This window comes from Chrysemys picta, chromosome 7 (genome assembly GCF_011386835.1).
Source record: "Chrysemys picta bellii isolate R12L10 chromosome 7, ASM1138683v2, whole genome shotgun sequence".
NCBI classification, from domain to species: Eukaryota; Metazoa; Chordata; order Testudines; family Emydidae; genus Chrysemys; species Chrysemys picta.
The window spans coordinates 62,874,577-62,944,631 of record NC_088797.1 but is presented as its reverse complement, the minus strand read 5'-3'; the positions used below and the strand labels follow the sequence as shown (position 1 = coordinate 62,944,631).

Here is a 70,055-nt window from a genome sequence, read left to right as displayed (position 1 = left end):
GTGTTACTTGAACCATCAGTGTACTTGGCCCAGAGACACACCGGCCTGGGGGCACTTGCTGTTACACAGGCTCCTTCTGGTTGGGTGTGTCTGCAATCTTTAAACAGTCCCAGCCCTGGTATCAGGCCTTACCCCCACGGCTTCCTTGCTGGAGGCAATGGTTTTGCCCTCTCTGGGCCCTTCTGGCCCCAGCTCTTCAGCTGGTCTACTGATTAGTTCAGATCCCATTCTAGAGGTTTATTGCTGTCCAATTATAGGACACTCAAGGCCGGTACAAGGATATTTTGCGCCCTAGGCGAAACTTCCACCTTGCGCCCCCCTGCACATCGGTTCATTGAGGGGCAAATCCCAACGAGCCTTTATAGACCCCAGGGGCCAGCCGTGCCCAGGGGCTGCTCCCCAGACCAGGTTCCCCCATCCCTGCCCCCCTGAACTTCCCTGGAGGGTGCACAGCCCCCCCACCCCACCCCAGTGGTCCGCACCCCGAGTCCACTCACTGGCTTTGCTGGGCTTGGGCCGCTGCAGCAGTTTGGCAGGGAGGAGCCGCATTCTGGAGGCACCGGAGAGCCAGAGCATCGGCTTGCGGGGGCGGCGAGCCCCAGGCATGGAGGAGCCAGCGCGGCGCAGGGGGGCAGCAGCCCTGCAAAAGTGGTGGCACAGCTAGCAGGGAGCAGCTGCGCTCCCCGCCCCTCCTGCTCAGGCTGCGGCCAGGCACCCCCCCAGGGGCTCCTATAGGCTGCAGCGGATGCAGGCCCCACATGCGCCCCCGGCTGCCCCCTCGCCGTGCTCAGGCTCTGTGGCTCCTGGGCATGTGAGTCGCCGCCGGGGCGCAGGGCCCTGAGCCTGCTCCGGGAGGGCCAGCGGCGGCTCACACGCCCAGGAGCCACAGAACCCAAGCGCGGTGAGGGGTAAGCTGGGGGGTGCGCCTGGCCAGGCTGCAACGCACCTGGCACCCCCCCCCCCCCCCAGGGGCTCCTGCAGTGGATGCATGTGGGTGGCAGCCCCCGGGTGCCTCCCGGCTCCCCCCTGCCATGCTCAGGCTCTGCAGCTCCCGGGAGTGTGAGCCTCCACTGCCGCTACCCCTCCCAGAGTAGGCTCAGGGCCCCGCACACCGGTAGCTCACATGCCTGGGAGCCGTAGAGCCCAAGCACAGTGAGGGGAGAACCGGGCAGGTGCATGGGGGCCACTGACCCCATGCAACTGCTGCAGCCTGCAGGAGCCCCCGGGAGCGGGGGGGGGGCACGCACCGGCCCACAGCCTGGGCAGGAGGCACGGCTGCTTCCCACTAGCGGTGCCGCCGCCTTTTTAGGGCTGCTGCCCCCCGTGCCGCACCGGCTCCTCCCTGGCTGGGGCTCGCCACCCCCGCAAGCCCACGCTCTGGCTCTCCGGTGCCTCTGGAAAGCGGCTCCTCCCTGCTGAGCCAGGACACCGCTTTTTTAGGGTTACCATATTTCAACAATCAAAAAATAGAACGGGGGGAGAGCCCCACCCACATCCACTCCCTCCCACTTCCCACCCCCCTCAGAACATCCAACCCCCCCCTCCCGCTCCTTGTCCCCTTGCTGCCCCCTCCTGGGACCCCTGCCCCTACCTGCCCCCCTAGGACCCTACCCCCTACCTGTCCCCTGGCTGCCCCAACCCTTATCCACACCCCCACCCCCAGACAGACCTCCAGGACTTCCACACCCCATCCAACCACTCCCTGCCCCCTGAGAGACCCCCCCAGAACTCCCAACCCATCCAACCCTCCCCCCACCCACCCCCCGTGGCTCCTTACCACCATGCCACTCCAGCCGCTGGCTCCACGTGGAGCCAAAACAAACAGGTTGCGGAGCCCACAGCCCCTCCCCCGCAGCGTGCTGGCGAAGTGAGGCTGAGGCAAGGGGAGGGACTCTGCCTGCTGGAGGCCAATGGGAGCGGCTAAATCAGGCCAGGTGCCCAATGAGCCATGCCACACTCTGTGTGAGGGGAAGGGAGAGGAGGGAGGAAAAATCTTGGACACCCCCAACCACTTGGCACCCTAGGCAAGCGCCTAGTTCACCTAGTGGTTGCACCGGCCCTGAGGACACTTCCCCAGTGGCCTATGGGGTCCCAGCCCAAGCACCCTAAGAATAGCAGCTATGTGCCACCCTGTCCTTTTAAGAAACTGCTTTTAGTTCCCTGGGCCACTTCCCCACAGCCAGAGCCTTCATCAGTGTTTCTCCCTTACCTCAGGGCTCTTATGTGTCAAGCCCAGCAGCCAGCCAGGAGGTCTTGTTTCCCATACCCCCGGTCCCTGCCAGAACTGAGCTGTCCCTGGTACTGCAGTTCCCTTTGGCCAGCCAGGAGCACCATCTGCACTCCACTAGCTCCAGCAAGAAACTGCCTATGCACTGCACTGCAGCTCCTTTTTATATGGCCCTCCTGGGCTCTGATTGGCTGCTTCCCCTACAGCCACTCTAGGCTGCCTGGAAGACTCCTCTATTGCTCCTTTCCTGGGACGGGTATGGCAGGACCCTGAGGCCTCCAGCAGAGACATCATTTCTTTTTCCCACAAAAGCCCAGCTGCCAATGAGCTCAGAGACCAGAAAGTCACCTCATTGGCCAGTGGAAACAACGACACCCCAAATAATGCAAATCTCTGGAGGGGACACAGATCCCTGAGGCCACGGAGGAGAGGATCCTCTGCGGATGAGATCAAGGGGAACATTTTCAAAAGCACCTAACTGACTTAGGAACATCAAGTCTCATTTTTCAAAAGGCACTTTGGAGCCGGAGTGTCATAGCAAGTCATATGTGTGCACTTAGGCACGTTTGGAAATTGTACCCCAGCTATTTTATTTCCTTACTGAAAGGAGGAGAAAGAAAACTCTTCCCAATGACTTCTCCTGCTCTGGAAGATACTGCCCATTGGGAGGGCTCAGGGTTGAGTTTGTAATCAGACTTGCAAATGGCCAGCTATTTTGGCTCTCAGAAGGTTCCTCCCCTCCAAAATGAGTGCCCATCCCAGGAGAATGGGAGGCAGGACGAGGGCTAACTACTGCACAGCTGGAGGTTTGGCTCAGATACACCTCCAAAGGTCTGTGATGCCCAGTGCCACCCGAACCTCCCTGCTCCAGGCCTTTTAGTAATCACCTCCACCCCGTTCCCTGTGCCACGGACCTACTGCTGGGCCCAGTTTCCCACAGCAAGCGTTCTGCAGGCCCCGCTAGCTGGTGAGTTGAAGGAGAGAGGTTCTGGGGCTGCAGCCCAGTATGCGCTTGGAGCAGGAGCAGTCAGGGGCCTGCAAAGCTGCCATGCCCCGCGAAAGGAGGTGTGGGGTGCAGGATAGGGTGGCTGCTCATTGGAGGGCGCAGAGAGAAGGGAGCAAGGGAGCTCTATGGAGGGGTCATGGGGTTCAGAGGGCTCGTTGGGATAGTGAGTCATGGGGACAGGGGATGGGCGTCTGGGGGAGGGGCGCAGAGAGAAGGTGGGTGCAGCCAATGCATTGGGACCCTCTCGCTTCATGTGCCGCAGTCCAGGAAGGATGCAGGGGATGCGCTAGCTCCTCACCTCAACTCACCCCAGCAGCAGGCAGTGGGAGCAGGGCTATTCACCACCACTGTGGAGCGACTGTAGGCTCTGCGCCAGGCTGAGAGCATGGGAATGTGCCAGTTGCCCTTCTACTTAATACCAAACCAGCGCTTGTCACAGGCTGCTCACAGGGCCTCGTGAGGCCTGGCTCTGCCCCAGCACGTGCTGGTCTGAATGCTAGCGGCACTCCTGCCTTATACAGCTCATCATTCCCCTCAGCGTGGACAGATGCAGCTGGTGCCTGGCCCCTCTCGCTCACACAGCGCAGCTGGTGCCCTTGAGGAGAAGTACCCGGGGTTTGTGCCCATGGACAAGCATAGGATGCTGACTTGGTTCATCAGATTTGCTTTGCTACCGAGACAAATATCCTGGTGCGCCAGGCCAGCACTGAGGCCAGCTGGAGAGTCCCCCCTTCTGCTCCATGGCAGGAGTGTGTGAAAGTGGCTGCGAGGCCTGGCCTGAGCCTTGCTAGTGACTTTGGTGTTGGCAGGTACCTTGCTAAGGCCTTGCTCTGACCTGATGAAAGTACTGCACAAGTATGAAATGACTGTCACTGCAGGCTGCATCGCCCCGGCCTTCATGCAGCAACGGCAGCTCCTTCCAGATCGGAGCTGAAGGAGTCCCGGCTGCCCACTCCAAGAGGCAGAGTGTGTACTGGCTGAGCTGTGAGAAGACTGCGTTTCTCTGCTGCGAGCCCTGGGGCCGCTGGTGTGAGGGAAACACGCTGCTGGCCTGCAACAGGGCATCACTCGCTACCCACTGGCAGAGATGGGGTGGGAAGGCATCCCAGTTACCTCTGCTGTGCGGGGACTCCTCCCAACCCAATCTGGTCCTTACACAGTGGTGCATATTCCACTGCCCTGACTCCCTAACATAAAATAACCCAACATACCCAGTGTCACAGTTATTCCATGTTCCCCTGGTCCACCACCCTCCTGGCCCACAACGAGATCCGGCAGTTCCCCTCCACACACAAGGCCCCTCTGGATAGCTGTCTCTACCACCTGAGCTACCCCTGGCAGAGAGTCCTGGCACTGCACTGCTGTAATGCCAGGGCAGGTCTGGGTGCAACGCCAGGCTGGGACGTGAGGAAAGGTGCGTTTCGTTCCGGGATCTGTCGCGGGCTGAATGTGCAACCTTGAACGGGTCCCACAGCCGCATCAGTCACCCCCGCAGTGCAATGGGGGTGGTGAGGGTACAGCTGCTGACCCACCTAAGACTGGAATATTTCACAGAGAAGCCCAAAGCTGCTGGCCAGGGCAGGGAAGGCAGGAGAGGTTTACTTGGCTTGTCTCTGTGCCCACCGGAGGCCATTAGCTGTCCAGTGAAGGGGGAAGGTTCACTGCTGCTGACTTGCTCTTTGATTTCAGGTTCTGAAAGAAGGCAAAGAAATGGAGGGTTCCTTGGAACAGGACATTAAGAAGCAAATGTAAGATGGTTATTGTTAATATTATCATCATTGTCACTGTGACCAGTATGGCAATTTCTTGCAATAGCCTTGAAAAACCTTACCTAATTAAATTTAAGCATCTTTGGGGTCCATTGTATTAAATGCAAAGGTTACATTTTACTGTGTGTCGAGATTTAATGTAACCCCTCTTTGTAGGGGGTTGATGGGATGTGACCACTGGGAAATGTTATGAACTTCAGAGGACTGTACTGAACAATGGGCCAGACGTGAATGGACTTTTAGGGTAGACAGTGTTGCGTGGATTGCCTGAGGAAGTGAATGTAATTCCCCACCCCTGCTGATGCAAAAACCCGGCCTTTGGAGAAGGGATGGCCGGCTCTGCAAGCTGCAGAAGTGCCCAGAACCCAGGGAGGCAGGAAGGCGCTCAGGCCCCAGCAGGAGGAACTGTGGAGGCCTGGGAACTGTGAAGCCTGGAAAAGCCCCAGTCAGGAAGGACCATGCCCTGCTACAATGCATAAGAAATTCTGCATTTTCTTTTTGAATTACTATCTATTTGACACATTCTTCATGGATTCAGAGATAATATGATCATCTAGCCTGACCTCCTACATTACAGAGATCAGAGAACCTCACCCAGTGATTCTTGTAGTGGAGGGAATTCTCCGGTAATCCCAGATTTTCCTCAGTCAAGCAAAAATGAGTGAGGCCAGACTTGCCATGGGGGGTTGACTGCTTTCATTTGGCTGTATCCCGCCTCTTCGTTAATTGTCCCATGGAAGATCTGGGGTTAGTTAGGGTTATTTAGAGCATGACAAAGCTTTTTCATTGAAAAGTAATGTTGCCAAAAAATGGCTTTTGTCAAAAATGAAAATGTCATGGCAAAAATTTCACTTTCAATCAAATTTCCCATTTTTTCGCTGAAAAACCAAATATTTTTCAGTAACATTTTTTACTAACATATTTTTCAGTAACAGTTTTCCAAGAAAAACCACAATAAAATTTGCAGGAAATTTTAAAAGAATTATATTGATTTCGGGGGGGTTGTTTGAGGCTTGTTTTCCAAAATTTGGCATACTTTTTAATAGTGATCACTAAGAGCAGAAAACCCTGGGTTGTGATTGGCTGAAAACAGTCACGTGATATCAATAAATCACAACTATTTACCCCTTCAGAGGGGCATAGCAGTGTATTGAGTCCTGGGACAATATTAACTAATTAGATCATATATGCATATTTGCATATGTCTCCTAATTGGCTTCTGTGCCAAAATAAATATATATCTGTAGGTTTCACTCCCTCTCTGTATTTGCCAAGCAGGTAGGAAAAGGTCTAAATCCTGTTACTTGCACGTGCCATCTGATGCAAGCACAAAATTAGAGGTGGAGTAGAGGCCTCTTTAAAGGGGTGTCCTTCAGAAATCAGAATGTATGTAACAACAGAGCTACTGGGACAAATTCACCAAAGGCCTAAACAGACACAGTCCCCTTGTCCACTGAGCCATTGGCTCCATATCAGTCATTGTTAAGATTTATGATTGTCTAGTGAATTTCATCTCATTATTTGCTTCCAGATCAAACAGTCACGATGTTTGCATCCTCACAGGTGGCTAACACTTGTAATTTTATTATGTGGAAAAAAGAGTTTGTTTATTTTTCTCTGTGGCATTTTTGTTCTTCACAAGCATCACAGGAACAATCAGCTTGAATGAACATGCTGGTGTATCTGGTACTGGCCCAAAATTAATCCTCTGGTCATCATTTTGCCTTTTGAATTCTCCCCTGTTTATAATTAAGTTGGTTGAGTCATGAAAATCCTAGTTCATGAATTTATGAATCCAAATCCCAAGTCTCTGCTACTCACAAACACTATTCATGTTTATTTGTTCTTTAGTTGCAAGAATTCAGATGACCACTGGGTTTCCATGGAAATGTTTCTGAATCCTGAAATACTCACCAATTGTAGCACTAACAGTTATTTGGCCTAACACTCCTTATTGGCTACTCTTTATTCTCCTGTTTAATAGGTTTCAGTAGCCAGTCAAGGAGCAGGAACAATGCCATGTGACTTAGGTATCCAATCACATATTGCGAATAAAAATATAGCATTGAATGAATTGCGCGAAAATTACCAACCAAGCGATACAGCAAATAGCATATTAGGCCAAATAATTATTAGTGCTACAATCTGTGACTATGCAAACAAAACAGAGTGAATTCTGGTGCATCTAATATTGTTCACAATGAATAATGCACCCAGCTTTACTCCTGTCCAGTCACAGAGTGAGGGAATGTCACATGGCCGGTAGGAGATGGGACATGTTCCTAATGGGGCAGCACTGTTCTGGTCATGTGTGTGGGGACTCACCAGTGTGTAGAGGTCTTGGGAAGGAACCAGGCCTCTTCTAAGGGGATCTTTGGTGAAATGTTCCTGCAAGAAGATGTTTGAAATGCTAATGAGGCTAATTACTCCATGTATGTGGTTTGGGATTTCCTGGCAGAAACTGGGGAGGGGAAGGGGGGGGTTACAAAACTCTCAGAGTCAGGAGACTTGGCTTCTATTGTGAGCTCTGCCACTGACCCATTGGGTGACCTTGGGCAAGTCACTTCCCTTCTCAGTGCCTCAGTTTCCCCAGCTGTACAATGAGGCTGACCTCCTTTGTAAAGCATAGCTGGAAAGGGCTATATAAGAGCTAACTATTATTATTAATATTTCTTTTTTCCAGTATTCTGGGCATAAGAGCTATTGAGCCACCCGAGGATGAAGAACAAACAGTGGATATTGATCCCGGAATGAGGCTGTTGTCTAGTGACGCACAAGGCGGAAGAGGTAAGCAAGCTGAGGGATGACACTCTTTCTCCCGCTGGCATCATCAGCATGCCCAGAAAGCTAACGCTCTCCCTGCCTCCTCCATTTGCAGCGCCCAGGAGTGCTGGAGACCCGCCAGCCCCACTGGGTGCCAAGTCTGCAGCGGTGCCGGAGGAAGACCGAGACCACATCTACCACCCCCCAGATGCTGCTCTGGAAGAGGAAGGCCCTGTGCAGATAGCGGCACTGTATGCTGAAGCCGTCAGTGGCCCAGAAGAAGACAGAGACCATCTCTACCATGGCTAGGGGAGGAGATTTGATCCTGTCTACTCACCAGTAGGGTGACCAGATGTCCCAATTTTATAGGGACAGTCCCGATTTTTGGGTCTTTTTCTTATATAGGCTCCTATTACCTCCCACCCCGTCCCGATTTTTCACATTTGCTGTCTGGTCACCCTACTCACCAGTAATAAAGGAAGAGGGGATTGTGCCGAGTGTATGGAAGAGTGTGCTGTATGTTCCCTTGGCCCTTTCCTTCCCAGGATGGGGGGGTGTACCAGCCCCTCTCCTCCTCCCTGTCCTATCAGACCCTGTGTCTTGGATAATAAGAGGGCTCTGGCTTCAGGCTGTGTCAGGCTCTACTCTGAGCTATCACTCAAATGGCAGTTGCTGGGACCGGCAGGTGCTGCAGGAAGATGGTCAGCTGGCTGAGATCTCTTGGCAGGACAAGCATCATTATGAAATCTGCCCTTCCCTGAGTGTCATGGCTGTGAAGTGTCAGGCACCCCAGTGACCCAGCTGTGACCCCAGCGTGGGGCTAGGAGAGGCGTTTGCTGTAGCAATGCCCTAGGCAGGGAGCTGCTTCTGGAGAGGGGCTTGCTGCTGTTATTCGTTTGTGCTGAACTGTATCTACATGCTGATTCAGGGCAGCTGAAAGCTTGGAACTGCAGCAGTCCTGGAATCAGTTTGCACCCACAGCGAGCTGGCAGCCCCTGTGTACAGAATGCCCCCCCTCCAATTTGGGGATTCTGGGACATGTCTACACTGCAACTAGACACCCGGGGCTGGCCCATACCAGCTGACTCAGGCTCATGGACTGCTGGGACCCTGTGAGGTGGGAGGGTCCCAGAACCCGGGCTGCAGCCTGAGCCCAAATGGCTACACTGCAATGAAACAGCCCCCAGCCCGAGTCAGCTGGCACGCACCAGCCGCACAGGTCTAATTGCAGCATAGACATACCCTTAGTGACACCAACCTCAGCTGGAAGGCTTAATAAATAAGCCGCCTCCAGTGGGGGGTGGGGCAAAGGGGGCCACTGTCTCCCCAGGGTGGGACCTCATCACCCGTAGGTGCACCCACTCACAGGGCAAGCAGTGGTGGGAAAAGGAAGGGTATTCGTGAGAATGCAGGGACAGCTGCTAGAGCCAGACCTGCTCCCAGCTTCACACGCTTCAGCCAGAGGGGAATCCAGGAAGGGAGGCAGGCACAGGGCACCGTAGCCATGTCTACACTGCAGGGGGAGTGAGCCCAGTTACAGAGGCTTGTGCTAGCTTGGCTCAAGCTAGCAGCTAAAAATAGCAGCTTGGACTTTGTGGCTCAGGCGGCTGCTTGGGCTCTGAAGCCCACCCTGTGCCCTGGGTCTGAGCTCAGGTAGCTAGCCCAGGTCTGCACCAGAGCCACATGGCTATTTTTGGTGCACTGGCTCAGGCCCAGCCAGCAAGAGTCTGTCTGCCCAGGCCGGGAAGCTCCCCCTGCTGCAGTGTGGACACACCCCATGTGTCCCTGAAAGAACCATTTCCCTGCAAACCACAGGGACCTTCCCCAACACATTCCACCCCACCCCCACGCTTCCCACCCACCCCCTCCCACACACTGTGCACCCCACACAGAGCCTCGCTCCATCCCACACCCACTCCTCCTCCCCACTGTGCACCCCACACAGACTCCTTCCCTCCTAGGGTTACCATACGTCCGGATTTTCCCGGACATGTCCGGCTTTTGGGGGCTCAAATCCCCGTCCGGGGGGAAATCCCCAAAAGCCGGGCATGTCCGGGAAAATCGGGAGGTCAGCCGGGCCCGCGGGGAGCCGGGCCGGCGGGGAGCCGGGTCGGCCGGGCCCGCGGGGAGCCGGGCCGGCGGGGAGCCGGGTCGGCCGGGCCCGCGGGGAGCCGGGCCGGCGGGGGGTGCGCCGGGCCACTGGGGGCCGGCAGTGCTGGGCGGGCCGGGGGTGGTCGGCCGGGGCCGGCACCCCAGGGCCCGAGCCGACCCAGGCTGGAAACGCCGGGGGGCCAGCCTGGGCCGCGCCTCCTCCCCCCACACTCCCCTTACCTGCTTCAGGCTTCCCGCGAATCAAATATTCGCGGGAAGCAGGGGAGGGGGCGGAGACTTTGGGGAGGGGGCAGGGTTGGGCGGGGGTGTAGGCGGGGCTGGGGGCGGGGCCGGGGGCCATGGAGTGTCCTCCATTTGGAGGCATGTGACAGGGTCGGTAGCTCACCGCTGTGGCGCCTCCTCCTGGCCGCTTCAGGGAATTAGTTTTGCGCCAGTAGAGCGCCCTCTGTGGGCAGCGTTCCGCCTGTCGTCTCGCCTTTGTGGGGTGCACGGACTTGCGTTGCTCCCGACGTCGGCGTCCTCTTCCGGAGCACTGCCCTCCGACAGTGTCCCTTTGTCCAGTCACACCCCCTTTCGGGGGGGGGGGTAAACAACAGCCCCACACCTTCAAGTCCAATCCCCACAGTCTAGGATCTGGTGTGGTTCTGACTGGCCGTTTCCTGCGGCCTGTGGCTGTGCGTGGGGTAGCACAGCAAACAAAGGGGGAAAAAGGGGGGGGGGGGGGACTCAGGCCCGCCCACTACTCTGAGTCCCGGTCCAGAGGCCCTCGTGTGACAGTCTCACTGTCTTCCTTCTCCTTCCTCCTCTGACTATCCCTCTGGACCGCTTCCCCAACAGCCCTTAGCTATGCTAGGCCTCCTCCTCCCAGGCCTGCCGCCTAGCAGGCTATGGAGTAGGGCCTTCTCCCACTCTCTCAGGCTGGCCTGCACTGCGCTGTCCGTGGTGCTGGCCTCCCAGCTCTGGAGATAGACCTTCCCCTCTGAAGGTCGGGGACAGACTGACTGCTCCTGCTCTGGGCAGCCTTTTATATGGCTAAGCCGGGCCCTGATTGGCTGGCTCCAATCTGTCTTCTTATTGGCTCCCAGTAAGCCCTCTCCTGATTGGCCGCGCGTCTACGCAGGCGCCTAGGCCTGCCGCAGCCCAGTCTCTTTAGGTGTGGGGTAATCGCCCCACCACAAGGCACAAAATATGGTAACCCTATTCCCTCCACTCTGTGTGCTTTACACCCACCCTCTTCCCCCACACTGTGTGCCCCTACACACGGTGCACCCCTCACATTCACCATCCCCCCTTGCTGTGGGTTACCTAGGGAGGTGGTAGAATCTCCATCCTTAGAGGTTTTTAAGGCCCAGCTTGACAAAGCCCTGGCTGGGATGATTTAGTTGGGGTGGTCCTGCTCTGAGCAGGGGATTGGACTAGATGACCTCCTGAGGTCTCTTCCAACCCTAATATTCTATGATTCTAACTCTCCTACACCCTCTAGCCCTCTCGTCAGGGCACCGGGGCCTCTAGTCAAGTCACATGACACCCCATGAGCCAAAGGGCCGTCAAAAACCAATGGGGCCCTTTTCAGTGCTGGCTCCTACTGGCCCAATAGCCCTGTCCTGCTGGGTTACGGTCTGTGGGTCCTGCTGGCACCAAAGGGCTTGGCAGGATAGGGATGGGATGAGCAGATCCCCTTTGCCCCAGGGCTCCTCAGGGTTGAGTCCGAGCAGAATGGTCCCGGTCCAATTGACGCTTTGGGGGAAAGTCTCTTCCTTTGCCCTCTGGGCCTGCTCTCCTGCTCACTCACCCCAGAGTAAGGGGCCAGGCCCCATAATGGGCTGCCGCTGAGCTGATAGCAGGTTGGGGCCCCTGAGCTTTTCTACAAGCCCTTGTGCAGCGGCATGAGGGTTGGGTTAGCACCTTTAGGTCTCTTCTAGGCCGTGGCCTTTGGCTCTCTGGGACCCTGTGCTTCTAAACCCACTGCAGGTGTTAATGGAGAGAAAGAACACACACACACACACACACACACACACACACACACACACAGAGGGTTTGGTCCATCTGGGTTTGCAATTGCTCTGCCTAGCTCCAACTGAGCAAATACCTTGCAAGAGCCTCTGAGACCGTGGCTGAGCAACAGATCCAGGCCTGGGTCAATATTGGCGACAGACAACCCTTAACGAGTCAGGGCTAGACAGAGCCATTTCTCACCCAAATGCCCCATGCAATGCAGGGGGGAGTTGGGACAGGGCTTTGCATTAACCTATTCACAGCTGTTCTGACTGCCATGGCTATACAAAGGATCAGTGTCCCAAAGTCAGCTGCCCAAACCAGTCACTTGCTTCACAAGAAATTCTGGCAATGATTTATTACAGTAAAGACAGTGTGTGTGTGTGTGTGTGTGTGTGTGTGTGTGTGTGTGTGTGTGTGTGTGTGTGTGAGATGTAGTGAAGACAGTGTGTGTGTGAGAATGTGTGAGAGAGAGATGTAGTGAAGACGTGTGTGTGTAAGAGAGAGAGAGAGAGAAATGTAGTGAAGACAGTCTGTGTGTGTTTGTGTGTGAGATGTAGTGAAGACAGTGTGAGTGGGGGGGGGATGTAGTGAAGAGTGTGAGTGTGTGGGGGGGTTATAGTGAAGACAGTGTGTGAGTGTGGGGGGGATATAGTGAAGACAGTGTGTGTGTGTGTGTGCGCGCGAGAGAGAGATATTTAGTGAGACACGGTGCACTCCTCAAGCCAACTCAGGTTTGACCAGCCCACCTCCCCAAACCTCTCTTGCTCTCTCTCTGCTGTTTTCATGGGGAAGCCTTTGCACAGAGGTCTCTCCAAGTGCACCCTTGGAGTTGGCTGCCCCCAACTCTCCCATTCTACTGGCCTAAAACCTGACCCTGTTTCTGCGGAAGGCAAGCGTGCCCATGGGGGGGGGGGGGAGAAGACGATGGGCCCCCCATCCCACTTGGTGTTTGCTGGCCCTTGGCTATGCTCCCTGGGCCTGGAATTGCTCAGCTGGGTTGCTCTCCACAGGTTGCTCTGGCCAGTCTGTGGGGCACGTAGGAGCTGCGTCCATCTTGCCAGGCTACTCACAGCAGGGTGATGGGTGCTTAGGGCTGTCCAGGCCAAAGGAGAGCAAGACAGGGATGAGAGCAGCGGAGTGGGGGACGGGTGGCAATTGATCCAAGGCCAGGATAGAACTAACAGGCTGGATGTTTCAATGTGTCTATTAAACCAGCCACTAGGGGGAGGAGGCAGATATTTAGACAAGGAAATATGGGGCTGTTTCAGGGCTGTGTTGTGCGTTGTTGGAACCATGAAAGGGTGGAGCTATTGCCAAGATACATGCATGTTGCCTGAATAAAACGACTGTTCGTGCTCCAAGATGGAGTACTGCTGCTTTACGCTACAGCATAGGGCAACGAAGTGGAATCAACCACACAAGAGCAAAAAAAGGGAAAGAAGTAGCCCTGGGAAGTTATCTGTAAGGAAGGCCTACACGCCCTTACAAACACAGTCCCAAAAGTTGTGGCTGTTTTCCCTATTTCACCATTTAATTCACAACACCAAACTTGGACGAAAACTGCAACATATTATTTTGTTTTTTCACTGCTAATGATATTACAGGTAAGACGAGACCTATTATATCTGGCAGTGTAGGGGCCAAGACTTACAGTTTAATGAAAAATCTGTTAGCCCCTGAAAAGCCTGGAGCTAAAACTTTTGATGAGCTCGTAAATCTGCTTCAGCCCAACCTCCAGCGATTTAGTAGAACAATTTTAGTTTAAATATCGGTGGAGGAAATCCAGGGAGGCAGTAGGAGAATTTGTGGCAGAACCAAGGAAGCACTCAAGGTTGTAATTATGGTGCAACTCTGACACAAATGGCAAGAGACAAATTAATTTGCAGTATTAATGATGAAATGCAAAGGAGATTGCAGTCTGAACCCTACTTAGCATTTGAAAGAGCTCTGAAATTGGCCCAGTCTATGGAGACTGCAAATAAAAAACGTACAGGATTTACAAACCCGAGCTACAAGAGCTGGGGGAGATGGAAATAGCATGCAGGAAACACATGGTACAACATACAGAATTGCAAGGCAGCCTGGGAAACAGCTAGCAGAGTGTTATCATTGTGGAGGCAAACACACCCTAATGGTTTGCAGATTTAAACATGAAACATGGCACTTTTGCAGATTGACTGAGCACATTCGAAGAGTGTGTCAAAACAAACCCAAGAAAGCGGAATCCCAAAACCACAATAAAAAACAGCCTCATAGCCATAGTACCTTCCATATACTGAAGGAGGAAAGTAGTGAAAAAGAAGAGGAGGAAGTAGTTTATACTACCTATAGAATAATGGAAGCAAATATTCCTAGAGCATTTATATTGGATTGACTGTAAATGAAAAAAAAATGTACAATTGGAGCTTGACACAGGATGCAGTATGACTATTATGAACCAAGAAGCATATGAGACATTGTGGAAAGATAGTGAACCACCATCGTTGCAGACATGTAGGATAAAATTAAATATCTACACTAGAGAAGTAGTAAAGATGCTGAGAGCCATCAAGGTGAAGGTTAGCCACCAGAGCTAAGAGAGGTATCTACCTTTGCCAGTGGTTCAGGCATTAGCCCTAACTTGCTTAGTAAAGGGTGGTTGGCTGACTGAACTGGAAAGAAAAAGTGCATCACTCGAAATCAGAAAATGATCTAGTACTGGAAACTGTTTTAAATACCCATAGGAAGTATTTAAAGATGAATGGGCACTTGAAAAGCATTACTTCTAAAATCTACATAAACCAAAAGGTCCTGCCTTATAATTTCAAGCCCAGGTCTGTACCCTTTGCCATGAAACAAAAAGTTGAGGTTGAGTTAAAAAGATTACAGGCAACTGGTATTATTGAACCTGTGCAGTTCTTTGAACGGACTGTGCCACTAGTATCAGTGTTGAAGCCAGATGGCTCCATATGCCTATGTGGTGACTATAAGTTAACTGTACTTAGAGTCTCACAGTTAGAACAATAACCAATTCCAAAAATGGAGGATCTGTTTGCAGTTTGAGCAGGAGGGCAATTGTTCACAAAATTATATATGAAACATGCCTACCAACAGATCATCCTGGAAGAAGAGTCCAAGCAGTACATCTGTGTAAATCCTCACAAAGGACTGTTGAAATATAATTGGTTACCTTTTGATGTGTCCTCGGCCCCTGCTGTTTTCCAAAGAACCATGGATAGATTGACCAGGGAGTTCCACGTGTGGCAGTATATCTGGATGATACACTAATCACAGCTACCACAGACACAGAACACTTACAATGTTTAGCAGATGTGCTCAACAGGCTAAAGGAAGCAGGCGTGCACCTAAAAAGGGGGTAAGTGTTCCCTCATGGCACATGAAGTGATATTTGTGCGTTATAAAGTGGATACCCAGGGGCTACACCCAGTCAGAGATAAAGTCAAAGCAATTTGGGATGCCCCAGCACCTATGAATATTTCAGAGCTGAAGGCTTATTGAACTACTACAGGAAGTTTTTGCCAAACTTATCAAAACTTATAATGCCTTCTGTATCAGCCTGGCACCCACCTCTCACAGGCGAGCCTTCTGGTCATGTGTGTCTGCAGTCTTTAAACCAATCCCGGCCCTGGTATCGAGCCATACCAAGGGCTTCCTCCTGGGAGGGAATGGTTTCACCCTCTCTGGTCGTTTCTGGCCCCAGCTCAGCCACTAAGTAATTCTGAACCCCTTCTGGAGGCGTATTGCTGTCCAATTGTAGGCCACTTCCCCAGCAATTATGGGGGGAAACCCAGGCCCACCCACTACTCCAGATCCCAGTCCAGTGACCCTAAGAATAGCAGTCACATGCCGCTGTATCTCTTTAACTAAACTGCTTTCAGTTCTCTGGGCCACTTCCCCGCAGCCCCAATCTTCACCAAAGCTTCACTCTGACCTCAGGGCTCTTCTATGTTCAGGCCCAATAGTCAGCCAGGAGCTCTTCCTCATTCCCCAAGTCCCTGCCCACACTGAGCTGTCCATGGTGTTACAGTTCCTTTTGGCCAGCCAGGAGCACCATCTGCACTCCTCTGGCTCCAGCAAAGAACTGACTGTCTCTGGCACTGCAGCTCCTTTTTATATGGCCCTCCTGGGCCCTGATTGGCTGCTCCCTGGAGCTACTCTAGGCTGTTTGGAGGACTCTTCCACTGCTCCTTTCCTGGGACAGGTGTGGCGGGACCCTCAGGCCTCCAGCAGGGGGCCTCTGGGCCTAGTCCATCCCATCACATCTCTGTATATGTTACTTAAAAATGGGGTTAAATGGTATTGGAAATCAGCTCTGTAACAAGTGTTTCAGAATTCCAACTACTGCTGCAGTCCTCAGAAGTCCTGATCCATTATCAATCTGACCAAAAACTGATTTTGACTTGCGATGCATCTCCTGGAGTGATTTTAGCTCACCGGATGGAGGATGGGCCAGAGAAACCAGGTGGCTTTGTATCCCAGACTCGGTCTTCTGCTGAACATACTTATTCACAGTTAGAGAGAGAAGGATCAGCTGTTATTTTGGGGTGCAAAAGTTTCACAAATATATGTATGGGTGTAGGTTAACAATTTGCATTGACTCCAAACACCTGATCTCATTGATTCCTGAGATGAAGGCTGTGCCGCAAATGACATCACCCAGAATCCAAAGATGGGCAGTGACATTAAGAGCCTATGAATATGCCATTGCATACAAAGCTGAGAAGCGGCTGGGAAATGCAGCTGCTTTAAGCCATTTGCCTTTAGCGGAGACATACGAAAAAGACAAAAGTGAAGAGACAGCGTTACTAATGGACTGTCTCAATACACTTTCAGTGACAGTGTTACAGGTAAAATCATGGACTGGTGTAGATCCAGTATTCACAAAAGTGGTGCTAAGGGGATGGCCCCAGACCAAAGTGCTTCAGGAGCTCACACCTGATTATAAGTGACACAGTGAACTTAGTGTGCAAGATGGGTGTGTATTATGAGGAGCACAGGTTCCAAAGCAAGGACGTGTCATAATAAAGGATGTACTAAATCAGTTACACGCAGGTATTGCTAAAATGAAAGGATTAGCCCAGAGTTACATGTGCTGACCAAAGAGGGATATTGATATTGAGAGTGAGGTACATCCTGTTCTATCTGTCAAGAGAGTCACAAGGCTTCTACTGTGGCTCCATATCATCTTTGGCAGTGGCCAGAGAAACCGCGGAGGAGAGTACATAGGGATTACGCTGGACCATTTCTGGGAAAAATATTTTTCATACTAGTGGATGCACATTCCAAATGGGTAGACATTTAACCCATAAATACATCCACTACTGAAGCCACCACAGAAAAACTAAGGACCACTTTTGGTATCCGTAGTTTACACAAAAAGCTTGTATCAGATAATGGAAGTTCATTTACTAGTATGGAAATTCCAAAAATGTATGACGCAAAACAGCGTTCAACACATTACAATGGCACCTTACCATCATCAAATGGGTTAGCTAAATAAGCAATTCAGTCACTTAAAGAAGGTATTAAAAGAATAGCTGGAGGTACTATAGATATGAAAGTGTCTCATTACCTGTTTAATTGTCAGATAACACTGCAGTCAACCACAGGTCTGTCCCCAGCAGAGATGTTAATGGAAGGAAACAAAGGTCAAAGTTAGCCCTTATCCATCCATACTTAATGGGAAAATACACCAAAAATAACAGAAGCCAAAAGCAGCAACATGACAAATATGCTAAAGAACATATTTTTTACTGTTGGAAAAGCTGTTTATACTAAAAACTTTGGCCCGGGTAGCAATGGATGCCAGCTATCATTCAAGATAGCAAAGGACCAGTGGTGGCTGGTCCAGGGATGTGGTGTGCATTGTTGGCGCTATGAACATGTGGGTCTGTGGAGCTATTGCCAAGATAAGTGTGTGTTGCTGGAATGTAAAGACAATAAAGAAGTTGCTGCACACCTGGTTGATGCAACCCCCCAGCTCCCTCCAGAGGAGCTGGCCAGGACACAACCAGGGGACAGCGATGCCCAGCAGTTGCTCAGGGATCCCCCTGGGGCAGTGCCCTAGTGGCACTGCTGATGGCTGGCATGGGGAGTGCTGCTCAGAACAGCAGTGTCCCAGAGGGAGCTGAGGTCTACCTGGTGTCTCCAAGCCACTCAGTCAGAACCAATCCCAATAGTCCATTAGGGTCTGCCTCCCTTGTGGCTTATTGCCATGTTATGCTATACAAAGCACACGGGATCTTTTATAGAGGAGAAGGCAAAAACACTGCATTTATTGAGAATACAGCAGTTAGCATATGCTTTTCAGTCATACACATACACATACATACACAGAGTCCTGCCAGTTGATGTTTATAGTTACCAGTCCAGAGTCTGGATCAATCTAGTGGGCAGCCAGATTGGTCGCAGAGGGGAGCCGGGCTCTGTTGGTCACGATCCGATGCTCCTGGAGTGAGGCAAGACGAACCCAAAGTCCCATGGCAAAGCACCCTGTTCTTATAGTCTTTTTTCTCTGTTGAAGTCTATGGATTTTGCTGTGTCAATCTCTGTTATCTTCTGATGTAAACATTCCAATACACCTCCGAGAGGGTCATCCTGTCCTGGTTTCGATTCTATTAATTTGTGTTCTCCTTAGGGGTGCCAGCCTTGCTTCAGGGTCTGCCCTTCCTTCATTATGGATGCACATTGATGGTTCTCTGATGTCGTTAAGTCTCTTCACTCCTTCTTCCTTGACCATCTGGCTGTAACAATGGCCTTCAAACCTTATCTTTTCGTGTTGCATGCATTCCTCACTCACACAAACAGTCTTTTACAGCGATCTTCAAAGGTATACAGCAGTTTTTATGTTGAGCAAGAAAAGGCATTTTAAATTAAGCCTTTCTAAATCTTATAATCAAAACAGTTCACATTGGGGCCCAGGCCTTCAACGTTCCTCTAATCTCTTTAACGTAGACGCAATACAAGATCCTGTCTCTTAGGGTATGTCTACACTACGAGAGTAGTTCGATTTTACTTAAATCGAATTTTTGGAATCGATATTGCAAAGTCAAACGTGTGTGTCCACACTAAGGACAGTAATTCGACTTTGTGAGTCCACAGTAACGGGGAAAGCGTCGACATTGGAAGCGGTGCACTGTGGGCAGCTATCCTACAGTTCCCGCAGTCCCCGCTGCCCATTGGAATTCTGGGTGGAGCCGCAAATGCCTTCTGGGTAAAAAAAATGTCTCGAGGGTGCTTTTGGGTTACTGTCGTCATCCATCCATCACTCCCGCCCTCCCTCCCTGAAAGCGCCGGCGGGAAATCAGTTCGCGCACTTTTCTAGTCAGTGACAGCGCGGACGCCACAGCACTGTGAGCATGGAGCACGCTGCGACCATCGCTGCAGTTGTGGCCGCTCTCAACGCCTCACAGCTTATCATCCACCTTTCCCTGAGGCAGATGCAGATAAGTCAGGCAAGGAGGCTACGGCACCGCGGTGAGGGCCTGAAGTCTGAGAGTAGCACAGACCTCTCAGAAAGCACGGGACCCAGCGCCGAGGACATCACGGTGGCAATGGGTCATGTTGATGCCGTGGAACGGCGATTCTGGGCCCGGGAAACAAGCACTGAGTGGTGGGACCGCATAGTGCTGCAGGTCTGGGATGAATCCCAGTGGCTGCGAAACTTTCGCATGCGGAAGGGAACTTTCCTTGAACTTTGTGAGTTGCTGTCCCCTGCCCTGAAGCGCAAGGACACCCGGATGCGAGCAGCCCTGACTGTCCAGAAGCGAGTGGCCATAGCCCTCTGGAAGCTTGCAACGCCAGACAGCTACCGGTCAGTCGCGAACCACTTTGGCGTGGGCAAATCTACCGTGGGGGTTGTTGTGATGCAAGTAGCCAAGACAATCGTTGATGTACTGCTGCCAAAGGTAGTGACCCTGGGAAACGTTGAGGTGATCATAGATGGCTTCGCAGTGATGGGATTCCCAAACTGCGGTGGGGCCATAGATGGAACTCACATCCCTATCCTGGCACCGGACCACCAGGCCAGCCAGTACATTAACAGAAAGGGCTACTTTTCAATGGTGCTCCAAGCACTGGTGGACCACAGGGGACGTTTTACGAACATCTACGTCGGATGGCCGGGCAAGGTTCATGACGCTCGTGTTTTCAGGAACTCTGGTCTGTTTAGACGGCTGCAGCAAGGTATTTACTTCCCGGACCACAAAATAACTGTTGGGGATGTGGAGATGCCTATAGTCATCCTCGGGGACCCAGCCTACCCGCTAATGCCCTGGCTCATGAAGCCCTATACTGGCGCCCTGGACACTGAAAAAGAACTCTTCAACTACCGGCTGAGCAAGTGCAGAATGGTGGTGGAGTGTGCTTTTGGCCGTCTCAAGGGGAGATGGAGAAGCTTACTGACTCGCTGTGATCTCAGCGAAACCAATATCCCCATTGTTATAGCAGCTTGCTGTGTGCTCCACAATCTCTGTGAGAGCAAGGGGGAGACCTTTATGGCGGGGTGGGAGGTTGAGGCAAATAGCCTGGCTTCTGATTACGCCCAGCCAGACAGCCGGGCGATTAGAAGAGACCAGCGGGACGCGCTGTGCATCCGGGAGGCTTTGAAAGCTAGGTTCCTGACTGAGCAGGGTAACCTGTGACTTTTAAGTTAGTGTACAGAGAAGCTGAACCTGCCCCCGTTTCTTTACCCAGTTAATGTTGACTATCCTCTCCAGTTACATACCCCCTTCACCCCCTTCCAACACACGTTTAGAAATAAAATCATTTCTACTTTGTTAATGAACACCGTTGTCTTTATTACTGTTTTCGCGGGAATGTTTTAAAACTGGGACGTAGACTGTGGTGGGGAGCGGGTGTAGTGTACTGACGCAAATGAAGCTTCTAAACTCCAGGATTGACAGGCTCCGCTGTGGTGGACTGGTTGTTTCAACGGAGCCTGTCACCCCTCCTGATTGGGACTGTGTGTATGGGGGGGCGATGTGACTTTGTGGCGGGGGGAGGACGGTTACAGATCCCCTGCTGCGTGGCTCTGTGATCCAGGATAAGGACCGCCGCTTAAGATCTGTAACTGCCCTCCCCCGCCACAAAGTCACAGAGCAACCCACCCCCCACCACATAACATGAAAACCACCTCCCAGACTGACCAGGGTAACTAGTCACTGCACTGTGTATGTGCCCTGCTGCTGGACCTGCCCCCACCTATGTACCCTGCCAAAGGTGACTGTCCTGTCCAATTACCAACCCCCTTCCCCCCCTCCTCCAAAAGAACATGATGGAAACAGTAATTAACAGAAACGTATTTTTTATTATCAACTACACATGGAACTGGGAGGTGAAACTTGGACGGGGGCTTGTGTGAGGCGGGAAGGAAAGAACTTGTCAAATTTTGGGGAATGAGAGCCTTCTGCTACTAGAGCTCTCTGCAGGGGTGGAGTGAGAGTTAGCACGGACTCTGCCGCCCCTCCTTCTTTGGACTTTGGGTGAGGAGGGTATGGGACTTGGTGGCGGGGGAGGGCGGTTAGAGATAGACTGCAGCGGGGCTCTGTCCTCCTGCCTCCGTTCCTGCAGAACATCCACAAGGCGCCGGAGCGTGTCCGTTTGCTCCCTCAGTAGTCCAAGCAGCGTTTGAGTTGCCTGCTGGTCTTCCTGCCGCCACCTCTCCTCCCGATCCATGTTTGCTTGGTGCATTTGGGACAAGTTCTCCCGCCACTGGGTCTGCTGTGCTGCCTGGGCTCGGGAGCAGGCCATAAGCTCTGAGAACATGTCCTCCCGTGTCCTCTTCTTCCTACGCCTAATCTGCGCTAGCCTCTGGGAGTGTGATGCCAGGCTAGGTTGTGAGACAGTCGCAGACGGGGCTGTGGAAATGGGAAAAAGGGAGTGAATTCCTCAGAAAGATAAATGTAGTTGTGAACAAAGAACATAGTCTTTCTCTGTGAACAAGACCATGCACAGCACCTATCACATGCGCACTCAGCACAAGGTCGAATTCTCGGCCTTCGCATTCAGTGCCTGGGGTCTTGCACAGCAGATTTGAGAAGCGGGGCAGGACACCGGAATTTCTGTAGCAGGCAGACATGGTAAGCCGTACACTTGTGGCAGCTTAAAACTTTAATATTAGCAATGGCCTCATTTCACATTGAAAGCAATGTCAGTCCCTGCTGCCAGCAATCCGGCAAGCAGGAACTCTGCCCCTGTCCCACCCCCTCGCGGCTGTCCCCGGGAACGATCCCTGTAGGCTGCCCCTCTCCCGCCTCCACCGCGTGGCCGCAAACCAGCGGTTACAGTTCTGTAAAGGAACGGGCAAGCAGTCCCAACACTAACATTCTCCTACCTAATTCAAAGCAGGTCACCATGAGCGACATCACCCTCATGAGGATCTCAGACAGCGAGAAAGAAAGAATGCTTCGGGAAAGCCTCCAAAGACCAGGGCCGTATGCCGCCCTGCTGTGCAGAGCAATGATTCCCGAGTACTTGATTGTCTCGTGGCGCGGCAACGTGTCATACTACGGAGGACCCAATAAGGCCGCTCTCCCCAGGAACCTGATGCAACGGCTTTCCAATTACCTCCAGGAGAGCTTCATCGAGATGTCCCAGGAGGATTTCTGCTCTATCCCCGGACATATAGACCGCATTTTACTCTAGCTGCACTAGCAGTGACTAAACAGTAGAGCGGCTTGGGCAGGACAATCATGCAAAACCGGACATTGTTAGATTTTTTTTCAATAGTTGCACTGCCCAGGACTGAAACGTTAAGCGCCTAGGGCAAACTAATCATGAGAAACCCATTGTTTTTTTGGTTAATATTCCTGTTCTGTTACAAATAAATGTTTAGATGTTTACAACACTTACTGGCTGATCCTTCCCCAGATTCTGTGTCCGGGTTAACGGCTGGGGACGGTTGGTAGGGGATCTCTGTAAGGGTGATGAAGAGATCCTGGCTGTCGGGGAAATCAGCGTTGTAAGCGCTGTCGACTGCCTCGTCCTCCTCATCTCCTTCCTCATCTTCCCCGTCCGCTAACATGTCCGAGGAACCGGCCGTGGACAATATCCCATCCTCAGAGTCCACGGTCAGTGGTGGGGTAGTGGTGGCGGCCGCACCTAGGATGGAATGCAGTGCCTCGTAGAAACGGGATGTCTGGGGATGGGATCCGGAACGTCCGTTTGCCTCTTTGGTCTTCTGGTAGCCTTGTCTCAGCTCCTTGATTTTCACGCGGCACTGCGTTGCATCCCGGCTGTATCCTCTCTCTGACATGTCTTTAGAGATCTTCTCGTAGATCTTTGCATTCCGTTTCTTGGAGCGCAGCTCGGAAAGCACGGACTCATTGCCCCACACAGCGATGAGATCCAAGACTTCCCGATCAGTCCATGCTGGGGCCCTCTTTCTATTCTGAGATTGCACGGCCATCACTGCTGGAGAGCTCTGCATCGTTGCCAGTGCTGCTGAGCTCGCCACGATGTCCAGACAGGAAATGAGATTCAAACTGGCCAGACAGGAAAAGGAATTCAAATTCAAATTTTCCCGGGGCTTTTCCTGTGTGGCTGGTCAGAGCATCCGAGCTCGGACTGCTGTCCAGAGTGTCAACAGAGTGGTGCACTGTGGGATAGCTCCTGGAGCTATTAGCGTCGATTTCCATCCACACCTAGCCTAATTCGACATGGCCATGTCAAATTTAGCGCTACTCCCCTCGTCGGGGAGGAGTACAGAAGTCGAATTAAAGAGACCTCTATGTCGAACTAAATAGCTTCGCGGTGTGGACGGGTGCAGGGTTAATTCGATGTAACGGCGCTAACTTCGACATAAACGCCTAGTGTAGACCAGGCCTTACTTTCTAAACCTTAAAACAAAGAAATGTAGATTTAACTAGAGTGCCTATTTTGTAATACATATAGGAAACCATAGTAGACATTGTAACTTATCCTAAAACAAAAGGGTGACCATAATCAGTCATAAGGATTGTTCTGGTCTGTCATTCCTTTCTGCTATTCAAAAAGGGTGGCTGGCAGGATGAAATCAAATCATACATTAATTCTCATAGTACAGTTATAAAATCCTGCTCCTACAGCCATGGTGACTCCATAACCCACCAGACCCCTTAGCCCCCTTCCCCTCCCAAACCAGCCCTTCCTTGAACCCAAACAAGCTCCTCCCACCCTGTCCTCGCACTCAGCACCGAGCTGATTCTACACCAATTTACATCCCCCCCCAGGGTGAAATGAGCTGCCAGGAGTCACTGGCAGGAGCGGCGGAAGTGCCCTAAATGTGGGGGGGAGCCAGAGGAACCCATATTGTGGCTCTGCCCCCTATGCCATGCTGCCCCCCCAAGGCCCCGCCTCCATGCTGCCTCTTCCCCCAAGACCGCCTCCCACATCGCCTCTTCTCCCCAAGACCTTGCCCCCTACTCGCTCCTCTCTGCCTCCTCCCCCATCACTCACCCTTACGGCCAGTAAAAGGTGCGGGGGCCATGGCCCCCTGGCTCCCCCTGTTCTGGCATCCCTGGGGTTTGACCTGGTGAGGGCTGGGCCCACAGACTTCGGAGAGGTGGCTTGTGGGTAACTGAGGGCAGAAAAGGGATCTCAATTCCAGCTGGCATCCAGGCTCCCCCAGTCTGCCAGCTGCAGGTCCGAGCACCTGCATTGAACATGCCCCCAGGTCTAGCCCAGGCAGAATCCACTGCCAGGACTTCCCTCAGAGAGCCGACTCGCCAGCTGCTCCCCTCTCACCCTGGTCTCCGGGCGTGGGACGTGGTGTGCTGTCAGAGTGAGGCCTGGCTGAGCTAGGCATGTGACACGCCTTCCCAAGGCACATGGCCTAAATCACAGCCAACACGCGGCATGGGCAGTCTTTGGTAATTGTACTGCCTGCAAAGCCTGTGGAAAGATAGAGACTGACAAAACCTTTCCCATCACCCAGTTCTCCAGCAGCCCCAGGCCATTCCCGAGTAACTCCGGCCCCGAGGACACAGACCTCTGGTTTCTGTCAACATGTGCTCAATAAATCCATTCTGAAACGCCAGTCCATTAAAGTCATCTTAATCTCCAGTGCAAAGAGATAAGCTGAATATGAAATAAATGCTGCTGCTTCCCGTGGGCCGGCTGGGAGCAGAGCTACCATGGCTAGTTCGGAATGATTCAAACCATGTTTTGGCACATTTTCCCAGAGACGACTCCCGGCCTTTGATGCCGACTCCTCTTCAATTGACAAGTCTTCAGTCTGGCTTTGCGGTTTGTGGCCCCCCTGCACCGGGGCTCTGCGCCGCCACAGAGAGTTTGGTTACTAATAGGCTGTTCAAACGCATCTTTATAAAACATGATGCGTCACGAGCGAGCCATCACGTTGCAGGGGGAGGACCAGATGCTTTGGGGAGAGCAGGATATGAGCATTTTGCCTTTCTCTCTGTACTGCCCAGCCGACCTGCAAGACCAGGCAGTGGAGGTTACCCTGAGCTGAGAGGGGCAGGAGGCGGAGCATGCAGTCCCGGCCCGCTACTTGAATCCCTTATGCAGACAGGGCTTGGCTTTTGCCAGCCACAGCTGATCCATTAAGACAGACAGTGGGATTTGTGGAGATTAGGGAGGAAGGATGATTTGGGTGCTGGCCTGGGACTGGGGAGCCTGGGTTCAAGTCCCTGCTCTCCCATAGCCCCCCTGGGGCAAGTCCCTTAGCCCTGGATCCTCAAAGGTATTTAGGTGCTTCACTCCCACTGAGCTCCTGGGTTGCTGTGGAGTTAGGCGCCTGCATTCCTTTCAGGCCGTGGGCCTTAGTCTCTCATTGCCTCATCCCCCATCCCTGTCTCCCAGCGGGCAAACACCTCACAGAGCGGGAGTGCTCAGCTATCACGGGGATGAGGGCAGAGTTTGACCAGGCAATACTTGGTGGATGGAGCCAGCTTCTTCTCCTGCTAGTTACGCTGCTGTTGCCGGGCCGCCTCTCCCAGGTTCAACACGAGTCCCTTCATGGCAGGTGCTTATTTCAGCCTCTTCATCCTCTCCCGATTTCTGTCTTCAAACTCAAAAGTTTGCCCCCCAGGCCAGAACGGCTGCCATCACCCACCACCGTCAATCGGACTGGAACCACAGGCTGCCCTCTGCCAACATGGCTGCCCTTACCCGACAGCCTTTGCAGGGGAAGGTGACGCTGCCCCCAGTAAAGATGGCCACCAGCTCTCGTTGTTTCCCAGTGGTCCTGAAGCCAGGCTGCCCTCAGGAAAGATGGTGACTCCTTTGTGGAGGCTGGGTTGTGGGGACAGAGGCACATAGGATAGCCAAACTGATGTTTTTTTCATTTTCAGGCATTTGGGATTTTGATGAAAAACAAAATTTTGCCCAGAAAGTGAGCACCTGTCAGGAATCAGGTCACTGAGTTGAACCACCCAATTTTCCATCGAAAAATGGTTTAGACAGAAGATGTTTGCCCAGTGTGACGCTGGCAGACCATGTGCCAGCACATGCCAAGGCCCCTAGGCCTCACTGACTGCTGACAAATGCAGAGCTGGAAACCAGTCTGACTCCCCAGTGTTAGTACTGTTAAAATAGGTATTAGATTTACAGAGCTACGTTTAGTGTTTAGACTTTAAGAAATGCTAGTGGGTTGCTGTAATCCATGTTATAAGGTAATATAAACGTGTTTGCTCTAAAACTGTACACAGCCAGGAGAGAAGCAGTACCAAGTGTGAAATACTAGATTACCATAAGAGGGGTCATCTCCTGCCCATAGACACCAGACAAACCATTGGGGAACATCAGAGGACAAAAGACTTTGTTGATTGTTTTCCTCACACCCCTAAAGAGGGGATGTGCACAAACACTCATCCCATCACAGCTTGAATACTGGGGGAAGGGCATAAAAATCCCCGAGAAGAAGAAATTGTTATCCTTATGCTGCTTGGACTTCAGGGAGAGGGCATGACGTCTAAGCATAAGCAAGAGATCCCCGGCTGTTCAACTTGGGTTAGTCCTAAAGGAGACATAGAGTTTGCACATTACAGCAGCTTCCATTACTTTTTGAAACCTGAGACTCTAACTCATTTTTGTGTGTATGTTTACCTGCTTTCACCTTGCACATAACTCAAATTTCTTTTTCCTAGTTAATAAACCTTTAGCTCAGGGGTCGGCAACCTACGGCCCGCGTGCCAAAGACGGCCCGCGAGCCAATTTTGAGTGGCACACTGCTGCCCGGTGAGTGGAGGAGGAGGGACGGAGGGGCCAGAAAATGCCACATTGGGGGAAGAAGCGGGGGAGGAGGGAAGCTTGGGTGCCGCAGGACCAAGCTTCTGCCTCCTGCCCCCGCAGGGGAGAGCGGTGGGCGAGGGGGCTGAGTGGGGCCGGGACCCCCCCCCACCGCTCTCCCCTGCGGGGGCAAGAGGTAGAAGCTTGGTCCTGCAGCAGCCAAGCTTCCCTCCTCCCCCACTTCTTCCCACAGCATGGTGCATTCCGGCCCCTCCTCCTCCCCCTCCCTCTCCGTGCCGGCGATGGCCCTTGCGAGGGGGAGGGGCAGCAGGAGCGGGAGCAGAGCCGAGCGGCAGCGTGCTTGCTGCTCCGTAGAGCAGGCAGAGAGAGGTAGGGACAGAGCCTTGGGGAAGGGGGTGGAACAAGGCATATCCCTCCCAGCCCCCTGCTATGAGCCGCTCAGGGCAGGGGGCTGGGAGCTCCCCCACAAGCTGAGCACCCCAGCCCTCTGCCCTGACCTCCCCCCCAACACCCAGCCTTTTGCCCTGCACCCCCACACTCCCCCCAGCCCTCTGCCCTGATCTCGACCCAACACCCAGCCTTTTGCCCTGCACCCCCACACACCCCCAGCCCTCTGGCCTGACCTCGAGTTGCCCCCAATACCCAGCCTTCTGCCCTGCACCTCCACACCCCCCAGCCCTCTGCCCTGACCTTGAGTCCCCCCAACACCCAGCCTTCTGCCCTGTACCCCCCCACACCCCCAGCCTTCTGCCCTGACTCCTGAACGCCCCCACACACCCAGCCTTCTGCCCTGCACCCTCTGACCTGACCCCTGGAAACCACCCCCCCCCCAGGTCTGGGGTCCCTGCTGCTGGCCCCTTGCCAGCCGGCATCCCAGCCTCAGGCCCCGCTCAGCCCGCTGCCGGCCTAGGTGAACAGAACCCCAGACTGGCAGCGAGCTGAGCAGGCTGGCGGTGTAAGATCAGCATTTTAATTTAATTTTAAATGAAGCTTCTTAAAAATTTTGAAAACCTTGTTTACTTTACATACAACAAAAGTTTAGTTATATAATATAGACTTATAGAGAGAGACCTTCTAAAAAACGTTAACATGTATTACCGGCACGCGAAACCTTAAATTAAAGTGAATAAATGAAGACTTGGCACACCACTTCTGAAAGGTTGCCTACCCCTGCTTTAGCTAGTTTCTTATAAGATTAGCTAAAAGTGTTGTCTTTGGTGAAAGATGTAGAGTACACTTGACCTGGGGTAAGTGGGTGGCCCTTTGGGACTAGGAGTAAACTGAATATTGCTGTGATCCTTGGTGTAAGGGACCATCTATCACAAAGGTAGGCTCACCTGGGTGGTGAGACAGACCAGTGTACCCAAGGGGACCATCTGTGACTGCATGTTAAGGCTGGTATAGTGCCTCAGGAGTTCACATTTGATTCTTGGTTGGTGAACTCTACGTATAGAACTCACAGCCAGTCTGGGGATGTGCCCTGCTTCCTAACAGTCTGCCCTGAGGCTGGCACTCATGATTGTAAGCTATTCCAGACAGCTTGAAACCCAGCCCTGACACTGAGCACACAGCAAAGGACAAACCCTTGGCTCCCCATGGCACAGATGGGGAGCAGGAGCCTCACTTTTCTGCACTATCAAAAGTGGCTGCTAATTGGGGGCACTTCCATGAGTGGATGCTCAGTTGGAGACACACTCAAGGTCCCGGGGGAGACCACCAAAGATGAAGTCCTCCAAAATAAACTGCAGAACATCAGAGCAGGGCCTTGGTGGGCGGCTCTCCTGCTGGCAGTCCTGCAGCCAGGGGGCACTGCCCTGCCATGGGGAAGAAGTACAGGCCCAACCCAGTTCATGAGACTGAAGTCAGGTGATCCAGTGCTGTTCCTTGCCAATGCCCTGTATGACAGATCCTCATTCCAGGGGGCCAGACGTAAACACCCTCTCTCCTCGCAAGAGAGCAAACGATGCCTCCTGCTGCTGCTGAGTCATGGTGCCCCGCCTGGTGCTCAGCACCTTCACTTTGCTCTGTGTCTGCATGGTTGGAGTGCAAGTGCCTCTCACCAGCAATATCCCCTTCTTGAAAGGCACGTCAAACCCCAGCTCTCCTGCCCCTCTGTCCGTGTCCATTTCTGACCTGCCTCCTTGCCTCCCATTCCCAGGGGCACAGTCTGCCCTGGGCACATCAGGGAACTCCCCAGAGACGCTGGTGCGCTGGCAGTAACAGGGTGTGTCAGCAGGAAAGGCTAGGCCAGGCCCCGCTGCATGGGGAAACCACTGCAGTCAAACCAAGCAGCTTCTGTGTGAGTTTAGGGCCTCAGCCTGGCGCCATAGCCCGGAGACAGCCCTGCCGCATGTGGGGATTACAGGGAATGATGCCTTAGTAACAAGGCTAATTACCGGGGGCTGTGGTGAGGGCAGGAATGAGCAGCATGGAATCAGCATATGGGGCGCTACTGAAGAGATTTGCAGATGAATTGTATCCTATGAAACAGCCAGCCAGCGTCAGCAGTGCAGGGACAGCAAGGAACCTGCCTGAGAGCCCAGCTCAGGGGCCTTTGAGCCGGCTGTAGTTTGTAACCGGATGTAATAAATAGATCTGTCTATCTGCACATAGACAACACACCACACACCCACACAGCACATAAGCATATTCAAAAACTCCACACACTGACAAACACACTGCACACTCAGCATACACAGCTAAACACACACATAGACAAACACTGCACGCTTGCAGCACACACCCAGACCAACACACCCAGACACACGCACATTCAAAAACTCTGCACACAGCTAAACACACACACTCATACAGGCACATGCACACACAGACACTCGCATCCCATACCCTTAGACACACCCACGCATAGACAAACACAGACAGAAGATAAACACACTAACAGAACACTCGAAAGCTCGTCTCTCTCACCAACAGAAGTTGGGCCAATAAAAAATACTGCCTCCCCCACCTTGTTATCCTAATACAGACACACTCACATATAAACACACACACAAAAACATCCCCCCCACACACACACAAACATTGCACACATACACTCTTCCAAGCCACCAGATATAGTTGTTTCTCTCCCATCCTCCTGCCTGTTGATGTCCCCGTCTTGCAGTCACAATATTCTCCTCCGTGGGCCCCCCTGAGACACCATTGCGCACAGTTCCTTCAGCCACATTGTCCTGATGCTCCTGCCACCCTCTTGTCTGAGTTCCCAAGGAGGAACCAGCGAGCTTGGAATCAGCTGGCCCTTGTGGAACCTCTACAGCCCGAAACTGACCCACCCAGACATGTGCAAGGAGAATCTGAAACTGGCCTCTGCTCAATGGAAAAGACGCCACGGCCTCAGGTCACCTGGGGAAACGGATAATGTAGCTTGGGTCTCGAATCTCAGAGCCAGGAAGGGCAGGGCCCCAAGGGGGATGACTTTGGGGACTGGCCTACACAGTTGGGTTCCAGGACAAAAGCCCAAATTTCCATACGGCTTGTCTGAGGTAGAAGCAAGGAGAAGGGATCCCGACTTGGCTGCTCCCTGAATCAGAGGAGGCAGTTGCAGGAGCTGAGGCTGGATGAGGGCGAGAGGTGGGAATGGTTCATTAGGCAGGAGACACCCAGCCTTCTCCAGCAGTGAGTAGATGCCCCAGCTGCAATGGGTGCCGGATCTGAGCCCATTAAGCGCAGCTCCGCCCAGTCTGCTGGGAGGAAATCATTCCCGGGGTGGGGAGAGCTCCAGATCAGGTGTGCGGGGTGTGCATGGGGAAAAACTCTGCCATGGAGTCCTGCATAAGACTCCGCGCAGCACCCATCTGGATGGCACTGCAGAGACGCTCAGGAGGAGGGTGCAGGGATCCCATTCTGCTACACACCTGCTGCAAGGAAAGCCCTTCAGGGACCCTCCCCATAGCTAACAGCAGGGAGAGCAGAGTCCAGCGCCTCATCCCACAGTGGCGAGGGCTCCCCTGACAGCCAAGGAGGAGGCTTGACCCAGGCCCTTCTCTGGGGAGCAGGTTTCATGCACCACCCCAGGGATGAGGGGTTTGGAGTGCAGAAGGGGGCTCTGGGCTGGGGCCAAGAGTTTCAGAGTAAGGAAGGGGCTGTGGGCTCCGGCTGGGGGGGTGGACTCTGGAGTAGGGCTGGGGATGAGGTTTGGAGTGAAGGAGGGGGCTCAGGACTGGGGCAGAGGATTGGGTTGTGAGGGTGTGGGCTCTGGGGTGGGGCCAGGGATGAGGGGTTTGGGGTGGACAGAGGAGGAGATAGACCTGGGTATGGGGGTCGATCATAGGATGACTATAAGGATCTGTGAAAAAGGCAAATGCAATCCCAGGATGTATCAGGCAAAGCACGTCTAGCAGAGAGAGGGAAGTATTAATGCCACTATACAAGGCATTACTGAGCTCTCATCTGGAATCCTGTGTACAGTTTGGGTCAGCCATGTTCAAGACAGACGAATCCACACTGGAACAGGTGGGGAGGGATAGCTCAGTGGTTTGAGCATTGGCCTGCTAAACCCAGGGTTGTGAGCTCAATCAATAAGGGGGCCACTTAGGAATCTGGGGCAAAATCAGTACTAGGTTCTGCTACTGAAGGCAGGGGGCTGGACTCAATGACCTTCTGGGGTCCCTTCCAGTTCTATGAGATAGGTATATCTCCATAGATTACATTATTACTAGGTGCAGAGAAGAGCTACTAGGATGATCAGGGGAACAAAGGGCCTGTTTTATGAGAGGAGATTACAAGAGCTTGGATTGTTGAGCCTAGCAAAATGCAGGCTGAGAAGGGCTCTGACTGCTCTCTACAAATCCATCCAGGGTAAACACCAGGGAGGGGGGTGAACTACTGAAGCTAAAGGACAATGTGGGCACAGGAACAAATAGGGATATACTGGCCATGAACAAATTGCAGCTGGAAATGAGAAGAAGGTTTCTAACCGTCAGAGGGTGAAGTTCTGGAACGGCCTCCCAACAGGAGCAGTGGGGGCAAGAAACCGAACTCACTTGAAGACGGAGCCAGATAAGTTTGTGAACAGGATGAGATGAGGGGCTGACTGAGACAGCAGAGGACTGGACTTCCAGCCCTGTGTGCTGGGTTTGTCAGTGCAGTGCTCAGGGGCCGCCATGGGAGACGGATGGATGCACAAAGCCAGTTGTTATTTCTGAAGGGCAAAGGCGTATGTTTTATTTCCCTTGGTCACCTTTTGCATTATTTTTGCAAAAACTTGGCAGAAAAATTCACCCTTCCTGGAGTACCACTTTCAAAAGGACCTAGGGGCCATCTTTAGATGTGAATTAGGCACTTAGAAGTCTCAGTTCAATTGACCTTCAATGAGACTTGGGCTCCAGTGTTCCAGAATTTTAAATGTAGGTGCCTAAAGATGCTTATAGGTGCCTGGCGGGGTTCTCAAATGTGTCTAGGTGTCTAACTCCCATTTGAAAATCCCACCAGCCGCCTTGCTGCATTTTTAGGGGGCCTTTGAAAATCTGGCCCTTTCACACATCTGACAGTTTTACACCAGGTTGGGAGAATTCCCCGTCTACAAATTCTGGAGCTAGGGAAGGGGCCTATCAAATAGCAATTATAAATGAGCAGCTGCCACAACATGCCCCAGCCAATTCTATAATAATAATTAAATATTGTCAGCTCTTTGGGGCAGGGACCGCCGTTTTGTTCCGTGTCTGGTCTATGCCAGAACCCCAAGGGGATGTGGACTCCAGCGCGCCAGGTGCTGTCCCTGCAAGTAGTTGGAGCCAGTCCCTGCCCCAGGGAGCTCCCAGATGAACTAGACAGGGAGGATGAGAAAGGGCCTATTCTCACCTCACACAGGTGGGGACTGGAGGCACTGGAAGTGGAAGTGATGTATCCAAAGGTCTCACACACAGTTGATCCCAGACCTCCTGGCTGCCGAATGCTCTGCTCTCTGTGCTGGGGGTAGTTTTCTGCCCAGAAATCAGTTGTAACTTCCCTCTCTAAAATTCTCCCCTTGCCTGGGTGCTCCCCTGGCACCTCCTGGTGTGCTAAGGACATCCCGAAGGGGCCCAGTAATGCTACAGGCTGAGGGGGGGGTGGAGCCCTAGAAGGTGATAGGAGGGGTTTCCAGAGGGAAACATGGTATTGAAAAGTGCCGTTGTGGTGCTATGTGGCCTCTGCAACCTGGCTGGGGGGCAGCGGGATGGGGGCGGGGGTGCTGCAGGGCTCTGGTCTCTGCTGAGTTGACATAGGAGCTTTCCACCTTCCATTCACGCGCTGCATTGTCTCACACTATGAACATTGTTTCAGCTGAACCTTAGATCCTAGCTTCTCTTGGTTTCCTAGGCTCCACGGTGACCCAGGACACGCTCTGCCAGTGCGGGAAGCTCTGACCTGGAATGGGCCTCTCAACGGGCCAGTCGCTGCCTGATATTCAGAGCCATCGCCTGAGCTGGCCTTGAGCATTGTCTCCTAGAGCATCCTGCTCCAGGCAGACTCCTCTCTCCTCGCTGCACTTCACGGACTCCACCCTAGACATGGCCCCTGCCCTGAACCACCTGGGCAGCTCCTCACCTGTCGAACAGCCACAGCTCCCCGGAGCCAGCTGCACCTCCGCCCCCGAAGGCTTTGCAGAGATAGCTGGCCAGGCACACAGATTCACATGCAGAGACACCAGCGTCGAGCACACACAGCCCCCACACGTGCAAGCCCAGCCCACGTGCGTAGGCTCTCTGCACAGAACAGGAGCTGGGAAAGGAAGCCAGCCTGGGAGGTAAGGCTGGAGCCTTTGGCTAGCCAAGGCCTGAGGTGGCTTCAGGAGAGCCCAGACAAATTTGAGCAGATTAGACTGCAGATGAGGAGATCACACTGCTGGCAGGGAGAAGCAGGTGCCAGCTCCCCTCCCTCCAATGCTGCCAAGTGCCCTTCCCCCTGCTGTCTCTCTGTCTCCACAGACTGGGTGCCAGATGCTGGCCCACGCTCTGGCCCCATGGCACCACCAGAACAGCACTAGGAGAAAAGCCCCAGCTGGGACAGCTCTAAGGTCTGTCCCCCTGCCCCTGAGCAGGGGGCAGGTCACAGGTCTGCCTAACGGATGGGGCATGCATACCGGGGCCAATGCGGCGGGATAAGTTAGAGCAACCTGGAGCTTGCTTCACGTTGCCCCGGGAATGCGTACAGGTGGCACAGAGCCACCCCTCAGGGCTGCTCCAAGGAAATCCGAGGATCAGAGCCCTGCCACCTCCCCTGGCCAGCGAAGCTCAGATTGCAGCCCCTTGGGGCTCAGCGCATTAGGGCGCCAGAGTTGAGTTTTCACTACAGCATGAATTTATTTTGACACATGGCGGCAGTGGAAAAAACCTTAGCTAGAGAGATAGACAGACAGGCAAGCAGACATCCTTACAGCATAAAAATATCAGCTCCTCTTTCGTACACATCTTGGAACAACAAATTAGTCTAGTTCCACCTTTTTTAGTTGAGTGACTTTCTGTCCCAGATAAGGATAGTCAAGGCTGCTTTCACCTGGACTGCTTTACATTCAAGAGCATCTGGCCTGGCCAATCTAGAAGCAAGTTCAAGCCAGGCTAGAGGAAACAAGAGCAAACTTTCCCCCTCACCCAAATGAAACCAATCGATTTGTGACATCCCAGTATGGCCCACTGCTGCAGCCAGTGTGCAGAAGAACTTGAATTGTTCTCTTGCAGCTTCACAGCCTAGGAGGACAGAGCGTCTGGAGGGAGAAAGCAAGCAAGCAAGAATTGTTCCAGGACTCAGACTCAGATGCGGGACTGAGGAAAGCCCTCTGCTGCTCAGGCAGTGGATTGTCTAAATCCCTCCTGCATAGATAACCTGCTGTCAGGCAGGCCAGACTAGATCAAGGGAAGCGGCCTTGTGAGGGCTTGCTCAGGGCTGGGGTTGAAACAAGCACCGGGCTGCTTTCTGAAGTTCTCAAAAGACAACAGTGCCCCCTTGTTGCCTCGCCAGGTAGCGCTGCTGCTGCTTCAGAGCCTGGCCAGCCTGCAGGATGCTTGCCACAGATCCAGGAGTGCCTGACCCTAGCCCTGTGTCTGCCCTGATGTCACTGCTACCGTCTCCTCAGTCTACACTCCAAATGCATCATCGCAGCTGCAGATTTGCTTTGCTTTGCTCATCCCCCTTTTCCCCAAAGCCAGTCCTTGCGGGCCCTGCCAGGCTACTGTGCTGTGCTCTGCGGGGAGGCTGGCTGCGGTCTTGGCCTGGCTTGGGAGTTTCTAACTAAAGTCCCTCTCTTCCCTTTCATTTAGGCTTGGTCTGCACTAGGAACTTACGGCGGTAGGGCTACACCACTCAGGGGCAGGGCCGGCGCAACCCATTAGGCGACCTAGGCGGTCGCCTATGGCACTACAATTTGGGGGGTGGCGACTGCGGTGGTATTTCGGCGGCGGGACCTTCCGCCGCCTCTGTGGGGGGTGGCATTTCAGGGCGGGACCTAGGGCTGCAGAAAAGCTGGTGGCGCTCCTGCTCAGGGGTGTAGACAATACACACACACACACAACCCCACGAGCCACGCAGTTATACCAACCTAACCCCAGGGCAGACAGTGCTTCTCCCGTCAACATAGCCACCGCCTCTCGGGGAGGGGGTGTATCTACGCTGGCGCGAGAAGCTCTCCCATCAGCATAGACCCTGCTGCAGCGCTGTTAGTGTAGACAAGCCCAGAGACTCAGCATTCATCCCCACTGTGAAGCAACAATCTCAGCCCTGCTCCTCAGGACCTCCTGTGTCTCCCACCCCGGGACAATCATCCTGCAGAAGGGGGATGGGTTAGGGTGAGATCCTGCCAGCCCTGTCCCCTGGTTCTGGGACCAAACTCTGAGTCCCGCTGGGGATCCCAGTAGCATGTGAGCCAGTGGATGGCCTGCAGCTGCCGGGACCTGAGTCCAGGCCGGCTCTCCAAGGGGGCATGCCCCTCATATCTCCCCTGGGAACAGCTCGGCAATTACTCGCCTCATTTGTTGTGTGAAAGGCCCCTGTGCTGCACCACGGGGGATGGGCCAGATCAACACGTCCATGTTTGGCCATTAATCAAGGGGGCAGGGTTGGCACTGTCCCTGCTCCAGCCGCCCAAACTGCCCCACCAAGCCACCGCAAAGAGGGGCCTTTCCCATAGCACAATCCCACGGAACCCTGCTCTGGGGTGGAGAAGGGACCTGTGCCCTGGGGCAGCAACAGTGTCTACGAATAGGGGTGAGGCTGGGGGCACTGTGTACTAGCGGGGTGGGGCTGTGAGGCTGTGTATTTGAATGGGGGTGGGGTAGGGGGAAGAGTCTATGAATAGGGGTGGGCTAGGGCCGTGTGGAAAGGTGATGAGGGGCTGGGGGCCAGGCTGAGAGCAGTGTGTAACAGTGGGGCTGGGGAGGCAATGGGGTGAAGCTGGGGCAGTGGGGTGGGGTTGGGGGCTGTGTAACAGTGGAGGGCAGTGTGTAAAAGTGGTGAGGGGCTGTGGGTCGGGCTGGGGACAGTGTGTAATAGTGGGGTGAAGCTGTGAGGCTGTGTATTTGAATGGGGGTGGGGCAGGGGGCAGTGACTGTGAATAGAGGTGGGGTGGGGCAGTGTGTAAAAGTGGTGAGGGGCTGGGGGCCAGGCTGGGAGCAGTGTGTAACAGTTGGGCTGGGGGGCAATGGGACTGAGGGCAATGGGGTAGGTAGCATCACCTGCTATAACTGCTTCACAGCAGCGGCAGCCCTGTGACTGCAGTGAAGTCCTGGCTAAGTGGAGCCAAGGGGAGGTGGGCTCTGACTGCACGAGGGGAGGATGGCCACCTGGGCGCCAAACCCAGGAACCCTAGCCCGGGGGGAGGAGGGTGTACAGGGCACACTGGGCGGGGAGGGGGGCAATGGCAGTGCTGGGAGAGCAGCAGGTTTCCTGGTGGCACTGAGAGGGCAGCGGGTGTGCCAGTCCAATGTGAGGCCAAAGGCTCTCATGCCAATGTGCCAGCCAGCCAGGCCCAGCGTGCAGCTGCTGCCCATGCAGCGGGCACCTTGGTTGGCAGCCCCAGGGCTGGAAGGGAAGGGCTCCCGCTCGTGTTCCCTGCCTGGGAAGCAGCTGCCGGGCTGGGAGAGGCCAGGGAGCGGAGAGGCTGTCTGCACTGCGCTGCTCAAAGGCCCTTTCTTGGCGCAGGCCCCATGCTGCTTGCCCTTTGCCAGAGGCGTTTATCACGCTCCGAGGGGCCGCCCGGCCCCGCTGCAACGCTCCCCTCTTTTGTGCGCCCTGAGCGCTGCCAAGGGCCCTACATTTATTAGTTTGACCTTTAGCTGGGGAGGGGAGCCATCAAAGCGGAGCCGCCAGGGCTCTGGCTCTCTTGTGAGGGGCTTTGTGCCGGGAGCGCCCCGCCCCCCTTCGTGGGCCTTTTGTCCCAGGCGCTGAGAAGAGAGCTCCCTCGGGGGCGGCCCTGAATGCCAATACAAATCGATTCGTCTCCGGGCCAGCGGAGGCGGGGAGGGGGGTGAGAACAGGGCTGCGCGCTAATCAGATCCGCCATGGTGCCGGCGCTGTGCAGAGCAGGGCGGGCGGGCCTGGCATGGGCAGAGCTGGTGACGGACGCAGCTTGCCTGGCCCGCCAGGTAGCAGCAGGGCACCGGGTGCCCTTTCCCCCAGGGTGTTTCGGGGAGACCCAGCCAGGGGCTGCCCTGACAATCCTGCCATGCCAGCCGCTCAGTGTGAGGCAGACAGGGCAGCTCAGCCAGGACTCACTGGGGGGAGGAGTGTGGTCCCTGGGCTCTGACGTCAATGGGGCTGGGGTGACTGTCACCCCTAGTGGGGGGATCGTGTAGCTGGGGGAGGGACAGTAAGTCAGGGAACCAGAGGGCATTGGCCCTGCCAGCTGGCCCAGCCTACCAAATGCACAGGGCACCTGCTAGTCCAAGCCCTATCCCAGCTGGGTTCCCTGCAGTGCCCGGGGCTTGGGCCCCAGGCTCTGGTCTCCGTGGGTCCCACTACCCCAGCTGTGATCCTGGGCTGCAAGCCAGCTTGGCACAGGGGCTCGAGGCTGCCCCCATCTCACTCCTTTATTACCTGTACCTGAGTTCCTGCTAATGGAGCTTGGATTGGGCTGATTTGGGAGCCTCATGCCCGTGGCAGCAGCTTCACCCACCCGGCCTGAGCTGCAAGGTGAACCCAGACACCTGCCACCACCTCCGTGCAGGCAGGGAGAACAACCCAGGCTGAGCCCCCACCCACAGAGCATCCAGGAGCAGGACACGGGGGGCAGAGGATATTAGTGATTAACAACACAAAAAAGGGTTAATACCCAGGAATCAGTAGCGGTTAATAATTATTAGTAATGAACCATAATCAGTAACGTAACCCCACTGCCTCCCTCACTGGCACGGCCTCTGGTGGGTCTTCACAGGGAGCCAGCAGACGGACCTCATTCCTCTGCCTCTAGCAAGTCATGGCCTGGGGAAGAGGGTGAGCCAGGGCTTGGCAGTTTCTTGCTGCCAAAACCTGTCCTGGTCTCTCCCCCGCCAGCTTCCTTCTGTGCCCACGTTCCTTGCCATGGCTCCTGATTTTCTCTCTAGCTGAATTTCAGACATTGGCAGCTGATTTCCCTGCACCGGCTGCTACCATCTCTGATCACAGGCGCTAAATATTGCAACCAAGCGCTTTTACGAAGAGAAAGCGCATGTGCTGGGAGCTGAGCTGGCCCCTCAGGGCTGAGGAGGGTCCTGGAGGCAGGTTTGGGATGGCCAGGGATAACTGGGTCTGCATTGCCCAGAAGGCTGCCTCCAGCCCTAGATATTTTTGCCTTGGATTTTGCAAGGACAATGCATCCCCTTTCCCTGTCACTTCCCAGCCGGTTAATATTCAGCCCGAGTGCCAGACACCAACGCCCCTCCGCTCTCTTGTCAGCATTCTATTTTAGGAAGTCCTCCCCCCATCTTCCCTTCCCCCGCCCCCCGTCCCTCACGAGGGCACACAGCAGCCGCTGCCTGAGAAGCCCCTTTCTCTTTTTTTGGCTGATGTGCCTTTGAAAACATCTCCCCTTGCTGAACAAGCTGGGGGCTCTCCGCTCTGCAGCCGGTGCTGGATGGATGTTGGAAACACATGGCAAAGGCAGATTTCAAAGGGCAGCCCCCGAGCCGTTACCCTGAGCGTGCCCCATGCCCGGGCTCTCAGGCCAGGAGAGCTGTGACCCTGATGGGCACAACATGTGGGGGAGGGTGGCAGAACTAAAGTCAGGCTCGTGTGTTTTCAGGATTGAGGCCCCCGTGCATGACACACAGCAGCATGATTTGCACCCTCACTGTCATCCCCGGCTTTTCATTCAGGCCTCTCCCAGCAGGTCAGCAGCATCAACCCCATTTTACAGATGGGGAAACTGATGCACAGAGGGGCAGTGACATGCCCAAGGTAGAGGCGGGAACAGAACCCTGCGTGCCAGTCCAGGTCACTGTCTGCCAGACCCTACTCATGTAATGGCTGGCAGCCTCCCCTCGCAATGGATTTTCATCTGCTGCCCCTGAAGAGGCAGAAAAATGTGTGTTCCCGGCCCTTTGCCCACTTCACTCCAAGGTGACTGGCATCGCCACTGTGCACAAAGCAAAACCCAGCCACCCGCCGCACTCTCTAGGCTGAGACAATCCCTGACCTACCGGCTGCGTTTGTACGGCGTAACTAGGGGGGCTGGGAGGGTACAGCTAGAATTCCACCAGTACCCCTAGCATGGGCACAGTGACCCCAATAGAAAGGTGCCTTATACAACAGAGCTTATTCCCCTTCCCATATGGGAGTAGAGAGCCTGGCATAAGCATTTTCATACCAGTATAACCATGCCCACACCAGGGACTGTACCAGTATGATTACACTGGTGTCATTACATCAGGCCAATTTTTGTGCAAGCTTCCTCCCACCACCCCCCTCCTCTGTGACTGGAAAAGCTGGCCGGTTTCTCTCAGAGCCGGTGGGTGTTAATCAGGAAAGTCAGAACAGGCGGGTCATTTTCAAATCCCTGTCTCTGCCTTTAATCATTTGGAGCCTGACCCTGCAGACAAAGCTGTCCCGGCCCAGAGAGGGCTAGAGGCTCCAGTTCCGTTCGGTCTGGAGATGGCGCCTGGCCTATCGCGGTGCCCCATCTCCATGCACTGGGCACGGCTCCTGGTTTCTGGAGTGGAAGCAGCTGCCCCACTGCAGACAAGGGAAGCTGCAAGGCTTGGCTCCACCAATTGCCTGTGGGGTTAGCAGTGGGGCAGCTCCCCATGCCACCAGCTCCCAAGGGCTGCAGTAGGGGGTAATCCCCAAGGGTCGCCATGCCCGCAGCTGCAAAGCAGGTGTAGAGTGGAGTACTCTGCTCTGGGCACATCTGGCTCTCATTGGAGAAAGCGATGCCCATGCTGCTGGGCACAGGCAGCCCCTCTGGGGCTCTCCCTTACACCCCTCTAATCCAGGACTCTTACCCCAGGTTTGGCCCCATGGCTGTGCTGGCAGGGAGCAGGCTGGGATGCCATGGTACAAACCTGGGTGTGGGGGGTTGTAACCACAGGCTCCGGCTGGATGGAGGTTGGTCCGGCTAGCCCAGGCAGCCGGCCCCATCTGACACGTATTTCAATAGCTGCACCAGGACGTGAATTCAGCCTCACATGATCTATTAGGCTGTGAATACAGAGAGGACAAAGGCGATTAGAAGAGCACTGGCTCACAGCCCGGGGGGGTTAATGGGCACCACATGGGGCCAACTGTGCCGGGGTGGCGGGGGGTTCAAAGGAAGAGCTGTTGTAGGCAGCGCCAGGAGAGGTGGAGTGGAGCAGGGCTGCACTCCCCCCCACCCCCCAGCTCTTGCTTGATGGGCACACTGGCTTCCCATGCCCAGGGCTACATGAACAGGCACCTAGCACAAGGCCATGGGGGCAGCAGAGGGCCCAGACAGACCCCTTGGGAGGGTTTACCCATAGGGCAGGCCAGCCTGCTACCAAGCATGCCCATCACCAGTGCATGCCTCAGCCCTGCCCTACCCATCCCCCCAGGACTCTGCCCAGTTCTCCAGCAAGGCAGCCTGGACAGAGGGGGGGTTCTGCTGAGCTGTGAGCAGCTTCCCCCCAGGTACTGGACTGAGGCCCACCAAACTCACTGCACAGCAGCTTGTGGCACCCCCTGGCAGCCACTCCATCCCTGCACCACAGGGGAAGTGCCAGGCCCATGCCAGCCAGTGCCCCCTAATGGCTCTGCCATGGGGGATAAGGGGGAGCTGGGGCCCAGCCCTTATTTGCACTGAAGGGACTATGAATAGGAACCGTGGGCTCTGGCTAGGCACCCCCTGCAGAGGAGCTGGGAGCAGAGCCCCCTCCCCCCTCACTAGGGGACCCCACCCCAGTCCGCGTGTCACTTTTACGGTGGTGAGATTTGCAGTCAGCAATGCAGGGGCTGGAGCTGGGGAACACTGAGCAAACACGGCCCCAGTTGGCTCCATTTCCCTGCACTTATCTGCACAAGTGCCCCCGAGGCTGCGTCCCTGCCATCCTCCGGGCTTGCTCTGGCGGGTGGGGAGAGGGAGCCTATGACCTGGGGTACCCCTGGCAGGGGAGAGGGACTGGGAATACAGACCCTGGTTCACAGTGTATGCAGCGCTTTGTGGGGTGCATTGGTTAGGGCCTTGGGGCTATGTCTTTCCTGCTATAGTGACATATCCACCACCTACAGCACTAGCCCAGTGATCGCCATGCAGATCAGGGCTCAGGGCGGTAACCTGGACTCTGCCACTCAGCCGAGACATGTGCCAAGGGGTGTTTGCATGGAGGCTAACCTATGGTCCCATGGACTGCACGTGCTCAGTGTAGCTATACCCTCAGCCTGTGCTGAGGAGGGAGGGGAATCTGCAAGGGGGAAGCACAAAGAATGCCCAAGCAGTGCCAGACGCATGCCCCCATTGGGGATGGCAAAGGGCCCCAGACCTCCCCAGCAGACAGGGGGATCACTGCTCTGCCACTCCCCTTCTATCCCTTGCCCAGCTGGGGGACCCTGGGCAAGTCCCTTTCCTGCCTGTGCCAGGGAACAACACCCCCTCCTGGCTGAAGCGTGGGGAGAGCTGGGATGGAAATGGCTGGAGAGGAGCTGGGCATTGGTTATTGCTGTTATAGCCCCGCTGCCCCCTCCCAGCCACAGTCTGGGCACATTCCATGCACCCGTCCTCAGGCTCCAGCCTTACCTCACCTCCTGGGCAGGCAAGAAAAGGCCCCAAGCCCTGGGCAAAGCTGGGGAGCGCAGTCCTTCCCAATCTACCTCCCGAGCCCACTATTCCCAGTGTTTAACCCCTGGGGACCCAGAGTAAATCCCTCTGCCCCACCCCCATCTTCAGCCCCATTGCTTTCCAGATGCGGATAGCGGGATAGGAGCAGCCATAGGACCACAGGCAGCTTTGACGGGGCCAGTGCCATCTCTCCCCAAGGCCATCCTAATCCATTCTGACAGGTTTGTTAGTCTCTAAGGTGCCACAAGTACTCCTGTTCTAATCCATTCTGTGAACCCAGTGGTGTGTGAAGGGCGCCACCCTGTGGAAGGCCCAGGGTAGCACACAAGGGAGGCCGGTGGAGGGGGCTGGGTTTATTTGGTTGTCTGTTGCTCTGAAGGGGAGAGTCACCAGCCAGAGTGCCCTTCGCAGGACGCCGAGCCAGAAGCTGTGACCGAATGCACACCTGTGTTCACAGCTGATGCCCCTGTAACCTCCTCGCTACAAAATGTGCCTTGTGAGGTATCATTTGAAAACTAACAACTTGCTGGTCAATGACCTCATGGGGAAACGTGTGCTGAAATCATGACTGAAGTGTGTTTACCAGACAAGTCTGATAAACCTGTTTCTCAAAGACAAAGGACAGGATGATGTTTCTAACAAGGTGTCATCAAAGTTGATGGGCCATCACCTATTAAGGAAGGAGGGCAGGAACAAACCGATCTGCATCTTAGCAAACAACAGCTTGGAACCACTTCCCTTTGAACCAACTCTAGTTAGTTAAGTGTTAGACTCATAGACTTTAAGGTCAGAAGGGACCAGTATGATCATCTAGTCTGACCTCCCGCATGATGCAGGCCACAAAAGCTGACCCATCCCCTTTCCCTTGACTCAGCTGTTGAAGTCCCCAAATCCTGTGATTTAAAGACTTCAAGTCGCAGAGAATCCTCCAGCTAGCGACCCCCGCCCCAAAAGAAGTGTTAGTCCAAAGAAGTGTTTTATCTTTGTTTCTCTTGTAACCATTTCTGACTTTCATACCTTACGCTTGTACTCACTTAAAACCTGTCTCCTTGTAGTTAAATAAAGCAGCAAACAAGCTTAATCAAAACTAATCTGCTGTCATGAACTGCGTGGGTAACTCAATTTAGGGTAGCAAACTGCTGTATATTGATCCCCTCAGAGGGACAACAGACCCAATATATCTGGCCAGCCCAGAAGAGGCTGAACCATACACAACACACATTTTGGGGGAGTCCGGGAGTGTGCTGGGGTCACCCAGCAAGTGGTAACCCAGGTTGGTGGAAGACAGAGTGCGGCTGAAGCTGCAGTTACACAGACACTCAGGGTGTGACCTACATGCTGTCTGTGAGCAGCCTACGTGGGAGCTACAGCAGAAAAGGATTGTGAGGCACCTAAGTTTGCAAGACAGGGGTGACACAGCCCCCTACTGGTCTGGATTGCACTCCAGAATGTCATAGAAACCCATGCAGAGAGTGTGATGTTATAGCTGGGAAACAGGCTAGGCACTGGAGAAGCAGCTGGGAGGAAAACAGCCAGGGCTAGTCTCCGGGAGTCATGGACTACACCCACCGCTAGGGTGCCTCCTCCTAGCTCTTAGTTTCTTCCAGGTGTAACACCCCTCCTGCCACTCACTCTGCAACTCAGCGCTCACCCTTCATGGCTTGTCTCTCCAGCCAGGTCACCATGTGTTTTCCCCTGCCAGGGGTTATCAAAGTCCCTCTAGCCAAAATGGCAATCTTCTCCCTCACTGCCCTGGTAGTGCCACTTCCCCAGCAGCTGGCAGGGGAACCCAGGTCCACCCTATACTCGAGGTCCCAGCTCAGGGACCCTTTAATCAGCAGCCATGGTCTGCAGTGTCCCCCTGAGCCTTTTCCTACTCTGTCTCTCAGGCTTTAGCTCCACCACCTGCCTGGATAAACCCTGTCCACAGGGCTGAGACCCACACAGTCAACCAGGCGGTGCGGTGTGGTCTTGTCCAGCATCCTGAGCATGGTCACAGATCCCTCACTTCAAAGTTCCTGGCTTTGTATTAGCCCAGCCTGCTCCTTCTCAGGTGGGCTCCATCACCTGTCACCACCTAATTCCCCTCAGCTGTCACCTAACTGGTTAATTGGTCCTGTCTCAGTCCCTTAACTCCTTCTAGACTACCATGGGATAAGCAACCCATCATACAGGAACTGGTCACTGGGGCAGGTTGCTGGGGATAGGGCAAGGGCTGGTTGCTAGGGCTGGTCACTAGGGGAAAGGTCGGTCACTGGGGCTGGTGGCTATGGGTAGAGGGCTGGTCACAGGGGTCAGGGCAGGTAGTTGGGGGCAGGGGCTGGTCACTGGGGCAGGTGGCTGGGGGCCATGGCTGGGAGCACAGGACTGGTAATGGGGGCAGAAAGGGCTGTGGGCACAGGGCAGGTTGTACGGGCTGGTGACTGGGGCAGGGGGCACTGGGCCAGCATGGGGCATGTCACTGGGGCTAGTGACTGGAGCAGGGGGCACTAGCCCAGCATGGGGCAGCAGCCTGTATGGACTCGGGCTGCCCAGCCCAAACGGCCACACACCACGTCTGAGCCTTGGGCGCCACCTAGTGACAGCCCTGTGCACGTACAGAGGGATCAGGACCCAGCTTGGACAGATGCAAGTTGGGGGAGAACCCTACAGTCTGGGGCTTGGGAGCTGGACACAGGGATCCCCAGGGGTGCACCCCCCTGCCAGTGGCTCCAGGGCTGAGGGGCCCTGGTGCAGGAATCATAGAATCATAGAATATCAGAGTTGGAAGGGACCTCAAGAGGTCATCTAGTCCAACCCCCTGCTCAAAGCAGGACCAATTCCCAGCTAAATCATCCCAGCCAGGGCTTTGTCAAGCCGGGCCTTAAAAACCTCCAAGGAAGGAGACTCCACCACCTCCCTAGGTAACGCATTCCAGTGTTTCACCACCCTCCTAGTGAAATAGTTTTTCCTGATATCCAACCTGGACCTCCCCCACTGCAACTTGAGACCATTGCTCCTTGTTCTGTCGTCTGCCACCACTGAGAACAGCCGAGCTCCATCCTCTTTGGAACCCCCCTTCAGGTAGTTGAAGGCTGCTATCAAATCCCCCCTCATTCTTCTCTTCTGGAGACTAAACAAAAGGAGAGCACCACTGGAAGAGGGCCTAGCGCACAGGGCAGGAGCAACGAAATGAACCATCTTCCCTGGGTCAGCCTGGGAAGGCAAATCCCCTGGCCTGGGACAGGACCACTTCCTGTGGCTTGCAGGGGCTGCTCTGCCCTGCCCTGCCCTCACAAACATGAGGAGGGTGGCTCTGGGCAGGGCCGGCTCTGGCTTTTTTGCCGCCCCAGGCAAAAAAGCCGCCGGCCGCGCCCCCCCCCCAGCGGGGGGGGAGGGAGGGCAGCCGGAGCCCCGGGGGGGAGGGCGGCGAGCCCCGGTGGGGGCTCCGCTCTCCCCCCGGCGGCTGGGGGGAGAGCACCAGGGGGGAGGGCGGCCGGAGCCCTGGGAGGAGGTCAGCGAGCCCCGGCCGGGGCTCCGCTCTCCCCACGGCGGCCAGAGCGCAGGGGGCAGGGTGGCGAGAGGGCGGCGAGCCCCAGCCAGGGCTCGCCGCTCTCCCCCCGGCAGCCGGGGGGAGGGCGCCGGGGGGGGAGGGCAGCGAGCCTGGCCGTGGCCCCGCTCTCCCCGGGGGCCGGAGCGCCGCGCCGCCCCCCTCCAGGTGCCACCCCAAGCACAAGTTTGGTGGGCTGGTGCCTGGAGCTGGCCCTGGCTCTGGGGCTAAGGTGCTGAGTTGGGGCTTCAGTTAAGATGGGTTAAATTCCCATCCAGGCCTTGGTCTTGGCCTTGCTGCCCCATCCGTAAAATGCCGGCAATGACCCTTCTCTCTGCCAGGACCTCCTGGGCTCATTCAGTGCCTGGCCTGAAGGGGTGCTCAGGAATCACCAGGAGCTCTTTACCTGCAGACCCCACATAGGTCTCTTGGTCATCAGGACAATTCAGGCTCAGGTCTTCCTGGCCTCTCTGAACCACCCCCAGCACTGCTGACCTCGCATGCTAGCTCTGACATGATGCCCTGTGTACAGGAGCCCAGCACTGGCAGCTCCACAGCCACTGAATGTTCTGCTCGGAGGCAGTTGGCCTGTGCCGTGGCCCCCAGTGGGAATGACTCTCTCCCGCCATGCTGCGGCTGGGTCATGGTGTGCTCCTGTCAGAACCAGGCAGCACATGAGCTATGTGCCTGGCTTCTCCTCTTTCTGCAGCTCATGCCACTTGGTGGCACCCTCCTTGGCAGCGGCTTCTTACAGGGCCCACGTTTAACGAGCTGTGGGGCCATTTCAGATCCACTGAATGCCCAGGGGTTCCTGGGCTGTCTGCCTCGCCCAATCCCTGTCCAGAAATGCATCAGGGCCACCCCACAAGCTGTGGCCAGTGATTCTCTGCCCCTGAGCTGGCTTGGGGGCAGAGGTCTGGCTTGGGTGCTCATGCTGAGGAAGGCTAGGCCCCCATGTGAGCGGGGTCCCAATGAATCCTGCACTGTGCTAGAGCTGCCTCCAAACCAACCTTCATAGTGCCAAGCCAGAGCAGCTGCACGTGTGTGACTCCAGGCGTGGCATGTTCAGGGGAGATTGGGTCACTCAGAGACTGCTCAGAAACACAGGGAGGCACCAGGAGCCTTTGTTAGCCCCAGGGCCCAGTCTGGGGCTGGGTTCTGGGTGACTGATGCACCCCAGGCAGCAGCTCCAGCACTGGGAGCGGCTGGCCCCACTTAGAGAGTACTGGACCCACTGAGCTGACCTCCGGCCCCTGCTGTGTCCCACCAATGCCCAGCTCCATGCACAGGTGCAGGGCATTCTGGGGGCGGGAGAGGAACAGTTTAGGGGGCAGCACAGGCCTGAGGTCCAGAAGAGCTGGGTTCTGTTCCTGGCTGCATCACCAGCCTCCTCAGCCCCCGCCCTGTGCCTTAGTTTCCCCACCATTAAAAGGCAGCGATGGTCCTGCCCTGCGCTACAGGAGCTGGCCTTTGGGCTTTAGAACATTCTACAGGCACCACTCGGGCAGGGCAAAGCTTTCCAGTAAATGCCCCAGAGGGACCTGGTTCCAGAATCCTGCTGCCCCTGCACATCTAGCCCTCATGGTGCCAGTGGGATCCCCAAGTCCAGGCGGGCATCCCGGAGGGGGCTCCAGCCATGGCTCTGGGGCTGGGTTTGCAAAGAACACAGCCAGGCAGGTGGGCCAGAGTTCACTTTGAGCAGCTGGATCATTCTCCACAGAAACGATCAGGGTAAAAGCCCTGAGGATGCAGCTGAGATGCCACGGGCTGGCTGTACAAACAAAGGTGCAGGGACGTTCCACATGAGACGCTGAGCCCATAGCGGCCTGGGCAAAAGAACAGGGCTTGGTTTGACTGTGAGATTTGGGGGGGCAGCTCCAGCCAGGCCAACAGGGCCACAGTTGGGGACACACACTCCCTCTCTCTCTCCCCGCCTCTCCCTCCCCACCTGGAGTGGCAGGCACTGGGGGGCTGTGCTCTACCTGGGCCGGCTTAGAGGGGAAGCCCCAGAGGCTGTCCACTGTGCCGACCTGAGCGTGGGAGCTGCAGCTGCTCCAGCACCGGCTACTGCAGCTGGACTGCTGTGGCCTTCCTGCTGGGGCTGCTGCTGCTGCTGCTGAGGGGACACCGCATGCCAGGCTCGCGGTGCACCACACAGAGACACCACATGGCAGCGCAAGCTCCACCAGGACCACCAAACAGCCGGCATCCCCACCTGCTGGGGCTCAGGAGGGGTGCTGGCAAGGACCTGTCCTAGTGCATTGTTAAATGCACTGAGCCCCCCTTCCTGCTGCCCCCCAAACCATGCCCAGGCCACAAACCAGGGAACCTGGCTACCTAGCATTGCACCAGCGAGAAACAGACTGAGCCCACTGGGGCATGGAGCAGCCCCATAGTGGGGAGTGAGCTCTCAGGGCTGGAGCAGCAGGGCTGGCCTAGTACCCTGTGCCACTGTGCTACATTTGCTTTCCCAACTCTATTAACCAGACCCAAAGCATTGTAAAGGGCAGCAGTTCAGCCAGGCCTCAGCTGGCACCCCAAGCAGGCAGTGCAAGCCCCACTTCCAACTAGCACTGGTGAATGCCCAGGGCCCAGCTGAGAGTGGACTCAGGGCCTTGGACAGGCATCCATCCCCGCTTTGCCTAATGCAGCCAGCCCAGGGCCTGGGAGTCCTGCAGGGACTGCCTCCTTGCCCGGAGATTGGGCAGCACCTAACCCAATGGGGCCTGGTCCCTGGTTCCTAGTCTCCCTGCCCCCCAGTATCAGTGCCGGCTCTGGCTTTTTTGCCGCCCCAGGCAAAAAAGCCTCCAGCCGCCCCCGCCCCCCCATCGCGGCAGGGGAGGGTGCGGGGGGGGGGGAGGGAAGCCAGAGCGCCGGGGGGAGGGCGGAGTGCCCGGCCGGGGCTCCGCTCTCCCCGGTGGCCAGAGCGCCAGGGGGAGGGCGGAGTGCCCGGCCGGGGCTCCGCTCTCCCCGGCGGCCGGAGCCGGAGCACCGCACCACACCGCCCCGCCTCCCTCCAGGTGCCGCCCCAAGCACAAGCTTGGTGGGCTGGTGCCTGGAGCCGGCCCTGCCCAGTATGTCACACTAACTGCTGCCGGGAGGCTGGGCTCAGCCAGACCCGCATGGCGAACACCAGCAGCATTCCCTCCAGCACTGCGGGGCTCTTGTGGGCGAGTGAAAGCATGGTGAAGCTCAGTGGGCTTGGAAGGCCTGTCAGGGCCCAGCTGGCAAGGAGAGGGCGCATAGCTCACGTGCTGCCTGTCAGGGCCACCCTGGGGAGGGACGGGAACCAGCTTCCCTTCCCCACAGCCATGACAGAGAACATTAAGATGAAACCATTCCCTGAGGCTCAGGCCCAGCCCTGTGGAGGAGGGAAGGGCTGTTCTCCCTGCTTTACACCCAGGGAAAACTGAGGCACTGAGTGGAACCCTGACTTGCCCACAGTCACCCAGCAGGCCAGAGACAGGAGCAGAATCCAGGTGTCCCTAGTCCCAACCCTGTGCTCCCCCGCCCGCCCCAGCACTTCTACACCCAGCTCTCAGGTATTGCTGCAGCTACCCCTTTCACTGGTCTCAGGGCAGGGCGGCTAGAACAGCTGCTCCCTTGGGCCCATTTCATCCCGTGCCAGGGCTTCATGCCACTCTCGTGCCTCTTGCACTTGGGCTGGCCAGGGCTGTTTCAAGCCATGGCAGGGGTCAGAGCAGCCTGAGGGTTGCCCTCACCAGCACTTGGCTACCTCTGCCCCCATGGGGCCACTGCAGTCACTGGGACAACTGCCTCCCAGCCACCAATTCTGCTGAAATGAGGTCCCTGCCCATAAGGGGGAATTGCCCAAGGATGGATCAACCAGGGTGCACTGGAGCCCTCAGGCCCCTCTAGTCACAGCACTGGGCTCCACGCTCTATGGAGGCTAAGCAGCACCGCTGTCCCCAAAGGCCACTGTCTCCCCCCGCTGATCCTGTGTGCCCCCCACCCCCCAGCCTGAAAGGAGATACTGCTCCGCCTGATCACAGCGCCTGCCAGCACTCCCAGGCAGCAATTTCAGCTAATGAAAAGCAACGGAGAAGCGGGCTCGCCTCCTGTCGGCCATTGACAGGGAACAATGGGCCCCCCTGGGTTAGCATGTCAAACCCCTTGGCAGAGGGTAACGTGAGCTGCGGATTGCAGCCACTGAAAGGCACCCACCCGGCAGCGAAACCTAACACGACCGCACAGAGGCATCTGTCAGCAGGGACAGGAGTGGTGTTAATGCCCAAGTGGTTTTAGCTAATTAGCTGTAATGCTAATTAGCAAAGGGGGAGGGGGGAAGTCTGTGTCCCCAGCCAGCTTGCTTCCTACACTGAAGCCAGCATCAAATGCTGGTGCTCAAAATTCATCAGCCAGGCCTCAAAAACTCAGGAGGCTGGCTCGAAAAGCGGGAGGTTGTGTGAAAATACAGGTGGGGTTAGTTGTATTTGGCTGCCGGCTCAGGGGCCTGCAGCTCACGCACTCAAATCAGTTTCAAGCTTTTCTCTGCCACTAGCAGCACTGTGTTTTCAACGCCCACCAAGAGTCCCAGCTCATCACAAGCATCCGGGAGCTTGAGAAAAAACACCAACGAGCACGAGACTCGCCATGAAATCACAGGAGCTGGCAACGCTGCGGAGAACGTCACATCGACCCAAGTGGCCCAATTTCTCTCCCGCAAAACCCCACCAAGTCAGTGGAGTTGAGTTTGGCCCTTCCTAGATCCAATTCACATTCCAGTAACTGCAGGAGGTGACTTGCAAGGCAGCAGAGGCAAGCCGCGCTGCTGGAAGGGGGCGCGAGTGCTCCAATAGGAGAGCTGTGCACAAAGGGAAAAGAACCAGCAGCTGCAGGCCAGGCATGAGCAGGCTGAGTGTAGCCCCAGCATATCATGAGCCTGTGAGCACCGCCTGGACACACGAGGTGCCAGCTCTTGCCTAAGGGGACCTTGAGGACAGCAGCAGGGCAGGATTTCACCCGTGTTCCACTGGAGTAGCCTGAGCTGCCAAGAATCTCTGCCCTGTGGAATAGACAGGACCGGTGGCAGTGCACCAGAAGACGGCTTTGAAGCTGCTCTGATGGCTCCAGTGCAGGCGTCAGATGCTGAAGCATGGGGGGGGGGGCTGCACACATAGGAGAGGGTGGGTTGGGGAGCAGAGCGGTGGCCCGGCACATGAGAGAGCTGAGCTCTAGGCCCCCACTCTGCCACGACCTCTCCAGGCAACCTTGGCCACGTCACTGTCTCGCCCTGGGCCTCAGTTCCCAGCTGTGCATGGGGGACCGCAGCAGTTCCTGCATCTGCCTTGCCTAGGAGTCTGCAAGCTCTTTGGGACCAGGACGCTGTTTCACGGCTGTCTGAACAGTGCCTCACACAGGGGGCCCTGGTCCCAGCTGGTGCTCCTGGGATACTAAAAGTGCACAGGTGTGGGGAGACTACGGCTCAGACCCCAGCCTGCAGGCGTTGGGAGGAAACAAAGCACTTTCCCTCACACTGTGCTCAGCTAGTTCCCAGCTGCCTGCGGAGGTCTGTTCCCCCAAACAGATTTGGTTTTGTACTGCTCACTGGCCAGCTCTGCCGGGGCCTGGAGAACTAGTGTTCTCCCCACTGTTGTCTGTCCCAATGATATGTGCAGTGCTAAGCAGGGGCCAGGTATTTTTCTGTGATTTCAACTCTTCGTTAGCTTTGCACTTTGAGACGGGACTGTCGGAGGGTGGTTGTGACCATGTCTGCGAACTGACCCTGGATCTCAAATGCCTCAAACCCCGTGGGGATCAGCTGCAAATGTGGGGATTTTCTGAGCCCAAAATTACTTCAAGGGGGGGATTCATTGTTTGCATTAAGGTGACCTAATCAACCCGCGTTAGGCCAGGCCACTCTAAGGCAACAAACCGTTCCTGAGGAGTTCCAAGGGCCAGGCCACCATCCCCACAAACCAAAGGGAAAGCAACAGCCACGGCTTTCTGGCTGTTGGCCTCCAGCCATCGCTTGCTTCTGGCTACACTGGTCTCCAGCCTGATAAAGAGGCCTTGCTCCCTGTACCCTGCCGTCTCGCCACTGGAGTCCCACAACAAGAAAGAGTTACAACAGCCTCCCTGCCGAAGTCTTTGGGGTTCGTTCTCTTTTCCCCAGTTTTAGTAGTGGAGGGAGACAGCCCATTACATAGCACTTATAAAGGATTGGTGGTTTATTGTATACGGTTTCACCAATTTGATAATTAGATTAGATGGATTACTTGAGACTCACCTGCTTCGTTAATCTGATTTGTTTGCATGTCTTCAATTTTATGATTTTGCTCATTTACTTTAGTTAACACAAAGCTAGAAGTCTCAATTGTTTCTTACCCAGTTATAAGGGGCCAGGACCAATGGAATCCCAATAGAGAGTTCTGTGCCCCACCTAGTGGAATCCCACAGAACTGCTGCGATAGTCCTCAGCATGTTTTTTTTTGACCCAGCTTCAATAAAAAAAAAAAAAAAAAAAAAAAAAAAAAAGAGTCCTTAAAATCTCATGTAATTTTCACCACAGGGAGAAAAATCACAGGTAACAAATGCCAATAGTCGTGTTGCTTAATGCACTTCTGGAAGGCACTATGGTAACGAGGGTGGTGGTAGACCTGGAATAGCATATTAACTCCCACTAAAATATTGCATAGGTGTCTCTGATGTCATAAACCTACCAGGTCTGCAATTATCCACAGTCTTCAATGGTCAACAAGACATGAATGTCTACAGCAAAACTCAACCAGAAAATCCCTTTACAAGCCCTCCCAGGCCTCCTTCAGACAGGGGATAAAGCAGCACAAAGATCACAGAAGATGGAAGGCAACAGTTCCTCTCGGATCCCAGGTTGGTCCTCCTGGGCTGGCAGTCAGAAAACCCTTGTCAAATAATCACAGCTGATCTGGCACCACTGACTGTGTCTACACTAGCACACTTACAGCTGTGATCACCACCACTGTAGCACTGTTGCCAAAAGCTGCAGTGTGCACAGGGCTCCACTATTCTTCCCACAAGGACATCTAACCCTGGTGTTAGAGCAGTGGTGCACAAACATTTCCAGTGGCATCCCCCTCACCGCTCATGGAATTTGTCATGACCTCCACCATTATTTGTAATCTGAAGTAATCCCTTACTTCTGTGCTGCTGCTGGCGGCGGCACTGCCTTCAGAGCTGGGTGGCTGGAGAGTGACGGCTGGTGGCCAGGGCATTCATGTTGGTTGTGGTGTGGGAGGACTATTTTTTTTAATCCCGCTCTGCAATGCCCACTCTATTTTTATCCCACTCCTGCTATTACGGCAGTGGGTCCTGCGAGATCCCAGTTTCTTTTCACACACACCCCCTCCCCCGTCCCCCAGGAGGGCACACCCTCCAGTTTGCGCACCACTGTGTTAGCGCGCACAGTGGTAAAACACTCACGCCCTGTCCTAGCTAGCACAGTGCAGCGCTACCCACTGGTAACAAGGGCAGGAGACCTGCTAGGGCAGCCATGATCGGATAGCCACAGCAGAAATCTGGTGGGGCTTAGAAGGCATTGAACTTGTTGGGGTCAGGATATGGATGGAGCCTCATCACCCCACAATCCCCAGGGATGTGGTGGAGTCCCTAGCAGAACTTGCTGGGGTGACAGACTCCTAACAGGCCACTGTCAAAGGGGTGGGCTGAACGCCCATAAGGCAGCTGATGGGGCAGTTAGAGTGAACTGGAGACAGAGGTACACCAATAAGCTGCTATGTACCCACCTGGCAGAGGATCAATACTTCCCTGCAGCAACGGCCCCAGGATTTGTCCTCCACTGTATAACAAAAACTAAGGAAATTCCCACTGGGAAAAAACTTGGTTAAACTGTTCAGGCAGAGAGAGTAACTGAAAGGGCTATGTAATAAAATAGCACTGGGAGCTTTAAAAACTCAAAGAGCCAAAGAATTTTACATTAAGCTCACTCAAATATCCTTAACTCTGCCCCTCATATCGTTAGCACGTCTGGTGCAGCCATCCTGGTGGTTAGCCCCGTGCTTCAGGACATAAGCAAACCAGTAACAGATTGGTCAGGAAGCCACACCCCTAGGGTTATTCCCACTAGTGGGTCTCTTTGCTTAACACCTCCTCCTGTCGGTGACAGACCCTGGGATGAGATGGTCCCCTGCTCTGATCCAACCTGGCTACTCCTACGTCCTGTATAAGAACGCTTCAGCACGTCTCTGTGAGCCAGGTCACCGGCCCTTCCATCCCATCTGTGAGCTGGGGGCCAGCAGCTGGAAGCCAGCAGCTGGAAGCCAGGCACCAGCTCGTGGTCACTCAGCTCTAGGAATCAGACCCACTTCAGCACACGGGCCACTGCTCCCCAGCCCGTAGGAGAGCACTGCAACAAGAAGCTCACAGGCAGAGGGGCTGATCTGGCTCCAGAGCCCCCTGTCAGAGACCAGCATGCACAGTCAGGGGAGAGGAGGGAGCCAGTTTCCTGCTCAGCTGGGCCAAGTCAGAGCAGGAAGGAGTCTGAGGACGGAGAATGTCCCTTGAGTTGGAGGTTTCCTATTGTCTGTTACACTCATTTTACCAAGGGCACCTCCAAGGCTGGAGCCCCGAGTCCCCGCGATGGGGAGAGGACAGCAGCACAGCCAGGGCAGTGGGGTTTTGCTTAGTGACCAACCCAAAGCCCAGAGCCCTCCTTTGTCTCCAGCTCTCGGAGCCGGCGCACCAAAGCGTTTGTCGCACGCAGTCCGAACCAGCCCTCCCCCGGCGAGGGCAGTGCCGCCAACTCAGCCAGGGGAGCCCTTTAATAACGATCACACAACAATCTCCATTTCCGATTTTCTTATCGTTTACAAAAGTGTCAGGTCATTTGAGATTCAGATCAGACATGTTCCCTACGCCCCATCACCTGATTACGTGGAAGGGTCCAAACCGTTAGGCTAGCCTACGGCAGCTCCTTCCCCAACACCCTGTGTAATGTAGCATTTGTGAATCAAAGGGCCTTTTCTCCCAGGGCAGTGGCACAGGATTCGGCACCTGTACTGGTTACGGCCGGACGCAACCTGCTGCGATGGTTATTTATCAGTCCCACACTGCAAGGGGATCAAGGCAGAGGCGCCGTGTCAGCAGCTCCGAGAGGACAAGGAACGCTGGCATTCAGTGGTCTGTGAAGTTTGCCTTTCTCTTCTCCACAAAGGCTGCCATCCCTTCCTTCCGGTCATCCTGAGAGAGACAGAGGGGCTCAGGGGCATGGTCCGTACAACAGTCGCTCTCCAGACAAGCAGCCCACGGGGCAGCACCTATACTCACCGTAGCAAAGGTGGCATGGAAGAGCCTCTTCTCCATTTTATTTCCCTCAGTCAGCGTCATCTCGAAGGCTGAAAAAGAGGAGCCAGTGGCAGACGTGAGTGCAGGCAGAGGGGATGGCTGGGTGTTTAACGATCACATCTAGCCCGCTCCCTGAGAGGAGAGTCCTCCCCAGTCTGCACCCGAAGTCGGCTGACATTAAACCAGGGAGGTTTCAAAGAACCCCTCGCTCACGCGGAGCCACAGCACATTCGATTTCCCGCCATCCCCGCTTGTTTGTATGAACCCAGGACTGCACTGTGAGATCTCCGGGGGCAGGCTGGGGCTTTGGCAGGTGGGCAGGCCAGCTGGGACGGCTGGATGAGCACGCCAGCTGGATGTTTGTGCGAAAAGCATTGGCAGTGAAGGGGTAAACGTTGGCCTGCCCATAGTCCCCATTAATCCCAGGCCGTCACCCCATCTGGGCTAGCACGCCAGGCTGCCCGCGCACACGTCACTGCAGCAGCTGCACTTGGGCCACGCTTGCAAGGTTTTAGGCACAACCGGCAGATCTGATGAACCCAGGCTTATCTTCACAGACCATTATACCGTGATTGGCCAGACGTGAGCCTGCAGAGCAGGGGGTCACAGAGCTGAAGGCCAGAAGGGCCCCCAAAGATCACCTAGTCTGGCCTCCTGTCTATCACAGGCCACCAACCCCACTCAGCCCCCGCACACTAACCCAGCAACCAAAACGAGACCAAAGTATTACAGCCCACAGGAGACTAGACAGCCATGTGCCACAGGCAAGGAATAGGAGAGATGAGGGATAGGTGACAGCTGGAGACCTCCGACCTGAGGGGCATTCCTAGAGTGGGCCATGGAGGGGGGTTAAAGGTGCAAGTGCCCTTGAAACCACGATACAGTAACTCCTCACTTAATGTCATCCCGGTTAACGTTGTTTCGTTGCTGATCAATTAGGGAACATGCTCGTTTAAGGTTGCACAATGCTCCCTTACAACGTTGTTTGGCAGCCGGCTGCTTTGTCCACTGCTTGCAGAAAGAGCAGCCCATGGGAGCTGGTGATGGGGGCTTGGAACCAGGGTGGACCAGCAGCCCCCCTATCAGTTCCCCACACCCCTGTGTTCCCTGTGCGGCAGCTGCCCAGCAGGCTATCAACTGCCTGGCAGTTCAGCTGTCCCTCCCCCACTGCCGTGTGCTGCTCCTGCCCTCTGCCTTGGAACTGCTCCCAGGAGCCTCCTGCTTGCTGTGCAGAGGAAGGGGGAGAAGAGGGGGACTAATGTCAGGGTGTCCCCCTGCCCCCGCTCCTGCCCCCCGTTTACCCCATCTCCATAGAGCGGGGCGGGGGACACACAACAGGGCTCAGGAGGGAGGGAGCTTGCTGGCAACAGCTGCTGTCTCAACTTGCTGATCTATTTAAAAAGGCAATGTACTTAGAGTGGGGTCAGCATACTTAAAGGGGCAATGCGTATCTTTCTCTGTCTCTCACACACAGTGTGTGTCTCTGTCTGCCATGCTGTCTCCCCTCCCTGTATTCGTGGAATATGAGGCTACATTAACAACGTGTTAACCCTTGAGGGCTCAGCTGAGTGCTAGTTCATCATTCAGCACGAAGTCATTCCCCAGGAAATATCCCACCCTCTGACTTCACCACCTCAACCAAGCTTCACAATCATCACCGTTCTGTACAGTATTCAATTGTTTGTTTAAAACTTATACTGTGTGTATATATATATATATATATATATATATATATAGTCTTTTGTCTGGTGAAAAAAAATTCCCTGGAACCTAACCCCCCCCCCCCCCCTTTACATTAATTCTTATGGGGAAATTGGATTTGTTTAACATCATTTCGCTTAAAGTAGCATTTTTCAGGAACATAACTACAACGTTGCATGAAGAAACATAGTACAGTAACTCCTCATTTAAGTGCCCATTCCGGGACACCATTCCTCAGCAAGGCTGCCCTCTACGGCCACGGACCCAGAGTACCTCAGCCTCCCACTGAGCCCTGGTGGGGCCATATCAGCCCAGTGCACCCACCCCCACATTCAGCCATCACTCAGCACTGCGTGTACCTGCATTGACAGCTTCCTTGGCCATTGCTGTTACGAGCTTAGAATTCCCTGCAATCTTCTCCCCACAGCTGATGGCTTCTTCCAGCAGCTTCTCCACGGGGTAGATTTTGCTGACCAGGCCTAGAGTGGAGGGGGCAAGTTACTGGACCGTCAGCACTTGGCACTCAGCATTCCTGTGTCCTCCCCAGACACCACCATCCGAGAACACGTTCACAACTCCCAGCCTCTGACCAGCCACAGAGCAGAGCAGCGGTGCTCGTCGGACAGTCTTGCCCAGGGTCCAATATCCGACACTGGTAACGCAGAGCAGTTGCCATCCAGCAGACCCAGTGCATGAATCTTGGGTCAGTTAGCGGGCTCTGTACATGGCGCAGCCTCACTGGAGTAAAGCATGGGCATGGCCTAAGACACGACTGTGCATGAGCCCCCCCTTCCAATGGAGCCCAGGCTACGTTTCCTGTTGGCAAACTCCTCTTCCTTCTAAACCGAGCACAGCTGAGGGAGACGCTGGCATGGAGCCGCGGGATGCCATTGCAGCGCCCACAGAAAGCTCCCACTGACACCCCACTTTGGAGCTTCCCCCTGCAGCAGAGAAATGCCCAAGTGAAGCCTGCGTAGGCCACGGGATACCACCATCCAAAGGCCACCCCATGCCAAGCTCCCTCTGTGCTTCAGACTGAGCAGCAGCAGGCACCTTGCTCCCAATCCCCCCTTTACCTCCCGGCAGTGAGTCCAAATGAAACCACCGGATCCGGAGCTGACAATAAGCATGTGCCCAGCTACAGGGACAAAGGCCAAACTCCACCCAGGAGATGGAATGGGGGGAGGGTCGTTACCGTTTCTAGTCTAGCTACGGGGCAGAGGGCTGCTGTCTACGCAGTGCTATGTTCCAGTCGAGAGCAATGCGGTCCCCTCCACCCAGCATTAGCTGCTGACTGCATCCCTTCCCAATGGGGATCTGGCCACCCCTCATAGGACCCTGGTGTGCAAAGAGCTGCCTTCCTGTCTGGACCCCTCGCCTGCTGGGTTGGGCTGAAGAGCTCCTGAGCTGATTTATCACTATCAGCTTCCCCACAGGATCTGGGGAGTAATAGTGAAGGGAGAATGCCTGGAGGAGGAAATCCTTCCCAGTAATGTCCCCTTCTCTCTGAATGGTTTATCCCAGGACACGGCAAAGAGAAACAACACCAGGCAGTGGACCCTCTGCACTAGGAGCACAGGGAGAGCGGCTGGGCAAACGCCCGACAGAGATGGGATCAGCGTGGAAGATTCAGTTGTAAGAGAGAAGAGCCATGTGCCCCTAGCAGCCTCCATCCAGGTATGTTCCTAGGGGACACCTTCGCATGCTGGCCAGTCTGCAGCCTGGGGAAGCCACCTCCTGCTCCACGTTACAGGGATGGCTGGGCCACACATGCAGCAGGGAACAGCCAGCTTTAAGGAACAGTGATGGATTTGCACGCCGCAGGGCTGTGTGGCCCCGTTGTGCCTGGCAGCAGAGGATGCACTCTCTCCCCTGACTTGTTTAGTTAACTGACACATGCCCAAGGCACAGAGCCAGGAGGGTCTCAGTCATCTACAGATGGGGAGCCCTTCCCAGGAGCCATGCGTTCCGGAGAAGGGCATGAAGTGACAACTTCAGTCAGCTGGCAAGTCCCAAGACTCACCCTCATCCAGACCAGAAATGATGCCTGAGCATCTCTCATGGATTGCCCTCTCACCCACACCACGGGTACAGGAAACCTCCCCTCCCTTCCCACCCAGTGCCACAGGAGGAGCCTGGCAGGAAGGCGTACACACTTGTGCCCATACCTGCTTCTTTAGCTTCCTGAGCAGAGATCCTGTCTCCGGTTAGGACCATTTCCATTGCCAGGGACTTGCCGACTGCTCTCGTGAGTCTCTGAGTCCCGCCAGCTCCTGTGGTTAATTAGGAAGGCCGCAATTAGCTTGCAAGGGTCAGTCAGGAGGAATTTCCTAAATAAACACACCCTGATCACACACATGTGCAACAGGTCAGGTCTGTGCACACAGGGGCGGCAGCACGGCAAGGAGAAGAGGAAGGGGTGGGCAGGGAGACAAGCTGTTGGATCCTTATGTAACACAATGTAAGATACAGGCGCATTTCTACCTGCTGCTGCTATTTTATCACAGGGCTCTAGCTTTGCCCTGGGGCTTAAGGATGTCACCATACCCCATACCCCCACACCACGGAATTATGGGGCACACTTGCCTGCCATTCTCTCTGTATGTAACCACTTGAACTATTCTCTGCACAGATGTAGGCAACGGGACCCTGCTACAAGTACATTTCTTGAGCATCTGGGATCTGAGATCGGGGCAAGCTCAGGAATCCCTCTCTTTTTATGGGTCTTTAAAGTGACCACGTGATTGACAGCTGCCCTGTGCTCAGACACAGGCATGCAGGTCTATCAATAGCTACCAGTCAAAAATCAGAGGGTAAATCAGGCTAATTACTGAATGCAAGGCCCCAGATAACCCAACAATAGCACCACCAGACCTTGGAGGAGATGGAAGGGGTGTCTAATGGACAAGAAAGTAACCTGACAACACATCTAGCAGGTGCAAGACCTACAGATTCCTGGTGTTAGATACATACATGAAAAAAACGATCACCTGCCAAGCCCAGAGCATTGAAAAGCAGCAGGAACAGCGAAGGAGGAATGGGACCAGAGATTGGTGTGGTCATTTTAAAGAAGGGAGTAAGACGCACGCCAGAGATCGGAGCGGGCTTTCACCGTGAAGCAGGAAGTTGTCAGGCAGTGATATTTGTCTCTGCACACCTCAAGAGGGCTGTCAACATTTGAAAGCCTGATAGTTAAGGATTCCGAACTAACCAAGCCCATAAGAGATGCCTTGGTCTGAACTGATCGCACTCATGTCTTTATCTGAGTGACCAGAATGGGTCAGTTTCCATGCTCCGTCTACCACGTGTCACTGGGACTCTCACAGTAACTTTCAATGGGTCTTTTTAAAAGCGTTCATTTCCCTAACGCCACTAGCCAGTGCCAAGGATGGGAAGGAGCTTGGCCACCCTAGACGCTCACAGGCAGGAGTGTACTCAACAGGGGTTACCTGGAATAGTTCCCAGCAAGATTTCGGGTTGCCCAAACTGCGCCTTCTCGCCAGCATAGATGATATCGCACATCATGGCCAGCTCACAGCCACCGCCCAGCTTCAGGGGAGAGAGGGGCATGGGTTAGAACTGGCACAGCACCACCCGGCACATGAGGGTTTTTTGCAGTCGAGCTAGGTCTCATGGGATCAGAGGCCTCACAGTCTGTGCTGTATTCATCCACAGCAGGGGAGGGGGAACTAAAGTCACTTGCCCACAATCACCCAAGGAGCATGTGGCTGAGCCAGGACTTGAACCCCCTTCTTCCAAGTTCCCATCTGATGCACTAACCAGCACAGAGCTATAGAACTCACTCAAGGAGCCCAAAGAGAAACAGCTTAGTACAAAGCATTCCAAGGCCCATTCCTCTCTTCCAGGAGGCACTAGGGGGTGAGGGATGGGACGTTCCCCAAGGGGTCAAGGGAGGAAGGCAGAGCTGCTTCCTGGGCTAAGCAGGAGTGAAAAACTCCACAGCCAGAGCTGCAGGGAAGGAGCAGGAGTTTGGATGCTGCTTAGCCTGCTGCTTTGACTCAGAAAAATTTTCCATTAGCCCTCTACATAAAAAGTATATTAAGACTATCACAATTCCCAGTTAAGACTGGCATTTGGATCTGCCCGGAGCTGGCTGAAACAATGACATCGAAGTTAACCACAGTATAGTATTTACCAAGAAACATTCTAGGCTGCAGGGGTAGATTAAGGAATGGAAAACCCAAACTCACAGCATATCCATTCACAGCTGCTATGACCGGCTTCCGGACCAGAGAGACTTTGTTCCAGTGTGCAAGGAAATTGCCCCCGTAACATTCCTGGAAGGTTCTGTTCTGCATCTCCTTTATATCTGCTCCAGCTGAAAGAGAGAATATTGTGTAGACAGGATAAACTGGGAAATGACCATCCTTGGGCCATGTATTGTTGTAGCCCTGTTGGTCCCAGGATATTAGATGTTATTCAGCAGAAAGGAAAAAGAGCTCTGTGTAAGCTCGAAAGCTTGTCTCTCCCACCAACAAAGGCTAGTCCAATACATGATATTACCTCCCGCACCTTGTCTCGCTAACATCCTTTGATCAGTAAGTGGTCCACACTAGATTGGTCTGTCTAAAACTTACAGGGGCCTCTTGAAATAGTTTCAGGTCCAACCCCTGCCTCCAAGTTGCCCTCATAAAATTTGTGATTTGCAGAAAAAAAAAATCACAGAAATTGTCCTGTTTTGTAAAAGTTTTCTTTCCTCCTGTTACTATGTGAAAAACTGATAGATGGGGGAAAGGACTACACTCAGAACTCCCTCACTGAAAAAGAGAAATATTTTCTCTACTTTTTCCACACAGCGATCTTAGGGGTTACTTGTAGGAAGAGCACTAGGTAACATATGCTCAGACAAAGGTGTGATGCTTAAGTTGAGCTTCTCTTTAACAAGAGCACCTGTCACAACACATGCCTGAAAGACATGGTTATAGCATCTGGCCTTAAAAATAATCCCCCATCCTTGGAGCTTCACACTGGGTTCTCAGTGGCAAAGCCAGACCCTAGCCATGATTCAGGTGTGATTTGTTTTTTTGCCCAGGGGAAGGGCTGGAAGCTCTAATGTTTGGACATTTAAAATCCACACTCAGGGTACGTCTACACTAGAAACGCTGCGACTGCGCCTCTGCAGCGCTGAGGTGTAGACACTGCCTGCAGTGACTGAAGGGGTTCTTCCATCGCTGTAGTAAATCCATCTCTGCGAAGCAGCAGCTGGATCGACTAAAGAATACTCCCATTGACCTGGCAGTGTCAACACTGGGATGAAGGTCGGCTTCATTACATCGCACAGGGCATGACATTTTTCACAGCCCTGAGCAACGTAGTTAAGCCCATCTAGCTGTGTATTGCAGGCCAGCCCTGGGAAGCATCCTTCACTAGCCCCTGGTACAAGAGGGGCCTTTCCCATCTATAAAGCTCACGAGTCTCTGAACGTTCTGGGGGAGCAGCCAATCACTTGGGATCCCCAGAATTATCAGCGGCTTCATGCCTTGCATCTCTCACACACAGCTGGGTTCTCCCCTTTTCAAGAGGAGTGGGGATGAGGCTCCTCCATCCAAAACTGGACCCACGACAGAAGTCACCGATTCCCCTTCCCAAACGCAAGCCCCTGCAAGTGCTCCCGCTAGGAACAGCAGAGCTCCCTAGCACTGCCATCCACAAGGGAGGGCATCCAGAGGGCAGCTCCCAGTTGGGCTCAGAGTTTTCCCGTAGTTCTTATACATCCTCTTCACCGGGAGACACAGCATTTAAAAGCAGCAGCAGTCACCCCGAGGCCTTTGCAGCCCCTGCGAGCCCACCACCTACCAATGGCAAGTGGGTGACTAAGGCAAAGCAGCTTCCAGCCCACCCACCTCGCTATGGGACGTGCTGAGCGAGCCTCCCCAGAGAGCCCCGGGGTGCCCTCTCTGCCTACCTGCGAAGGCTTTCTCGCTGCCAGTGATGACGATGGCTCCCACATGTGGGTCCTTCTCAAAGAAGTCCAAGGCCTGGTTCATCTCGTTCATCAGGCCATTGCAGAGGGCATTCAAGGCCTTGGGGCGGTTCAGCTGGATCACTCCTACATTCTGCTTCGCCCCCTTCTTCTCCACCACGAGATACTGGAACTGAGTGCCTGCCGGGGGAAGGGACACCGGCACATAGTTACAGCAGTGAGTGGCACTGCATGGGATGGACCTGCTTTCCGGCGGGCTGGGATCCCCCTCCTATTCTGCAAGGGCAAGCACCCGCTCCTCCTCTGCCAAAGCCACCCCACAATGCTCTTCTGCTAGGGCTCCCGTGACCACACCCCTGCATCAGTGTGGAGCAGTTCTGTTGCTTGCTGACTCTGGGCTTCGCAAGTCTGCTCTGCTGGCTAGTGTCCTGCACTGAGAGTGACTCAGGATAGGGCTGGCTTCCAGTGGTTACGAGCACACAGTCAGCACCCACCTGCTACTTTCCCTGGCATTTCTACAATGCACAGGGCTTGCCCCTGCTAGCTGGGGACTGCACAGCCTGGCCAGAGGCTGTGGGAGTTGGGCAGGCTGTAGGGGCCTGCCCTCCAGGGCAATGGCCGGTGTGCAGCTCAACTATCCCACACCCAGACTGCTAGAACTCCTACCCTGTACCTTAGGTGGCTCCACATTTCATTTCAGCCTCTGGCTGACAGCTCTTTAAAATCCTTCCTACCTGCTAGAACGGAGAAGCATTCTGTGTCTCTCCACCAGACTGCTGCAGGACTCTCTCCCTTACTGTACCCTCTCCTAAAGCCTCTTAGCCACGTGTTGTGGGGAGGGTTGGGAGAGATGACCTCTATTATTCTGTCCCTTCTCTCAGCCTTCAGCGTTGGCCCCCCTCCCCAGGGATCTAGTGCTTGGTTCAGAGTTTCCCCAGAGAGCAGTGACACTGACACAGTCTTGTCTATTTCACAGCTGGGGCTGGTTCAAAACAACCAGAGCCTTGATAATTTCACTATACTGCTGCTCCGGAAAGCTCTGTGCAGCAGCAGAGGCACTGGGGAGTCTGCAGTCTCAGGCAGATAGGGCTGCATCTGATATCCCATTTGGAAGGTTTTGTTCATAATCATTAAGGCCAGCAACCTACTTTAAAATAATTCACACCTAGCTCTTATTTAGCAATTGTCAGCAGAGGATAGAGGCACTTTGCAAAGGTAGGTTGTACCATTATCCCATTTTATAGATGGGCCTTGCTGGGTAAGGACTAGCCTAAGATCACACCAAAAGTCAATGGCAGAACTTGGCACTGAACCCAGGAGTCCTGGATCCTAGTCCAGCAAAAAGTGACAAATGAAATTGTAAATTCTGCAGAATCATAGACTTTAAGGTCAGAAGGGACCATTATGATCATCTAGTCTGACCTCCTGCACAGCGCAGGCCACAGAATCTCACCCACCCACTCCTGTATCAAACCTGTGTCTGAGCCATTGAAGTCCTCAAATCATGGTTTAAAGATTTCAAGGTGCAGAGCATCTTCCAGCAAGTGACCTGTGCCCCACGCTACAGAGAAAGGCGAAAAACCCGCAGGGCTTCTGCCAATCTGCCCTGGAGGAAAATTCCTTCCCAACCCCAAATATGGCACTCAGCTAAACCCTGAGCATGTGAGCAAGACTCACCAGCCAGACACCCAGGAAAGAATTCTCTGTAGTAACTCAGATCCCATCCCACCTAACATCCCATCAAAAGCCATTGGGCATATTTACCGTTAGTAGTCAAATATGAATGAATTGCTGATGGTGTAAACTCAATCCCCTTCCCATGCCATTGGTAGGGGGGCATAACCAAGCCCTCCACCATGTACCTCAAAGGTAGCAGTACACTACAGAGGAAAAGCAGAAAAGCAGCAATAATCCAAGACACTTCTGGGTTAAAAGGTGCAGCCTCCTCAACCAGGAACCTCCAATAAAATGCATTGCACTTGAATAAAAATCCCTTCAATTGTTCTGGTTACATTTATTCCTGTGTGCGTGTGCTGGTACGATTGGCATCTCCCAGACTATCTGCTCCTCTTAACCTGAACCTGCCATGTCCTCAGAATGGGGATTTTGTGACGCTTTTTGCCATAGCAACCCTGTCCCAAGCACTGGTTTAGGGCTTTGCTGCAGAATCTAGCAGGAGACAGATCCGCCTGGGAAATGCTGCCCCATTCTTTGGCCTCCTTGGATTATTGGGGGGAACCATCAAGAGCAAAATTTTCAAATTGAGATACCTGGAAATCCATACGTAGGCGCCTAATGAAGTGGCTTGGATCTCAGAACTACTGAGCACTTACAAGTCCCACTGGAGTCAGTGTGAGCTACAGGTGCTCAGTAATGTTGCAAGTCAGGCTGCTTTTACATAGGAGCCTAAATACAGATGCCGGTGCGTGCCGTCAGGAAGCCAGGCATGAAAATCAAGGCCCATATCATAGGTTTTTAACTCATGAAAGTTGCCTCCCCAGGCTTGTGAGAACCTGGCCAATGATGGGGTTCAAGCTCTGTCCTCACTGTAGCTGGCCTTGACAGGACCCATTTTTCTATCCAGACCCTGCTTTACATCACATCAGCAGCTGTGACCCCTTTGGCAGCACCACCAATGACAGACCCACCAGTGAGCCTGGCTGCAGGCACTGATTAAAGGGGCACTGTCGATTGGAATTAAAAAAAAACAAAATCATTTTCTGATGCTCTGTGCAGGGGCACCATAAATCCAGATTTTATTCTTAAATTCCAATTTAAAAGTGTCTAAAAGATTTCCCGCTCCTCTGCTGAGTTTTATAAGGATCTTTTTCCAATTAGCTGTCTTCCCCTCTCTGACTAGCCAGGAGACCAGTGAAACTGACTCTGCAAGGTGCTCTCAAATGCATAATGCACAACTGAAAAGAGAGGAAAATATTTTTTCCCGATCAATCCTTCAGTTATGGGAATGTTGCGCAGCACAAGGGGCTCTGTTCAGGAGTCCTGCATCATATTGGAGGACAGGGGCCTTACGTACAACTTTAACAACAGATGGCACAACAGCAAGGTGGATTTTCAAGTTGACCTTGAAGTTGGTGCCCTTTGAAGTCAAATTCCTGAATTAACTGCATGGAAGTGGACTGATCGAGTAAACTGATCTATATATGCACCATTAGTATGAAAGTCTCATAAAAGAGCAGCAGATCTCATCTTGTGTAAACAGAATCAAAGCATTTCACATACACGTCTCTCAATATTTCTGTATTGCACCTAACCGGTGCTAAGTGTAATTCATACACCGTTTCATAGCTCTCAAAGCATTTTTCAAAGGAAGGTCAGGATCATCACGCCACTTTACAGATGGCAAACAGGAGGGGAAATGATTGCCCATGTGCTTTTCTGCACAGGTGCTGCAATTGTTCTGGTCGCTTACTCCACAACTGACATCATAATCCTCCACTGGTGAGGTCACAGTCACCTCCACAGCAGCCAGTAGGACCTTAAGTGAGGACATTTGCAGGAAGACACTTAAAGGAACAAACATCCTGTTTACACATCAGGTCCTGCAGAATGTTTATTGGGCAATAAAACTTATTTAGCCTAATAAGCATCATGATGGCTAGCATCTACCTTGAGTAACCAAAAAAGGGGAGAAGAATACATGGAGAAATCACAAGGGTTGCATCCCCAGGTTTAAAAGAAAGCATGACCAGATCCAGTTTCCAACCCAGCTCAGACTACAGCTCCCCTCAAATACACCAGGAGCATCAACTCCAATATGCTGCTCAGCATGAACCTTCCACTGAGAGAGCACAATGCCTGAATCCTGCTTCATTAGTCGGATTTGAAAGAATGTTGCCCTAAAAAAAAATCATGTTAATAATTTCCTGTACAAAAGGTATGGGAGCCAACCATACATGCACCCACACTTCAGACACCCATCCATAGAATCATAGAACTGGAAGGGACCTTGAGAGGTCTTCCAGTCCAGTCCCCTGCACTCATGGCAGGGCTAAGTATTATCTAGACCATTCCTGACAGGTGTTTGTCCAACCTGCTCTTAAAAATCCTCAATGATGGAGATTCCACAACCTCTCTAGGCAATTTATTCCAGTGCTTAACCACCCTGACAATTAGGAAGCTTTTCCTAATGTCCAGCCTAAACTTCCTTTGCTGCAATTTAAGCCCATTGCTTCTTGTCCTATCTTCAGAGGTTAAGAACAACAATTTTTCTCCCTCCTCCTTGTAACAACCAATCCATAGGACTTTCCACACACACGTGAGGAAAAGCAATCCAGGCATATTACAGAGGCTGTGTAAATAGATTATCCAGCAGCTACAATATCTAGAATTGCCAGATACATATACACAAACTAAATATAGCAAGTCTCTTCACTCTAACCCACTCACTAACACTCCTCAGCAGACCTGCAATCAAATGAATTTGGCTGTAATTTCTTTTCTCAACATTAAAAAAAAAAAGTTCGTTGAGAAGATGTGAGCAATATTTTTATGCAAGGCCCTGCGTATCAGCTCCTATTGCATCAGCCCTCTCCCCCGGTCAGTAATGCCAACTTGGATACACAGTCTGTTCCTCCCATGACTATTTTAGTTCCATTTCTCATCCCCTCCCCTTATTTCAATCTGCCAAACCACTATCTGCGCTGTGTGTAAATCTCTCCTGAAGCCTCACTTCTCCTCCTGAAGAGTGAATAATTTCACATGACACTAAGGCTTTGTCTACACTGGCAACTGGCAAGTGAAAGACAAAACTTGTGTCGGTCAGAGGTGTTAAAAAAAACATACACCCCCGAAAAACAAAAGTTTTGTTGAGGGTGTGAACAGCGCTTAGTTGGCAGGAGCGCTCTCCTGCCGACAATGCTAACGCCACTCGTTGGGGTGGAAGTTTGTTGGCAGGCGAGAGCTCTCCTGCCAACAAAAACAGTGGCTACACTGCGTGCCTTTTAGCAGCACAACACAGCCATGTTGCTAAAAGCTGCGTAGTGTAGACATAGCCCAAGTTATGTTCAGCCTAGTCTGTGTCTGTCTTGTTTACGCTGTATTTTATTTGGGGCTGTTGTCACGTGTACCTTGTACTATGACGGGTACGTTGTCTGCGCTTCACAGAGCAACACAAACTATTCTCCAGAGCATTCAACAAATGCCCAGAGAACCAACAGTACAAAGCAGGAGGAATCTGTAAAAGGCTCTGAACACACTGAGCTAGAGTTAGTGCTGCAAAACTGAAATTAACATTCCCGCGACTACGCCAGAGCAGCCTGGCAGAAGCCAGCCTGGCAGAAGCCAGCCTGTAAGAGGTCAGTCTTTTGGTCGGCAATTAAAACAGACCCTTATTTTTCCATCATCCTCACCATAGCAATGGTGGGTGAGGAGATTTGGGCCTAGGCCACTGGTAAATTTTATGAGGCTGGTGTCAGAAAAGAACCCGGTACAAAATAATGGCCAGTAGGAACCCAGCTGGGGGTAGCTCCCAACAGCCATTCAGTTTCCCACACGAGTGGCAGCCCAGCTCCTAGCACCAGCAGCATCACAATGTCCCCTTACCAGCACGCCTGGAGACTGACCTTGCCTCTCAGCTGGCCTGGGGCACACTGTAGGGCAGCACGGGGAAGGCTTGCCCTGCTGCCCATTCTAAACCTGACCTTAGATACAGATTTTCCTTCTCCAGGGCAGCACATCCGGTCCCTTCCACAAGCCCTGAATTAACTGAGAAAGAAGTGAATGTGGAGGCCTCACATATGGGCTCCTGTCACCCTGAGCCCTGCTGGCATGCCCTTTGACACATCCACATCAGCCACAGGAGCTGTCTGCACAGGGTGGGGGAAGAGGGTATGACCAGGTGGCCCCTGGCCAGTCCTCAGGCAAGCTCCTGGAACCAGACTGAGGCACTGACAGCCGTGAGGTGCTGTCATGAGTGCACAAGGCCTCATGCCCACGAAGCATGGTGGGTGCAAACAGTGCCTCAGAAGTCAACAGGACTGACAGCTCCCCCACCAGCTCGGAGGGGAGACAGGGCAGCGGGCACAGCTCTGGCATTACTTCCACCCACAGTGCAACGCAGCCCTGAGCTCCTGGGTAGCACCTCCACGGGTGGGGAGCAAGCAGCGAGGGAGTGAGACAGGATTTGGGGACTTCAACAGCAGAGTCAAGGGAAAGGGTAGGGACGGCTTTGTGGCCTGCATCATGCGGGAGGTCAGACCAGATGATCATAATGGTCCCTTCTGACCTTTGAGTCTATGAGTCTATGAGGAGCTGCTGGGGGAACCAGGTTCATTTGGATAGAGCAGAGCTCAAGTCAGGAGAACTTTGCCCTCTGCTTTTGGACAACAACAACTCCAGAGCCGGCCACACTGGCTGGGCCTGAGGCCCCTGCATGAACTTCCAGACAGCAATCTCAAAGCATAGCACTGCCCCCCACACTGACCTAAAGGAATCCCCAGGCCACAGGGTCAGGCTGACAGAGAGGGATGGGGAAGTGCAGGGAGCCAGTTCTGTGGGGCAGGCCCCTCTCCCGGGAGGTGGGGGAGCACACACAGGCAGAGCTCACCAAGGCCCAGGGGGGCTCCCCACACCACCCGGCACACAACTGGCAAAGCTAGCCAGAGAGGGGAGCGATCGCCCGATGAGCCAGCCGGGCAGGGGCAGCAGGCTCCAGAGCGTGGAGCTACTGTGCCGAGCACCCTGCAGGGAACTAATCACCCCACTGTCCCCCAGCCCCCCACGATTCCCGGCACACCAGTCCCCACAACCAGCCCCCGCACTGTCCCCCACTATACCCCCGGCCAGCGGCCGCCGCTCACCCGCCGAGCTGAGCCGAGCCGGGGCTCGCAGCAGCAGGCGGACTGGGGCCCGGGCCGGGCAGAGCAGCGCACGGAGCGCGACAGCCATGGCGGAGCTGAGCCACGGGACCCGGAGCCCCGCCCCCAGCACCCGATCGGCAGAGCCCCGCCCCTGCCCCGTCCCCAGGATCTTCGTCGGCATAGCCCCGCCCCGTGCTCGCGGGTGGGTTCAGGGGAGGGGGCGAGTCAGGGGGCTGTGGGTGGGTTCAGGAGCAGGGATGATGGGCCGTGGGTACGTTCAGGGGAGGCTCGAGGGTGTAGGTAGGCTCAGGAGAGGGGGAGAATCAGGGGGCCATGGGTGGGTTTGGGGGAGAATTGGGCAGGTTCAGGGGAGTGGGGAGGATCGGGGGTCCGTGGATAGATTCAGGGGAGAATTGGGCAGGTTCAAGGGAGTGGGGTGGATTGGGGGGCCGTGGATTGGTTCAGGGGAATATTGGGAGGCAGTGGGTGGGTTCAGAGGAGGG

General features: G+C 54.3%; 2 protein-coding genes and 1 long non-coding RNA gene across 4 annotated transcripts in view; 1 reads left to right on the top strand and 2 right to left on the bottom strand.

The window, feature by feature from the left end:
- LOC122174270 (uncharacterized) overlaps window positions 1–5,937 on the bottom strand; it is a 20,969-nt gene extending 15,032 nt beyond the window's left edge. The window contains exon 1 of the long non-coding RNA XR_006175873.2: window positions 2,210–5,937. This is a non-coding gene — a long non-coding RNA (uncharacterized LOC122174270). The remainder of the gene's footprint in view (window positions 1–2,209) is intronic.
- The window catches only part of PRAP1 (proline rich acidic protein 1), a 14,122-nt gene extending 5,859 nt beyond the window's left edge, over window positions 1–8,263 (top strand). Inside the window, exons 3-5 of the mRNA XM_024111644.3 lie at window positions 4,923–4,981; window positions 7,686–7,789; window positions 7,881–8,263. Coding sequence (XP_023967412.2) covers window positions 4,923–4,981; window positions 7,686–7,789; window positions 7,881–8,074 — 357 coding nt within the window. The 3' untranslated portion in view covers window positions 8,075–8,263. The remainder of the gene's footprint in view (window positions 1–4,922; window positions 4,982–7,685; window positions 7,790–7,880) is intronic.
- Window positions 8,264–54,588: 46,325 nt separating this feature from the next.
- Window positions 54,589–69,748, bottom strand: ECHS1 (enoyl-CoA hydratase, short chain 1). Of its 2 annotated transcripts, none has more exons than XM_042856122.2 (8): window positions 69,529–69,748; window positions 62,717–62,914; window positions 61,002–61,129; window positions 60,240–60,339; window positions 58,959–59,063; window positions 57,150–57,269; window positions 55,072–55,139; window positions 54,589–54,984 (listed from the first exon to the last, which is right to left on the bottom strand). In XM_042856122.2, exons 1-8 carry the CDS (start codon window positions 69,731–69,733, stop codon window positions 54,919–54,921), a joined length of 990 nt encoding a protein of 329 aa, XP_042712056.2. In that variant the 5' UTR covers window positions 69,734–69,748; the 3' UTR covers window positions 54,589–54,918. The 2 variants fall into 2 exon arrangements, with proteins under 2 accessions (XP_042712056.2, XP_008173362.3); XM_008175140.4 differs by having other exon boundaries at window positions 69,553–69,748.
- Window positions 69,749–70,055: the final 307 nt, after the last annotated feature.

Coding starts and splice junctions, on each gene's coding strand:
- ECHS1 (XM_042856122.2), bottom strand. CDS start 69,733: ATGCCGACGAAGATCCTGGGGACGGGGCAGGGGCGGGGCTCTGCCGAT. Junction 62,915..69,528: donor GCGGCGGCCGCTGGCCGGGG/GTATAGTGGGGG, acceptor TTCCCCCGGCAG/GCACTCAGTTCCAGTATCTC. Junction 55,140..57,149: donor CAAGGAAGCTGTCAATGCAG/GTACACGCAGTG, acceptor CCTCTTTTTCAG/CCTTCGAGATGACGCTGACT.